This window comes from Macaca thibetana, chromosome 8 (genome assembly GCF_024542745.1).
Source record: "Macaca thibetana thibetana isolate TM-01 chromosome 8, ASM2454274v1, whole genome shotgun sequence".
In the NCBI taxonomy this organism is placed as follows: domain Eukaryota; kingdom Metazoa; phylum Chordata; class Mammalia; order Primates; family Cercopithecidae; genus Macaca; species Macaca thibetana.
In genome coordinates, this window is record NC_065585.1 from 128,204,295 (window position 1) to 128,276,383 (window position 72,089).

General features: G+C 38.1%; 1 long non-coding RNA gene across 2 annotated transcripts; it reads right to left on the reverse strand.

Annotated features, from left to right (window-relative positions):
• Positions 1-678: 678 nt before the first annotated feature.
• LOC126961635 (uncharacterized) lies at positions 679-30,700 on the reverse strand. 2 transcript variants are annotated; one of them, XR_007728368.1, is made up of 5 exons: positions 30,640-30,700; positions 9,054-9,186; positions 3,004-3,115; positions 2,257-2,408; positions 679-1,387 (listed from the first exon to the last, which is right to left on the reverse strand). It is a non-coding gene; the product is annotated as an uncharacterized LOC126961635 (long non-coding RNA). The 2 variants fall into 2 exon arrangements; XR_007728367.1 differs by lacking the exon at positions 679-1,387 and having other exon boundaries at positions 1,566-2,408.
• Between the last annotated feature and the right edge of the window lie 41,389 nt (positions 30,701-72,089).

A 72,089-nucleotide genomic window follows, 5' to 3' on the forward strand; every position in this document is an offset into this window, starting at 1 on the left:
GCACAGTGGCTCACGCCTGTAATCCCAGCACTTCGGAAGGCTGAGGCGGGCGGATCACAAGGTCAGAAGATCAAGACCATCCTGGCTAACACGGAGAAACCCCATCTTTACTAAAAATACAAAAAAGTTAGCCGGGCACGGTGGCGGGCACCTGTAGTCCCAGCTACTCGGGAGGCTGAGGCAGGAGAATGGTGTGAACCCAGCAGGCGGAGCTTGCAGTGAGCCGAGATCACACCACTGCACTCCAGCCTAGGCGACAGAGCGAGACTCCGTCTCATAATAAAAAAAAAAAGTCAGTAACTCTATCTCTTGACTAGAAATTTCTTCATGACTTAGTTACCTAAGCCTTTGGGTAGATTTGCTAGACTCACTCTGATTTGTAACACTGAAAAGAAAATAAAAATTGGGATCCTGAACTCACTAAGCCAAAGGGAAGAGTCAAGCTGGGAACTGGGTCACACAAACCTGCCTTCCATTTTGTTCCTAGACAGCTACATACCTCCCTCACGTATTGCTCACAAGGAAATTCCTTGTGGGCTCCAAGATCTTTACCCTAACACACAGTTCTGTCAAATTTCACACTGACAATGTAAATTGATAGCTTATCCTCACAGACACAGGACAAAGGACAGAACTCAATGTCATCCCTTCACTCTACTGAGACAAAGGCATGTCTGACTGCTTTCTCTATCCTATGATTATTTTATCTTACATAAAAATGCAGATTCACTGAGCACGATGCATCTGTGACTATTCTTCTACCTCCTTCTCACATGTAAAATGTGTGTTCAGTGAAAGCTGATCGAAGACTCAAAAGAAAGCAACGGTATGTCCTCTCTTTTCTCTTTAAATATTGGCGGGGCGGGGGTGGGGGGCAAACCCTCTTTGAAAGAAAGTATGGAGCACTGTAGCTTTTTCCTAATGTTCTGTGTTCTTTTTTCCCGGGTGTGTCCTTGACCTTGGAAAAATAAACTTCTAAGAATGGTTAAGCCCTGTCTCAGTGATTTTCTTAGAGTTACAACACAAATCTAGCTTATGAAATTATGAGATTTCATAATATCTCTTGCAGCAGATTGTTTCTGTGACTTTTGTTAAACAGTATAAAACAGTGTATTATTGTTGATGAGTGCACCCTTTATTGCAGAAGGAAGTGATTTGTCACACATAAATCAACATCTGTTTTAGGCCAAATGTATCATGTTTTATAGGATGAGGACGCCAGCACACGTGGTAGCTGCACACTTTGTACCTGAGCTGCGCTTGGGAGCTCTCAAATCCCATCTCTGCTGTTCTCCTACAGTACTGGCTTCTGCGGGCTGCATTTCCCAAACCTCAATGTCAGCAGGGCTCCAGATGGGCGCAGCCAATGGGAGGGGCTGCTGGAAAACTGCAGCGTGGTGATGATGGTGGTGGTGATGGTAGGGAAACAGGAGAGGATAAAGTTAGGGTGTTTCTCCTCCTTCTCCATCTTGAGCAACTCTCTGGTAGAAGTCATGAATTCTTTATGACTGAGCTCCCAAAAGACAATCCTGCCAGAATTCCATTTGCATTTGGATATCACTCTATCTCCTGCCCTCTGGTAACAGTATCTCTTCTCTTTGTTTCTCCTGCCTAGAGATGGTGATGGCTTCAGATTGGTCCTAATGTTTAGGATTACTCACCACCACTTGTTTGTTATTCTAGCTTTTCCAATATCCATGTAAAAATAAATAAATAAATAAAACCAAAGCAAACAAACAAAAAATTCTAACAAATTCCTTCTGTTTTACATACTTAAGGACACCATCTTGCTGATTAAAGCCTCACTGCTAGAATGTTCTAGTAAAACAACACAGAAGAAGATACATTTTTTATTTTGACTATTTCAGCACCAACAGAATCACACAACTTTACAATTTAGGATTTTCTAGTCATATCTGAATTAATCTTTTACCTTATGTATCTGAATTGTTTCAGAATAGAATATATTATGAATTCTAAGCCCAAGGGACTGAATGGACTCCACCTCTTGGCCAAGGGGATTCCAAAGTAAACCAGAAAAACTAGTTCAGGCCATGATGGGAAGAGAGGGTCAGACATAACTCATTATACTTTTCTCCCTTTTGAATTGAGGCACAACTGGCCAGCATTAACATTAAAACAGAAATCTTAAGACTGACAAAACAGACCCTTTGTAGCAGTAAGACACCAAATTCCAACCTGACTGTAGTATAGCATCACATGACAACAGCTCCTGAAAGACATTAAATATCTTACCCCAAAAAGTAACTCTTTGACATATTTTGAAGTGGCCCCTCAAAGCTTTCTCTTGTAGAGGAAATTCACATTCTGCAGAGAATCCTCTTCCCTTTCCAGGTGTTTTTCTGATCCTGAAGAGATTAGCTGAGAGTCCAGCAACTTCTAAAGGTCTGAATAGAAAACAGTTGCCATCTATTTTATCTAAGGGTGGCCATCTATGAAACTTCATCTGCATAATAAGAATCCTGGTCTCCACAACCCCTTATCTTAACTTGGACATTCCTTTCTATGTATTTGAGGTCTTTAAATAACAACTTAATTCCTCCAGTCAATTGCCAATTAGAAAATCTTTGAATCTGCGTATGACCGGAAGCCCCTACTTTAAGTTGTCCTGAGTTTCCCGACTGAACCAATGTACATCTTATAGGTATTGATTGATGTGTACCTGGAGTTTCTGTTCCTCTAAAATGTATAAACTTAAGCTGTAACCCAATCGCGTTGGACACATGTTTTCAGGACCTCTTGAGGCTCTGCCCTCAGCCTTGGTCACTCATATTTTACTCAGAGTAAGTCTCTATAAATATTTTACAGTTTATCTCTTTTTCATCAACACACTCTATCCCAAAGAGCCAAGAGACTGAGATTACTGGGGAGTCTCAAAGTCAACATACTTATTCATATTCCCACTTGACAGAAAGATGACTGTTTTAGTCAATTTGGAATGCTATAACAAATATTATAGACTGAGTGGCTTAAGCAACAAACCTTTATTTCTCATAGTTTCGCAGCTGGGAAGTCTAAGATCAAGGCACCGTCAGATTTGGTGTCTGGTGAGGACCCCCTTCCTGGCTTACAGATGGCAGCCTTCTTGCCACATCTTCATATGGGAGAGAGAGAAAATGAGCTATGATGTCTTTCTTTTCTTATAAAAACATTAATGTCATCATAGAGGCTCCACCCTCATGATGTCATCTAAAACTAAGGAGCTCCCAAAGGACCTACCTCCAAATAAACAACACATTGCGGATTAGGGATTCAACATATAAACTTGGTGGGGACACAACATTGTCTATTTTATTACCAAGATGACAAAAAACAGTTTATTTTTGTGAGAGGTTCTTACTCTGACACCCAGGCTAGAGTGCAGTAGAGCAATGATGGCTTACTGCAGCCTTGGCCTCCTGGGCTCAAGCAATCCTCCAGCCTCAGTCTCCTAAGTAGCCAGGACTACAGGTGCAAGCCACTACACCTAGATATTTAATATTTTTCTTTTTTTTTTTGTAGAGATGGGGTCTATGTTGTTCAGGCTGGTCCTGAACTCCTGAACTCAAGCAATTTAGATTCCCAAACTGCTAGGATTATAGGTGTGAGCTACCACACACAGCCAACAAAAACACTTTAGAGATAAATAAGTGTATTAAAGGGGATACTGAAGAACAATTTTAGGTGACTCAGGAAAAGGAAACTTCAATCAAGAGGGGACTTAGAGTCAAAGAATTGTGAAATTTTCTACTTTGAATCTTCCTTCCCTTCTCAAATGCACATCATTTTACAGATAATGAAACTGATGCTTAGAAAATTGACTTTTTAGGGACCACACTGCCTATATCAGATTAAGGAATAGAGTTCAGATCACGTGAATTTCAGATGAGTGTGTTTTCAACAACATGCTGCTACATTTTTCAGTTAAAAAAAAAAAATTGCCAGCACACTGACTATTCTAGTAATGAAAACACTAAAGTAAAACTAGATAATAAATTAGATGTGGTTTGCTTTGAAATTTTAAAACAACGATGTCAAATGAAGTGATTCTTGGAAACATCTAACATGGGAGACAGAATTTAGAAAAATAATAGGCTAATTGGATGTTTTGTATGCAAATGTAGGGAAATCGAATTTACTTAGGGAAACAGATACTTTAGCTTATGAAGAAAGATTTGCTGATATTGGAGTAACAGATTAGGTGGCACAGCACTTATAATTTGAATGCTCAGCTAAAAGAAAGATTGAGAATCTAAAAACAGAACTGGTGTTATCCTGTGTATCAATACTTTCTTTAAATGTTTACTATCTCAGTAACAAGACATAAGCCTACCAGGATAAACTAGCCCTTTTAATAATACAAAGGGATAAATTAATTGTGCTTTGTTCAACTCATCAAAGAACTTTTAAGATAGACTTTGGCCACTGTCAGTGACTGTGGCTATCAAACTGGATGCCAGAGAAGAAACTGATTGAGGCAGAAAATAATCAGGTATTTAGACTTAAATACGAACAACTCGTGAACACAACAGAAGGAGGAAATAAATCATGAGACAAATCTTGTTCTCAAGATACTTAGAAGCTTTGAAAAACCAAGAGCGTGGCATGTTTAAAGTTAATATTTTCAGATTAAGTAGAGCAAAATTCAAAGTAGTTGAAATAAGGTCAGATCATTGAAAGAAGAATGATATAAAGAACTAAAATCATTAAAACACAGCAATAAAACTAAACAAACAAGCAAACAGGAAAATATTCCTCAAATATAGTAGGCAATGAAGAAAGAATAGATAGTATTTTATTGGTTTGTCAAAGAAGAAGGGAAAACTAGTAATATAAGGTGGTATAAAAACTGAAGCTTTTCAATGCATACATTTCTGCTTCCTCAAATAAGACAGTGTGTTAGATGACTGGCTGAATCAACTAACAGTTGTATTACAAAGATACAAGATGTAAGCTATTAGGAAAATAAATAGAGCTCCTGGATATATTGCTATTACTGCATATCCAGGCTTACATATGGACCTAAAGATATATTTGCAGTGCTACCAGCTTCAATGAGAAAGGAATATAGAATACATTCCTGAAAACCAGTAAAAGGAAAATAATATGTTATCTTAGAAAATTGTAGGAGAGGAGGCCAGGCACAGCGGCTCATGCCTGTAATCCCAGCACTTTGGGAGGCTGAGGCAGGCAGATCACAAGGTCAGGAGTTGAGACCAGCCTGGACAACATAGTGAAACCCTATATACTAAAAATAAAAAAATTAGCCGGGCGTGGTGGTGGGTGCCTGTAATCCCAGCTGCTCCGGAGGTTGAGGGAGAAGAAGCGTTTGAACCCGGGAGGCGGAGGTTGCAGTGAGCCGAGAGAGCACCACTGTACTCCAGTCTGGGCAACAGGGTGAGGCTCCGTAGGAAAAGAAAACTGTAGGAGAGGAAAGAAAGATTATTCTTGAGAATTATAGAATGATCAAACCAAAATAATATTAAAACCAAGTACCAGCAGTCATTTTGCATAGTCCAGATACGCACAAATTTCAGTTACCGCATTTTAATTACCACTTACCCCTGAAAAACATGCTTCAAGTCTTAGTTATTACTATACATTTAACTGCATGAAGTACAGACTTATTATAGCTAGCTTTACAGTTGACCAATCACTGCATAAATAACATAAACACATCATGAGCAATGACCAATCACATCACTTCTTTCAAAGTCTGTGGCTAATTGGTCACTGTGCATATGTTATTCAATTCACTTAAAGACAACAGAGTATGCTGGGCGAGCTGGCTCAAGCCTGTAATCCCAGCACTATGGGAGGCCGAGGTGGGCAGATCACCTGAGGTCAGGAGTTCGAGACCAGCCTGCCCAACATGGTGAAACCCCGCTCTATTAACACACAAAAAATTAGCCGGGCACAGTGGAGGGCGCCTTAATCCCAGCTACTCCAGGAGAATCACTTGAACCCGAGAGGCGGAGCTTGCAGTGAGCCGAGATGGCGCCACTGCACTCCCGCCTGGGCAACAAGAGCAAAACTCTGTCTCAAAAAAAAAAAAAAGAACTCCAACTCGTATTCAAAGCAAAGTTCCCAAATCAATAAATAATAAAATACAAAGCAAATGTTCTCTCCTTGGTCTGCTCTCTTCTTTCCCCTCCTGCTCCTTCATTCCCCACACATACTCTTCCCTGCACTGACCCATGTGGTTTTGGAGCAGAGACAGAAGAGAGAAATTTCTCTTTGGGAAAGTACCCATGGTTTGCTGTCTGTCTCTTTGTTTAGCTCACGTTTATAGGCCCAGTGGGGAAGACCAGAGAATGCAAGAGGCCCTGCACTCCAGCCTGGGCGACAAGATTGAAACTCCGTCTCAAAAAAAAAAAAACAAAAACAGAAAAACAAAAACAGTAGAATTACGTTGCTTGCCTGTAATAACCCCATGTTACATTTTACAAAACCCATGTCATATTTTACAAAACAGGTGATCAAAAATGGTCAAGGGCCAATAAAGATACCAATGCAGCAGATAAACAAAACCTGGTGAACATTGGAAGCGAAATTCTAATAGAACACAGTGGAATTATAGAAGAAGTAGCTGATAATGGGAAAGTTGCACCGTAGATGTCTGAAAAACTAGAAGTGCAGCCAGAGGAACTTGCTGAAGGCGTCCTTATAGATACAAATGAGGAATGTGACGATGACAAAAAGGGTAACGGTGTCCTAGAGGAATCGATGCTGGCAAAAAGACTTCACTTTCAAGGAACTCAGAAATATTTCTTCACTGAAAGTGCAAATAATAAATAAATGAGCTGAGATACACTTAGGGCAGAAGATGACAATTCACTGATACATAGAAAAGATGCTCACGCCACACCATACGCCTTACTATGAGAAGAAAATAACCAAAGTTCAAATTAGTAAGTTTTTTACAAAGAAACAGTTTTCTCAATTTCCTAATGTTTTAAATTAGAATGTAAAAATATACACGTTTTATGTTGTTTTCCATTTCCCTATATATTTTAAATGATAGTAAGAATTTTTAATATTTTGATGAACATTTTAAAAGTGATGGAACTGTCGCATTTTTCCCCACTGATTATTAAAATTGCTTTGCATAGTTTCAGCTGAAATTCAGTTTTCTGATTCTGTACTACTGCGTAAAGCGAGAATTGCCTATGTTAATCTGATTTCTATGTTAGAATAATACAACACATTGCCCAATTGTATTTTGTGAAGAGCAAGGTACTCAAGATTAATTTTACTTTTTATCTATGCCCTACACCGGAATGAGAAATAGACAGATATGTTAGATATTTTCCTGAATACTTAGATGTATCTCACAAAAATATTTTTTATGGGATTATTTAGTACTTGCTCTATGTTCTACACTGTGCTGGCACATGTAAAGAAAACAAAAGCATTTACTTCCGTACCTTTATAAAAATAACCATAAATCTAAATGAGCACAAATGAAGCAACTAGAAAACAATTAAGTATTATATTATATTCATTTCTGATAAGGAGAGATTAATGTGATAATACAAGGCTTCCTGGGAAATTGGGCTAGAGCAGAGTGGGCATTTGAGTTAAGAGGTGAATCATGAGAAAGAGTCAGAAAACAATTAGAAAATTTATGGTTGCATAAGTGCATGTAAATATTAAAAATCTCACTAAAAACAGACCTAATATAACATACATACTAATTATGATGGGAGAGAAAAAAAGAACACATAGCAATGTCAATTACCTCATCATTTATACAGAGGGCCAATCAACATAGTTAAAAATCACGGTGCTAGGCCGGGCATGGTGGCTAACGCCTATAATCCCAGCACTTTGGGAGGCGGAGGTGGGTGGCTCACCTGAGGTTGGGAGTTCAAGACCAGCCTGATCAACATGGAGACACCCTGTCTCTATTAAAATACAAAATTAGCCAGGTGTGGTGGTACATGCCTGTAATCCCAACTACTCAGGAGGCTGAGGCAGGAGAATCGCTTGAACCCGGGAGGCAGGGGTTGCGGTGAACTGAGATCGCGTCATTGCACTCCAGCCTGGGCAATGAGAGTGAAACTCCATCTCAAAAAAAAAAAAAACACACATACACACACAGTGCTTTTCTTTATTCTTAATCTCAGAGGATTTTTAAAGAAACTAATAACCGATGTTGCTTAAGAATATTTGCCTAAAAATTAGAAGTATATTCCTATTTACTCCTGTTTCTTTTTATTTTGCAAAATATAATAAAATTTAATAGAATTTAAGTTAAAAAGAGCATATATGCTGTTAACACTTTCTTCTCACATTATTCTTTTCTTCTGTTTCTCTTTTCCTGTTCAGTATGTATGAATAGAGGAATATTTTCTATAATGTTCTGCAAATATTAAAGTTGGCTTTTAGTCTGTGACTACTGGTGATTTTAAATGATTATTATTCTTTTGACTTGAAATTTTAATACAGTTTAATTATCTGTGTTTTATACAGGTCTTATTTTAATTTATTAAAACTCACTGCTTAAAGTAATGTGTTATAAATATACTAATTCTGGGACACATGAGAAAATTTAAAAAGGTGAAGAAAGTCATGTATTCTATCATACAAAGATCTTGCAATTAATATTTTATGTTTGCTGGATTTTTCCTATTTTTTTCCCATTCATACAAATTTCTGTATATACAGATTCGCTATTATTCTGTACATACATTTTTAATTATGTTTTCCTTTACCATAGCATTTATTTCATTGATGTATTTCTAACATAATAAGACTTGAACTTTGAAATTACTCCTTGATCCATGGGTTGCAGAATGGATGTTGTGTTTGCAGGCATGAACATTAATCTTCTTATACATCTTCTTCAGAGCTTTTATGTGATTGGGTATATTGTCAATGAGCAGTACCATTTTGAAAGTAATCTTTTTCTTCTAAGCAGCAGATCTCAACAGTGGGCTTAAAATAGTCAGTAAACCATACTTTAAACAGGCTTGCTATCATTCATAAAGCTATAGCTGCCTTGATGGATCTGAGCAAAGTATACTGAGAACCTTCTAAGAGAGACTCACCATTCTCTGCCGCGAAGAACTTTGTGATTCATGAAAGGAGATCACAGTATTATGCATAGGAGTTTGGAAGAAGTTGATTCCAACCCTCATACATGGCAATGAGGGGCTCAAGACTTCAGTGGAGGAAGTTTAACTGGAAATGTGGTAGAAATGTCAAGAAAACTAGAATTAGAAATAGAGCCTGAGATGTGACTGAGTTGCTGCAATCTCATGGTAAAAAACAGATAAGGAGTTGTTTCCTAGGGATGAACAAAGAAAGTGATTTCTTGAGATGGAATATACTCCTGGTGAAGAGGCTGTGAACACTGAGACGACAACAAATGATTTCAAGTATACATAAACTGGGTTAATAAAGCAGCAGCTGGACTGGAGAAGATTGACTCCGATTTTCAAAATGGTAAAATAGTATCAAATAGCATCACATGCTATGGAGAAATCTTTCATGGGAGTCAATCAGTGCAACCAACTTCATTGTTGTGTCATTTTCACAATTTGCCACAGCTACCCCAAGTTTTAGCAACCACTACCCTGATCAATTAGCATCCATTAACATCAAGGCCAGACTCTCCACAGGCAAAAAGATTATTTGCTGAAGGCTCACATAATTGTTAGCACTTTAAGCAATAAAGTATATTAAAATTAAGGTATGTACATTGTTTTTCAGTCATAATGCTATTGCACACTTAACAGACCGAAGTACATTGTAACTTAACTTTTATATGCACTGGAAACCAAAAGCTTCATGTGACCTGCTTTATTGTGATATCTGCTTTATTGCAGTGGTCTGGAACTAAACCTACAATACCTCTGTGGGATGCTGAGATAATGAACAGAAATTTATTGGATCATGGTTCTTGAGGCTGAGAAGTGCAAGACTGAGGAACTGGCATTTGGTGAGGGCCTTGTTATACATCATCCCGTGAAGGAAGGGTAAAGAAAGAGCAAAAGAGGGAACAAGAGGTCCCTGAAGAGGTTCTTTACTTTCCTAGTTCTCCTTGAAGAGGTCCTTCACTTTCCTTGTTAGCTGTATTCCTAGGTATTGCATTCTCTTTGTAGCAATTGTAAATGGGCATTCATTCATGATTTGGCTCTCTGCTTGTCTTTTGTTAGTGTATGGAATGCTTGTGATTTTTGCACATTGATTTAGTATCCTGAGACTTTGCTTAAGTTGCTCATCAGCTTAAGAAGGTTTTGGGTTGAAACTATGGGGTTTTCTAGATATAGGACCATATCATCTGCAAACAGAGACACTTTGACTTCCTCTCTTCCTATTTGAATACCTCTACTTCTTTCTTTTGCATGATAGGCCTGGCCGGAACTTCCAAAACTATGCTGAAAAAGAGCCCATATAGCTAAGATAATTCTAAGCAAAAAGAACAAAGCTGGAGGCATCACTCTATCTGACTTCAAACTATACTACAAGGCTACAGTAACCAAAACAGCATGGTACTGGTACAAAACAGACACATAGACCAATGGAGCAGAATAGAGATCTCAGAAATAAACAACAACCATCTGATCTTGGACAAACCTGATAAACACAAGCAATGGGAAAAGGATTCCTTAATTAATATATGGAGCTGTGAAAACTGGCTAGCCATATACAGAAAACTGAAACTGAACCACTTCCTTACATCTTACACAAAAATTAACTCAGGGTCGATTAAAGGCTTAAATGTGAAATCGAAAACTGTAAGAACCCTAGAAGAAAATCTAGGCAATACCATTTGGAACACAGGCACAGGCAAAGATATCATGACAAAAACATCAAAAGCAATTACAACAAAAGCAAAAATTGACAAATGGGATCTAATTAAACTAGAGAGCTTCTTCACAGCAAAAGAAACTATCAATAGAGTAAACAGACAACCTATAGAATAGGAGAAAATTTTTTCAATCTATCCATCTGACAAAGGTCTAATATCCAGAATCTACAAGGAACTTAAACAAATTTACAAGAAAAAAAATCAAACAACCCCATTAAAAAGTGGGCAAAGGACATGAACAGATACTTCTCAGAAGAAGACATTTATGAGGCCAAAAACACATGAAAAAAAGCTCAACATCACTAATTATCAGAGAAATGCAAATCAAAACTAGAATGAGATAGCATCTCACACCAGTCAGAATGATGGTTATTAAAAAATCAAGAAACAACAGTTGCTAGAGGCTGTGGAGAAATAGGAATGCTTTTATACTATTGGTAGGAATGTAAATTGGTTCATTCATTGTGGAAGACAGTGTGGCAATTCCTCAAAGACCTAGAACCAGAAATAAGATTTTACCCACGAATCCCATTACTAGATATGTACCCAAGGAATAGAAATCATTCTGTTATAAAGATACATGCACACACATGTTCATTGTAGCACTATTCACAATAGCAAAGACATGGAACCAACACAAATGCCCATCTATAATAGACTGGATAAAGAAAATGTGGTAGGTACATATACATCATGGAATACTATGCAGCCATGAAAAGGAATGAGATCATGTCCTTTTCAGGGACATGGATGGAACTGAAAGCCACTGTCTTCAGCAAACTAACACAGGAACAGAAAACTAAACATTGCATGTTCTCACTTAGAAGTGGGACCTGAACAATGACAACGCATGGACATACAGAGGGGAACAACACACACTGGGGCCTCTTGGCAGGAGTTGGGGGAGAAAGAGCATCAGGATAAATAGCTAACGCATGTGACGCTTAGTAGCTAGATGATAGGTTGATAGGTGCAGCAAACTACCATGGCACACGTTTACCTATGTAAAAACCCTGCACATCCTGTACATGTATCCCAGAACTTAAAATAAAATAAAATAAAAATTTTAAAAGGCCGGGTATGGTGGCTCATGCTTGTAATCCCAGCACTTTGGGAGGCTGAGGCAGGTGTATGACTTGAGGCCCGGACCTTGAGACCAGCCTGGCCAACATGGTCATTTAGTAGAAACCCGGTCTCTACTGAAAATACAAGTTAGCTGAGTGTGGTGGTGCATGTCTGTAATCCAGCCACTCAGTAGGCTGAGGCAGGAGAATCACTTGAACCTGGGAGGCAGAGGTTGCAGTGAGCCAAGATCATGCCCCTGTGTCGAAAACATCAAATTACTTAATTAAATTAAATTTTTAAAAAAGAAAATTTCTATGGATCTTTTACTGGTTTGTGTAGTGTCATGGAGCCTAGTTGGAAATAGTCAAGAAAGAGGAAAGCAAGAAAAAAACAGCAGGAAAGCAAGAAGATAATCTATTCAATACCATCCCATCTAGAATTCTTTGACAACTTATATGAAAACACTGTATGTGTATACATAAATATATTTCTCACTACAATAATAATTATTATATATATTTTTTGAGACGGAGTCTTGCTCTGTCGCCCAGGCTGGAGTGCAGCATGGGATCTCGGCTCACTGCAAGCTCCACCGCCCAGGTTCACGCCATTCTCCTGCCTCAGCCTCCCGAGGAGCTGAGACTACAGGCACCTGCCACCACACCCGGCTAACTTTTTGTATTTTTAGTAGAGATGAGGTTTCACCATGTTAGCCAGGATGGTCTCGATCTCCTGACCTTGTGATCCGCCTGCCTCGGCCTCCCAAAGTGCTGGGTTTACAGGTGTGAGCCACCTTGCCTGGCCCACTATAATTGTATTTTATAAGCTGTAGCTGTACAATGTGAAAAGTGAGGCAATTATCCTAATTAGTTGATTGCAAGTAATTATTAGTAGAATTAACTATCTCTACAGTAAGTGGTATTAGGTTACAGGCAAAGTTTCTTGAGGCTCTATCCTAAAAAACTGTAAAAAAGAAAAGGACATAAAGGTACACCGTGTAACCTCACAGACAACTAAATGGAATCTGGTCAATGGAATTGAGGCAGCATAACAGGGTCTGGAGTCAGGGAACCTAAGGTCGATTCATGGTGACTTCCTAGAACTAAATCAAAAGGAACCCCCCCAACTTTCCACACCAAAGTAACACATTGGAGACTACTTCCTTTGCAACCCACCCTTTCTTTTGATGAGTGTCAGATGGAAAATTGAAAGTACCTCTGATTGGTTGCTTTCCACAACCAATCACATTGATTGTAGGCCAAGTCTTCCTTTGCATAGAAGTATAACTTTGTAACTTCACTTTAGCCTCTGACTGGCTGCTTTCCACGACTAATCAGATGTTTGCATAGGGTGTAACCTTTGTAACTTCACTTCAGCCTCTGATTGGTTGTGAAAAGCTTTCTGCAAACAATCAGACTGATGGTGGGCCACTACTTCATTTGCATGGAGTGTACACCAAGTGGTCAATGGGAAACCTCTAGAGGGTATTTAAACCCCAGAAAATTCTGTAACCGGGCTCTTGAGCCCCTATGCCCGGGCCTGGCTCCCACCCTGTGGAGTGTACTTTTGTTTTCAATAAATCTCTCCTTTTGTTGCTTCATTCTTTCCCAGCTTTGTTTGTGCATTTTGTGCAATTCTTTGTTCAAAACGCCAAGAAGCTGGACACCCACCCCCGGTAACAGAATTGGAATATTCTAATTTTTAAGCACAATATAGAATAAACTTCTTTGTAAATAACACTTAAGAAATTTAAGTGAGCCCTCTCTTAAGCCTTAATATCTGAGAATTTACTGACTTTGGCAATGTAGCTACTATGTTCTTAGAAAAAATAACTTTAGCTGATAAATAAAAAGACCAAAAGTGTGTATGTTAAAGTCAGCACATCCTTTCAACCTCTGAGTTATACAAAAAGGATAAGGTATAATAGAACACAGAGGAATAGAACACATTAAGAAACAAGACATACATATTGGGTAATTAAATGTATTTATTGTGAATTCCTGTAGATATTTTTTCATGCTACTCAGTATTCACACTGAATTAGACATTACTTGGTTTTAAAAATTCTTTAAATGGATTCTTCTCTTACATAACAGCATAAAACCTATTTGAAAAAATTACACAATTAGTTACGCTTTGGGTACAGCCTGCACTTTGTTGGTTAAAAAAATTTACTTTATTCAGAATGAAATTTCTAAGTAGGAGCAAACAAGTCTTGTAGGAATAATTTTAAAGATATCTTTCAAAGCTGGATGTACAGAAAGCCAAAACGAAGACCGTCATTATGTTGTTAAAATTCCAGAAGGCCTGTTCTATTGAGCTCTAAATGCACATCACACTGAGTTATTTTTGTTGGAACAATCTAATTAGAAAGGAATATATTCTGGAATCATTTAAATCTATCAGAGGAAGAGAATTAGTGCAACTGTATCATCTAGACTTTCTGAGTGCATACATCCTATTAATGCCAAGTACTTCTATAAAATGCAAAATAGTTACTTCCCTTTACTCTGTATTTATGTTAGTGTGTACAATTTAAACTAAGCAACAGCACACTTAAGCCAATAATCTTCATATAAAACCAAAATGATTACGTAAAAAGTAGCTATTGTAATGGTATGTATTCCAAACTACTCTAGAGCTCCCATTTTCCAGTTTATTTATTTGTATGTTTTCTTTCAACTCTGTAGAAGTGACATTATCTGTACACGGTTAAACAGTTTCTGATCTCAATGTTTATCTAGGGGAATTAAAAAATCTCTTTGGAAACTTGGCTAAGAGACTGAGAGATAAACAGAAAACTGACAGATGGGAAGAATAATATTGGTAATAATTAGCTGGATCCAGACTACTTAAAAAGATCTCAACTACTGCCCTAACTGTATAAGCATCACACAAAGGCATATGAAACAGTGCAGAACAGTAATACTATCCCCGATGACAGGCTAATTTGGGTTCTGGAGATATCTCTGTCCTTTGCCACTTCTATAACTTCAGGCAAGTTTCTCTATGTCTCTAGGCTCATCAAAAAAATGGATTTAATAATCATAAGGACTGCTTTGGATTGTTGATGACCAAATAGGATAGTTTAAGCCTTTAGGTGTAGCATGGTGCCTGACAGCATAATCATTTCGCAATAATATTAGCTGTTATTATCAGGTAGCAGCAAACCAGGTATAAAGGGGGCACCTATAAATATAGTAGTTGAATTATAGCAATTGGTCATTTCAAAACATTTGGAAAGGTAATATCAAAATAAAGGAAATTAATCTCTTCATCTGCAAGTGTCACAGAAGGGACATGACTTCAATATAAACAAGAAATTCCTTTAGTTAGCCAAGTAATTTAAACACTGTGATAATACTGGATGTTGGGAGGCTGGTAGAGATGGTCAGGGTTGGGATGAGCAGTGTGTGAGTATGAAGGAGCAATGTGAGAAGTTAGAAGTGGGACTGTGAAATAAACACCAAGTTCTAAACTGTCAATATCTCCTGGCTATTTCACTTATTTTTATAAAGTATTCTTTTATTTCTTTGGACATTCAAATTTAAGCTATTCTAAGAGAAAACAAACATACCTATTAACTTGTTAAAAAATATCATCCTAATCCCCCCACTGTAAAATGATGCATTGTTTTCTCTGAATTTTCTCAGGACTATAAATTCCATGATGCATGTGGCTTTTCTGATACCCATTCCATTTGCTACACCTAGTGAGATTTAATTACTGTGTCAGCGATCTAGTTTATGAACCTGTAACTGAAAACCAATGCTTTGGGTGACGATGGAACAAGACTTCAAGTTGGAGAGCAAATTCAGATGAAGCCAAGTTTTTTTCAATAGCATTTCATAGGAGAGTGACATGTATTCTACTAGCAAGGACATGGGATGGGATCAAATATTTCCTGCAGGAAGCATTGAAGAGAAATTATTTTTGCTGCAGTGTTGTAAACAGACAAGGTTGTAGCCCTTATAATCATATACTATTTTAATTATTGACCAGTTATGCTAGAAAGCACGCAAATACCACATCTTCCAAAACTAATACTGACAACTCACAACGGTGAAACTGGGTGCTGAGTCAGAAATAAGTTAATATTCTTCTGCTGAGCACTTACTGTATTAGCAGTTATTTGGAGCAAGTAAAAAGAATGAGAAACACAGGTCCAAGGTGAACTATTTTCCATCCAACTTCATGAAGGCAACATATATTGTTAACACTCTGGGTTAGGCTTTGAACCCTACTTCTATAATTTCCTGGTTAGATAACATTCGGCAGGGTGCATAACCTCACTGAGAGTCTATTGACTTAGCTGTAAAATCACCAAGACATTATCAACTTCTGTATGTGGAGCTGCAGAGATGATCAGTGGGTGTATTCCACCCTAAACATAGTCATTCTCTTTATGTCTATAAAGCATTTACCATTTAATGGCATAAAATATGTGAAATTATTTCTACACCATAATAGATGTGATCTTGTTTGTTAGAAGTAAAATGTGAATTATCGACACCATATGAAGTAAAACATTTATAATTAACCTGGTTTCTAGTGTAAGACTGGAGAGCCTGTGGCAACTACATCCTTATGATGGCCCTAATACCATCCTTAACGTACTGAAATGAGCTGTGTTCCAGAAGAAAAAGTTACTCACTTTGATGTCCCACTCTGAACTACAAGCTTGGGTTTGGTGAATACTTAAGGAAGAAATTGAGGTGACCAGAGAGGCTTTTAAACTACTTTGAACATCATTTTCCCTCTAATGGAAGGAATGGCCAGAGATAAAACACAGACCTTCAAAAGTCACCTGCAAAAAGATTTACTGATAGCATATCATAAATTACCTAATTATAATATAGAAATTTAACTTTCTAGAGAGAAAAGTTTCAGAAATTTATTTTATGTTCATTTCTGTGGTCCACTGTCTCATCTGAAAGTCTGCCAGAATCTCTTAGGCTTTTAAATTACAGAAATTATTTGAGACAGACATTTTGGAAGCTCACCATAGAAAGGGAAATTTATCAAGTTTTAGGCATTAAGACTTTTATTTTACTTTCTCTATATATTTGAAACAGGTCAATTCCAGGTTGGAAAATTCCTGCCAGATATTCCCATTAGAAAATACACCAAAAAACTTTTATCAAAGCTAAGGACTTTATATATGTCACATATATTTTTGAAAAATTAGAAATATTTTGGTTATACATTATTTACATAGTTTAGCCTATTTTAATCATTTTTTCTCTTGTGCACATAACCAGATGAAACACTGAAATTCATAAATTATGTTATTCAACTATGATGTTAAATCATAGACCTGGGGGCCAGGTGCAGTGACTCACGCCTATAATCCTAGCACTTTGGGAGGCAGGGGCAGGTGGATCACCTGAGGTCAGGAGGTCAAGACCAGCCTGGCCAACGTGACAAAAGCCCTGTCTCTACTAAAAATACAAAAATTAGCTGGATGTGTTGGCAAGCACCTGCAATCCCAGCTATGTGGGAGTCTGAGGCAGGAAAATAGCTTGAACCTGGGGAGGTGGAGGTTGCAGTGAGCTGAGATCACACCATTGTTCTCCACTCTGGGTGACAACAGTGAAACTCCATCTCAACAACAGCAAAAAAAATCAGAACTGGAAAGAAATTTCAGTTATAAGTAAACTCATAACACTATGATTCCTAAAGTCTTTTCTGTGAATGTTCATTCCCTTCCTAAAAATTTAACTAAATTTAAGATATCTGCTCTCAGAGAAGGAAAAGTTTTAACAGTATTAAGATAGCTATTTTCTTCTTCCAAGAACAATTAATAGAGTAAATCTTCACTTAAAATCCTCAATAGGTCCTTGAAAACTGCAGCCCTAAGTGAAAAGATGTATAACAAAACCAATTTTACCAAAAGTAATTTATCTAAACAACAGTGAAGTTTCTAAGGCATATTTCTGGTCACAAGAACATCACCAAATTTCTAAAGACGAAATCACTTCCAATACTAAACGCCGAAATAAACATGAGCTATACAGACATTTAAGAAAGATAAATCAAAGGAACTAAGATAATGATTTACCAAGTTTTGGTGAATCAATGAGTGGAGGTTGTAGTGATGGGGGATTAAATCAAAGAAGAAATGTTTGTAAAACGAAAATTGTGAGGAGCACCTCCTCCAACCACACAGTTACAAAACAAGTAATTGTAAAGAAGGGAGCTTGCTGAACACATTTCTACTGCATCTTTATTGTCTTGCATTTTTATGATTATCATCTACTCGAATTTTTGACAATAATTTTATTCATTCATTCATTCATTCATTCATTCTCTAACCCACTTACTGCAGGGTTGGGGGTGGCTGCAGCCTGTCCCCTTAGCTCAGGACACAAGGCAGGAACCAGCCCTGGCCAGGACACCGTCCTATCACAGAGCCACTTACACCCACACTCAGTCTCACTGGGACCACGTAGACACAGCAATTTCCTGAATCTTTGGGATGTGAGAGAAAACCAGAGGAATTGGAGAAAATCCACCCAGACAGTGGGAGAACATGCCAACTCCACACAGACAGTGGCTCTGGCAGGAATTGTTTTTCTCATCTGTTTTAATGAAAGGACTTCGAATGGAAGGAGTTTATTTGAGCACCTGCTGTGTACTACTTTTAAAATACACTTTATTATTCATGCTTTACAGAAAAATTGGACAGAAAGTACAGAGAATTCCCATATAACTCCTGTGCCGACACATACCCAACCTTCTCTACCATCAACATCACACATCAGAATGGTACTGGTTATAATCCATGAGCCGACATTGACATGTCATTATCAACCAAAGTCCATAGTTTATATTAGGGTTACATTACAAACCCACATTCTATGGATTTTGACAGTGTATAAGGAAGGCATCTACTATTGTATCATGCACAATAGTTTTATTGCCTTAAAAATCTCTTTGTTCCACCTATTTATCTTTCCCTCCTTCAACCCATGGCAACCAGTGTTTCTTTTTTTGTTTGTTTTGTTTTTTTGAGACAGGGTCTTTCTCTGTTGCCCAGCCTGGAGTGTAGTGGTACAACCTCTGCCTCCTGAACTCAAGCAATCTCTTCGCCTCAGCTTCCCAAGTAACTGTAACTACAGGCATATACCACCACGCCTAGGATAATTTTTAGCTTTTTTTTTTTTTTTTTTTTTTTTTTGTAGGGACCAGGTTTTCCTATGTTTCCCAGGCTGGTCTCGAACTGCTGGGCTCAAGCGATCTTCCTTCCTTAGCCTTCCAAAGTACTGGGATTACATGTGTCAGCCACCTCACCCAGCCTCCACTGATCTCTTTACTGTCTTCATAATTTTTCCTTTTCTAGAATGTCATATAGTTGGAATCATATCGTGTAGAGTCTTTTCAGGCTGGCTTCTTTTACTTAGTAATACACATTTATGTTTCTTCCCTGTCTTTTCATGGCTTGATAGCTCATTTATGTTTAACACTATATAATATTCCATTGTCTGGATGTACCACAGTTTATCCATTTATCTACTGAAGAACATCTTAGTGCTTCCAAGTATTAGAAATTGTGAATACAGCTGCTATAAACATGTGTGTGCAGGCTTTTCTGTGGACGTAAGTTTTCAATTCATTTGGGTCAATACCAAGGAGCACAACTGTTGAATCACATGGTAAGAATATTTTTAGTCTTAAAAGAAACTGCCAAACTGTTCTCCGAAGTACCTGTACCATTTTTGTATTCCCACCAGCAATGAAAGAACTTCTGCTGTTCTATACGCTCCAGCATTTCGTGTTAGTGATTTGGATCTTGGCCATTCTAATGATTTTGCAGTGGCATCTTTTAATTTGCATCTTTTATAACATTTGATATAGAATATATTTTCATAACATTTATTTGTCATCTGTATATCTTTGGTGATGTGTCCATTCAGATCTTCTGCCCATTTTTAATGGACTTGATATTTTTTGGTGAAATTAAAGAGTTCTTTGAATATTTTGGACAACAGTCCTTTATCAGATGTGTCTGTTGCAAGTATTTTTCCTAGTCTGTGATTTGTCTTCTCATTCTCTAGACAGTGTTTCTCACAAAGCAGAAGTTTAATTTCAATGAAATCTAGCTTATCAATTAATTCTTTCATAAATCATGCTTTGGTGGTTCCAATTGCTTCATTATTGCTTGAGAAGCTTATTATCTCTAGGGAATTTTATTACAAGCCTTCTGGTCTTTATTCTGACTTTCCCCTCTGTGTTCTGAGAGAATTTGTGTGACATGCCTTTACCTTCATTAATTAATTCTCTTCAGGGTCAAATCTTCTGTTCATCTACCCTCCTATATTATTTTTAAGTCAGCACCTGGGTTTTTTTTTAATTTGTCTGCACTCTTAACTCAGATTATTCCTTTTTTATTGGAGTCTCATGTAAAATCTTTTAATATATTTCTAAAATAGAAGATATTTGATAAATATTTCTTAATTTATATATTCAAGAGACAGAAATCCCTTGGATATCCTGAAAGCATCACTTCTAATATCAAGAATGTTTTCATATCTGTTGTGATTTTTCTCTGCTTCTGTATTCCTTTGTAGAGTCTCTAGACTGGCCTAGAGATGTTTTATAGTCTGGCAAGAATTGAATGGGTTAAAACTAAGATGATTATTACTAAAACCCCAAATGTTTATTAGAGGGGGCATCAGATCTAAACTGAAGGAGAAAAAAGAAAGAATATCTAGTAATGTAGAGCTCACGCTAATTTGACAGAGTGAAGAGGAAAACAGACATCTAATAACTAGCAGACGCATGATCAAGAATCAAGTCTCTGCATAAGCAGAGACGGAACCCTTAGGGAGAGGGTCATGGCTATGTTGATCTTCTCGATCATGAAGCAGTTCACTCTTCATGCATCTGCCCCAGTGTTCTTGTCCAAAAAGGAAGGGGGTGGTGAAATGAACACCCTTGACTAGCCCTTCAACACCCAGTGGGCTTCCATTTCTTAGGAAAACACAATTTTTTTCCCTCTCACATTAAGAAGTTGTCTGCAGGATTCCACCAGGGCATCTGTCCTGTTTTCTTCAGGAAAAAAAACAAAACCAACCAACCAGACAAACAAAATTCTGTTTCTCTCAAGATGATAATTATATGATACTCTTTATTTTCGCTTTTCAGCAGAGACTCATCAAGAATACATTTAGCAAAAATACTTTAGAGCTCTAAAATGTACATGATACTCCTTCTGTTTTTAATTACTAATCAGTATTTTACCTATTTATATATTGCTTTCTATTTTGTAGTACATTCCTTTGCTGACACTACCATCTTGCCAAGAAATCTAGATTTTAACTATTTTTTTTTAAATTGTATAACATAAAGTTAAGCGCTTATTTTATGGGAAACGGAGTTATATTGTTGAATTCTAAGTAGAATATTATAGAAAGATATTGTGGATAATAAACTCGATGTTAGAAGCCTATGTAGAAAAGATACTGTGTCCTGAAAAAAAAAGCAGAGAGATAAAAAGAAACACAGAGAACAAACATAATTCAAGATGACTGATTACATATCCAAGAACGTTAGATGGTCAAAGACTTTAAGAAGGAATACATTCAAAGCCAGAAAGTCACTTCCTGGTTTTGGTGGAGTTTACCACATGGACAGCAGGTTCCAACAGAAACTAAATCTGTGTTTTCCCAAGGTGCAAATGAGAAAAGGCTTTACCCTTTCAGTACTAATATTATTGTCATCTCCCAATGAAACTGGGAGGTCAGAATAAGATCAATTAGTGCAAATAACTACAATTGCAAGGCTTAGAAATTAGAAGTGTCCTAGCCCAAAGCAGAATTATACTCTAACGCAGTATGTATAATTTACTGCAATTAATTCTGTTTACAATTTTTCACTCAAATTCCCATACACCATGCTTTCAGATATAGTTTTTGACTTAGTGAGTTCAAGATGTAGAAGGATTATTGTCAAAGAAGAGAGAGAAAAGCTCAGAATCACTTTTTTTTGGGCTAAAGAACTTTCCTACTTAACGCTATTGAATGACTGTAGATAATGAACCCCAAGTAGAATGACACCGTAGTGCACATACTTGTTGACTACCCTTAAAAAACCCAACAGTGTTGTTTTAGTCATTCTCCCATAGCTTTTATTACTTTTTAATAACATTTATGCCTCCTTTCTGAATCCTTTCCAAATAGGCCAAGCTCTTAAACTGTAAGCCAAGACTGTACACTTAATCTCGATTTGTCCTTAGCTGTATGTAATAAGATCGCTTCTCAAACATCAGTGAAATGACATCAAAAGAAGGGTAAAGTCATGAATTTAAATATTATTCTCAGGAACTAATTCCTTTATGCTGAAGGCAAGAAATCTTCTACAAAAAATGATGAAAGAAACAATATTCAATTATCAATGGCCCTCTCAGTGACCAATTAACAGTGGAACAACAGAGAATCATACTCTCCATCACAACATGGAGGAAAATCAGAAAACGACAAAACTGAATTCTACTAGGATGACTTGATTTTTAAAAGCAAAACAATGGCAACAACAAAAACAGGAATTAAGGAATATCTCATAGAACTTTTTCCTTCATCTACTATTCAGACAATGCAAAAGATTATTTGAGACATTCTCTAAGTTGGATAGTTAGTATATGAGTTAAGACAAGACTGAATGTCTCCTAACTCAAATGTTAAGGATAAAAACCATTTTAAGATCCTTACAAGCTTAACTATAAATGCATTATTAAATTTAACTTTAAAAATAAGCTAAGAACTATTTCTAATTTTATATAAGCATTTTTTTTCCTACATTGGGCACTCATCTTTGACTTTAAAATTAGGTTTTTACAATTTCAAAATACCAGATTAACTTACATTAGGTTCTAAGGTATAGAAAGTCATTTAATTGCTTTGAGTATTCAGGTTCTGTGCAATAATTAAAAAATAACTGCCTCAGTTCCAAAGAAATTCACAAGGTAATTTTCCAGTGATTTCCTCTTGATGTAGAATTCTTAGATGTATTGAAATTTTTTCCAAAGAAATGCGTCTGCTACAGTCAGGCCCTGGCAGAAAAGATGCTGCCTTTAGGAGAAAAACAACCTTTAAAATACATGTTTCAAAATAATACTGATGTCATTACAGTTTGTTTCAGTAAAAATAATCTAAGACAATCTGACTACTTACAACATGAAGCATTGTTCCCTGGAAGAAAAAGCAGGATATATTGAGTTTATAAATTCACAAGTTCCCTCAGACAAAACTGCTGAATTTGAGTTTTTACGATGGGATTGAATTTGAGTTTTAAAATTTGAATTTGAGTTTCAAACACCTGGATTAAATTAATTTCAATGTTTATTTCCTGAGCATATCACGATGAACTAGGGACCACTAAGTTGACTGTGACAGAAAAGGAGGAAGTGTCTGTTGACTTTGAGGTCACCTTGAACCTAAAGTAGACTACAGAGAAAAATCAGCCAAGTCAGCATCTAAGTCATTTAAGAGAAAAAGACAGGGTTGCACTGCAGAGAAGTAACTAATTCATAAAATACCTTTATGTTTGATCTTTAATTCCAAAATCCTATGGGTTATTTTAAGCATGTTTTGATGAAAGGTGTTTGCAGATAAAAGTTTTACAGGAACTTGACTTCCAGATCTGAAAATTAAGCCTTTTATAATTCAGTATCAGAAACACTAAATGCAGTTTTATGGAGCAAAACTTTGATCACATTTTTTTACATATAAGGTGTATTTTTAAAAAGCATTTTAACATCTCAAGTCAATTTGCATTGTTTATAATCAATAATGTCTTTTGATCACTGTTGGTATAGACTGAGACCATTTTAAGTGAAAATTTCTTCATGAGTTTTTGGACCACATTGGTGGTGTGAATTCAGAATATAAATCCGCTTGTGGTTCAAAATCTTTTTTAACCTCTCCCTACTTTGTGCTAAGATTGAGATATGTAACTTTCCCTGCTGTTTCTTTCCACATAGTAGTTTCATTTATTTCTATCCTTACACTAACAGTGTAATCCTATGGTGTCCCATCTTGGGCATTTTTGCTTTTAGAATATTATAGAAAATAATGATACACTTGGCACTGGAAAATTTCTTAAATTCTCTATAAAGCAGATATTTGTATCACAAGTCTTTGGCCAGGCACAGTGGCTCATGCCTATAATCCCAGCACTTTGGGAGGCCGAGGCAGGCAGATCACGAGGTCAGGAGTTCGAAACCATCCTGGCCAATATGGTGAAACTCCGTCTCTACTAAAAATACAAAAATTAGCTGGGCATGGTGGTGGGTGCCTGTAATCCCAGCTACTTGGGAGGCTGAGGCAGGAGAATCGCTTGAACCCAGAAGGCGGAAGTTGCAGTCAGCCAAGATCACACCATTGCACTGCAGCCTGGGCAACAAGAGTGAAACTGTCTCAAAAAAAAAAAAAAAAAAAAAAAAAAAAAAAAAGAAGTCTTCAAGGATTCCAAGAAGTTATCAGTCGTGACCATGTTTTGGACAGGAAAGAAGGGCCATCATGTGCCTCACGAAGGCATGGTCTCTGAGGCATTAGACACTGGCTGTAATTAAATGATAATTCAATTTGCTTTATAGACAGTAAAAGTTTTAACTGTATTATACCTTTTGGTTAAAAACCAAAGTCCCATATCTCCAATTGAAAAAGTAAAGCTAGGTGATATACAGAGGTAAATTAAACTTTATTAGAGGAAAAGATTGCTGTATTAGCATGATACAACATATCTAATTGCTGAATAGCTTTAACACATATATTTGTTTCAGGCTTCAAACAGATCACCAGATAGAAAGCACCATGAAAGCAAAGGTTTTTCTCTGCACTGTTTCCTGCTATTATGGCTAGATTCACAACATTGCTTGGCACATAATAGGGATCCAAGAAATATTTGTTGAATTCATGAATGAATGGGTTGAGTTGCACCCAGTCATACATTGCTATTGTATATGTATAACCATATGGTTCTTCGTGAATTATCAAGTGTTCAGGGCTTGAATTCATGCTTGCTTCATTCTTGGAGTAGTAAGACTACAACCCAATAAGCAGAACCGTCCAGCCGGCAGGCATTAGTCACTGGCTATCTGCTCTGTTGAAACACACTCTAGTTAAATAGACCCTGGTTCTCACCTGGAAGAATCAGTTATCATGGTAACCAGTAAACCATTTTGGCCAATTTGCCATGCTCCAATTGACTAGACTCACTATGTCTTGATTAAGTCTGAGGCTATTAGAGCACAGTTTCATAGACTCTTACTAAATAACATCTTACAGGTACTTTAGGAATGTTTTTCCTAAGAAGTCCAAAAGTTTCTTCATCTGTAACATTATCGTCAAGGAATGCTGCTAAAGAAATGTGCAAGCACACTAATGATCAAATAGGCAAGTAAAGCTCCACGGGAAGGAAATAACAACTTCATACGTAGGTTTTGAAAAGCTGTGATGTCACAGCATATTCTGGGGTACTCAGAAATGAGTATAAATCGCTTGGCTATAGTAGTGTAATCGTCCTGGTTGTAGAGAAGCTATGAACTGATAACAGAAGATAAGCCAAGCTAGATGGGTTTTCCCTTTATATTCTCTTTAATGCAGGTGAATGAAAAAGATAACTTAATGGTGCTTTGCAGCACTAATTATTTGGTAATAATCAAAAACCTTCATGATCTGAAAAAGTTGTTTCAGTACAGCCCATTAAACAATATGAAGAGCTATTATTCCATTCTACCACCTTCCTGCCACTCAGGCATTCATTTGCCAGATGCTTCCTCATTAAGAGCACATAAAATGAGAATAGCATAAACTGCACAATCAGGTGAGTTTATCAAGTCCAATTATGGTACCCATAATAAATACTATCTTTTAAAAATAATTTTGACCAGAACATAATAATTTTCCAATGTTTATATTGAGACTATTTTATGCCACTAGAGAAAGTTCCTCTGATTTTGATTTATGATGTGATTCATAGTGATGAAGGACTCCTCTAATTTAGGCTAGCTAAAATAACAGCATATATTTTTATTCTTCCCAATATGTATAAAGTTATTTAAAATTCACACTAAGTAATTTGTAGTAAATCAGTCTCCTGATGGAAAATTTTATTCTGTAATTACTCAGTTGCAAACTTATGTTTTTATGGATCAAAACAGGAGTCTTCTAAATGTCTGTATACCAGAAAAACAGAGAGAGAGACAGACATATAGAGGTGAAAGAAGAAAAAAAGAAGGTAGAGGAAGGGGAAAAGGGGGAGGAAGATGAGGAGGAGGAGAAAGAGAAAATAAAGAGAAGAAAACAAAAGAAAGAATTGAAGCCATCGCCCAAAGACATTCTTTTTATTTTCTCCCTTTACTAACCCTTTACACCAGAAAAATTGGTTTTGAACTTGTTCTACACTTGCTACAAAAAAGTAAATTCTCTTTCCCTTGGCTTCTCTGGCCCAGGGAGTTAGTGTTCAGAATTATTAATAAGAGAACAGCATCCTTTCGGCTCATGGTTGGAAGGTATTTCTGAAGCAAGAGCTTCAACAGCTTTGTACAGATGCAAAGGTAAATTGTCAGGCTGGAAAAGAGGTATCAGTACCACCACACAAAGAGTGTAATAGACTAACTTTTAAGAATTAAATGCCTGCAAACCAACTTTTTGCCATGTCTGTACAAGATCTACCATCTTGGTTTAAACATAGAGTTAGCTTCTATGCAAAACAGTGCACTTTGTTAAGGCAGGAATATCTTCCCAAATGTGGAAAATGAATTTAATATCATAGGGAGATAATATTAACAGGCAGTCATTGTGTAGAGGCTATGATCTAGTTTGCATAGCTTCAAAACCTGACTCTGCTACCATGGGAAATTTCTTTAGTCTATGAACCTCAGTTTACCTATCTATACAATGAAAATAGCAGTCGACCTGTTGCATATATTCTTCGGAGAAATGTCTATTCAGATACTTAGCCCAATTTTTATAGTTATCTGTCTTTTTATGATTGAGTTGTAATAGTTATTTATATATTCTAGATAAAAGTCATTTGTCAAATAATTTGTCAAAATTCTCTACCACATAGAATGGTGATGATTACATGGTTTATGACATGCAAAGTGCTCAGAAGTAGGTTTGGCATATGGTACATACTAAAGTTATTATGATAAAGCTTGGACCAGGTTCTCTTAGTAACCTACAAGCCATTAAATGCTTCTCTCCTGGCTGCTAAACACTTTTTGTCCATTAAAGAATGATTGATATTTCACAGAATTCAGGGGTCTTATGACTTGCTCAAAAGAAAGTAAAGAAAGAAAACAATTGTAAGTAAAGAGTTGATGCTTGTTCCATCACCAGACGGACTTACATTTCATCTTCACAACTTTGCTATAATCATCACATATCCATACTATAGTTTCATAGTGTTTTTATATTCAGTTTAGTAAATTTTAAAATAAAAGTGTACATTAATGTTTTAATTTGATTATATATACAAATGTTTTATGCTTGCTATCTTTTAATTTGATATACCTTCAATGTCTGCATTCATTGTTTTTTTGTTTTTGTTTTTGTTTTTTTGTCTTTTTTTCCTCCCTTTTTGTGGAGAACGGTGTCTCGCTTTATTGCTCAGGCAGGTCTGGAACTCCTGGGCTCAAGCTATCCTCCCGCCTATGCTTCCCTAAGATCTGGGATTTACAGGCATCAGCCACCACGCCCAGCCGCATTCACTGGTTATGAAGAAACAGTTTCTTCAGAACATGGCGGATGGGAGGCAGAAATAGATTGCAGCTCTGACTTGGACTGGACCAAGCAGCATGCCGAGGCTTGCATCATGAATTTTAGCACCAGAGCGACTGCAGGAATAAATCAGGAATCCCGAGAGGACCCACAGATCCTCTGCAGGAAGTGGACTGCTCCTGCAAGACCCAAGAGACACCTCAAAAGCTATGAGTGCACAAACTGCAGAAGTGGAAAACAGACATCCTCGGCCCCTCAACACATCCCCCCACTGGGGAAACTGAAGGTCTAGTTTGCGAGAGAAGATTCTGACCTTACTTGGAGCTCAATCAATTTAGACAGCCAAGTGAAATACAGGAGTAGAGGAAGCAGCAGGAAAGGCTCTGGGAACTCACTGGGTCCCCAAGCAGGCCATTCCTGCCTGGCATCACAGGGATCCTTCGGCAGGGCAGCCAGCAACAGGGGGAAATGCCACAGGGCGAAGGAGTATCTAGCTGAACTTGGTAACAAGTTGAACCAGCTGAGAAGCCTCCTGGCGAAAACTTGCAGGAGGGCATCGGAATAACTAAAGCCCTTTTCTTTTGAAGCTGGGAGGCGGGTAGCTTGGGGAAAGTTCTCAACCCTGCTCACCCATGGCCTGGAAACAGACTCAGTGCTATTAGTGGGTACACGCTGGGAGTGAGACCGGCCCTTTGGATGGCGTGAGAGCTGGGTGAGGCCTCTGACTGCTGGATTTCCCCCACTTCCCTGACAACCTGGATGACTCAGCAGAGGCAGCCATAATCCTCCTAGGTACACAAGTCCATTGACCAGGAAACCTCACCCCCATCCTCCACAGCAGCTGCAGCAAGACTGCCCAAGGAGAGTCTAAGCTCAGATACATCTAGCCCTGCCTCCATCTGATGGTCCTTCCCTATCCACCCTGGTAGCTGAAGACAAAGGGCATATACTCTTGGGAGTTCTAGGACCCTGCCTACTGCCAGTTCTTCTCCATACTACCACAGTTGACGCTCTCTGGAAAGTGCCACCTCCCAGCAGGGGGCCAACCAGCACAAAAATAGAGCATTAAACCACCAAAGTTAAGAACCCTCACAGAGTCCATTTCGCCCCCCTGCCACCTCCACCGGAACGGGTGCTGGGATCCACGGCTGACAGACCCATAGACAGTTCACATCACAGGACTCTGTGCAGACAACTCCCAGGATCAGCCTGGAGCCTGGCAGACTTGCTGGGTGGCCAGGTGGGAAGAGCTTTCTACAGCTTTGCTTTCTACACCTTTGCTCTCAGGAAGCCACATCTATAGGAAAAGGGGGGAGAGTACCACATCAAGGGAACACCCCGGGGGACTAAAGAACCTGAACGACAGCCTTCAGCCCTAGACCTTCCCTCTGACAGAGCTTACCCAAATGAGAAGGAACCAGAAAACCAACCCTGGTGATACGATAAAACAAGGCTCTTTAACGCCTCCCAAAAATTACACCAGCTCACCAGCAATGGATCCAAACCAAGAAGGAATCCCTGATTTACCTAAAAAAGAATTCAGGAGGTTAGTTATTAAGCTAATCAGAGAGGCACCAGAGAAAGGTGAAGCCCAATGGAAGGAAATCCAAAAAATGATACAAGAAGTGAACGGAGAAATATTCAAGGAAATAGAGAGCATAAGGGAAAAACAATAAAAACTTCAGGAAACACTGGACACACTTATAGAAATGCAAAATGTTCTGGAAAGGCTCAGTAATACAATTGAAAAAATAGAGGAAAGAAATTCAGAGCTTGAAGACAAGGTCTTCGAATTAACCCAGTCCGAAAAACACAAAAGAAAAAAAAAAAGAAGAAGAAAATATGAACAAAGCCTCCAAGAAGTCTGGGATTATGTTAAATGACCATACCTAAGCATAATCAGCATTCCTGAGGAAGAAGAGAAATCTGAAACTTTGGAAAACATTTTTGGGGGAATAACTGAGGAAATTTCCCCAGCGTTGCTAGAGACCTAGACATCTAAATAGAAGAAGCACAAAGAACACCGGAGAAATTGATTACACAAAGATCATTACCTAGGCACATTGTTATCATGTTATCTAAAGTTAAGATGAAGCAAAGAATCTTATGAGCTGTGAGACAAAAGCATCACCTAACCTATAAAGGAAAATCTGTCAGATTAGGGGCAGATTTCTCAGCAGAAAACCTAAAAGCTAGAAGAGATTGGGGCCCTATCTTCAGCCTCCTCAAACAAAACCGTTATCACCCAAGAATTGTGTATCCAGTGAAACTAAGCATCATATATGAAGGAAAGATACAGTCTTTTGCAGATAAACAAATGCTGAAAGAATTTACCACTACCAAGCCACCACTACAGGAACTGCTAAATCTTGAAACAAATCCTAGAAACACATTAAAAGAGAACCTCTTAAAAGCACAAATCTCACAGGACCTATAAAACAAAAACACAGTTTAAAAAGCACAAAAAAAAAAAAAAAAAAAAAAAACACCAAGGTATATAGGCAACAAATAGCATAATGAATGGAATGGTAGCTCATAGCTCAGTACCAGCATTGAATGTAAATGGCCTAAATGCTCCACTTAAAAGATACAGAAGCATAGAATGGATCAGAATGACCAACAACTATCTGTTGCCTTTAAGACACTCACTTAACACACGTAAGAACTCACATAAACTTAAAGGGGTGGTAAAAGGCATTTCTTGCAAATGGACACCAAAAGCAAGCAGGGGTAGCTATTCTTGTGCCAGACAAGACAAACTTTAAAGCCACACCAGTTAAGAAAGACAAATAAGGGCATTATATAATGGTAAAAGGATGTGTCCAACAGGAAAATATCACAATCCTAAACATGTATGTGCCTAATACTGGAGCTCCCAAATTTATAAAACAATTACTAATAGATCTAAGAAATGAGACAGACAGCAACACAATAATAGTGGGTGTTAGGGTCCACCCAACTGGACTGTTTCCCCCTCCCATGGACTAAGCACCAAAGGCCAAAAAGTAAAACCCTCTACCCCAAACCTACCTGTAACTGTTTGACTGGAGGCCATCTGTCTCAGGATGTGGTTAAGATGTGTACCTTACACAACAGAACTGGAAAGAAAAACATCTCCAGAATGTCAGACACCTGGCACAAAGCACCCCGTCCACTGTTTTCTTTTTCCTTCACCCTGACCCAATTCTACACCCTATGAAACCTTGCTATAGCCTGTAAGTGGGAATGCCTCCTCTGCTTTTGTCAAGAGATAGCCCAGCAGGACTGACAATCAATCAGCTTGCCTGAACTTGGGTCTATTAGCCTCATTCCTTTCTGGGCTGTCCTTCCAATTATCCCTTACAGTGGGGACTTCAATACTCCACTGACAGCACTAGACAGGTCATCAACACAGAAAGACAACAGAGAAACAATGGATTTAAACTATACCTTGGAATAAATGGACTTAACAGATACACACAGAACATTCCATCCAACAACCACAGAATACACATTCTATTCAACAGCACATGGCGCTTTCCTAAGATAGACCATATGATAAGCCACAAAACAAACCTCAATAAATCTGAGAAAATTGCAATTATACCCAGCACTGTCTCAGACCACAGAGGATTAAAACTGGAAATCAGCTCCAAAGGAAACCTTCAAAATCATGCAAATACATAGAAATTAAATAAACTGCACCTGAATGAGCATTGGGTCAAAACAAAATCAAGATGGAAATTAAAAAATTTTTCAAACTGAGTAATAGTGACGCAACCTACCAAAACCTCTGGGATACAGCAAAGGCGATGCTAAGAGGTAAGTTCATAGCCCTAAATGCCTACATCAAAAAGACTGAAACAGCACAAACTGACTATTTAAGGTCACACCTCAAGGAACTAGAGAAACAAGAATAAACCAAATCCAAACCCAGCAGAAGAAAGAAAATAACGAAGATCACAGCAGAACTAAATGAAATTAAAACAAAAAATACAAAAGATAATTGAAACAAAAAGCTGGGTCTTTGAAAAGATAAATAAAATTGATAGACAATTAGCAAGGTTAACCAAGAAGAGAAGTGAGAAAATTCAAATAACCTAAGTAAGAAACAAAACAGGAGATATTAAAACTAACACCACAGAAATACAAAAAGATCATTCAATGCTATTATGAACACCTTTATGCACAAAACTTGAAAACGTAAAAGAGATAGATAAAATCCTAGAAAAAGACAACCCTCCTAGCTTAAATCAGGAAGAATTAGATACCCTAAAAAGACTATTAACAAGCAGTGAGATTGAAACATTAATTTAAAAATTACCAACAAAATAAAGTCTAGGACCAGAAGGATTCACAGCAGAATTCTGCCAGACATTAAAAGAAGAATTGGTACCAATCCTATTGACACTATTCCACAAGATAAAGAGGGAACACTCCTTAAATGATCCTATGAAGGCAGCATCACCCTAACCAGGAAAAGGACATAACCTAAACCAGGAAAGGACCTAACCAAAAAAGAAAACTACAGACCAATATCCCTGATGAATACAGATGCTAAAATCTTTAACAAAGTACAAGCTAACCGGATCCAACAATGTATCAAAAAGATAATCCACCATGATCAAGTGGGTTTCATACCAGAGATGCAGGGATGCTTTAACATACACAACTCAATAAATGTGATACATCACATAAACAGGATTAAAAACAAAAATCACATAAGCATCTCAATAGATGCAGAAAATCCAGCATCTATTTGACAAAATCCAGCATCCCTTTATGATTAAAACTCTTAGCAAAATCAGCATACAAGGGACATAACTCAAGGTAATAAAAGCCATCTACGACAAACCCACAGCTAATATAATACTGAGTGGGGAAACGTTGAAAGCATTCCCTCTGAGAACTAGAACAAGACAAGGATGCCCACTCTCACCACTCCTCTTTAACGTAGTACTGGAAGTCCCAGCCAGAGCAATCAGACAAGAGAAGGAAATAAAGGGCATCCAAATTGGTTGAGAGGAAGTCAAACTGTCGCTGTTTGCTGACGATATGATCATTCACCTCAAAAACTGAAAGACTCCTCCAGAAAGCTCCTAGACCTGATCAAAGAATTCAGTAAAGTTTATGGATACAAAATTAATGTACACAAATTAGATCTCCTATACAACAACAGTGACCAGAGAATCAAGTCAAGAACTCAACCCTTTTTGCAATAGCTGCAAAAACAAACAAACAAACAAAACACTTAGGCATATACCTAACCAAGGAGGCAAGATCTCTACAAGAAAAACTACCAAACAATGCTGAAAGAAATCATAGGCGACACGAATGGAAACATATCCCATGCTCACAGATGAGTAGAATCAGTAGTCTGAAAATGACCTACTGCCAAAGGCAATCTATACACACAATGCAATCCCCATCAAAATACCACCATCATTCTTCACAGAATTAGAAAAAACAATTCTAAAATTCATATGGAACTAAAAAAGATCTTGCACAGTCAAAGCAAAACTAAGCAAAAAGAATAAATCTGTAGGCATCACACTACCTGATTTCAAACTAGAAGGCCATAGTCACCACAACAGGGTGATGCTGGTATAAAAATAGGCACATAGACCAATGGAACAGAATAGAGAACTCAGATACCCAAAAACTTACAGCCAACTGATCTTTGACAAAGCAAACAACAACAAAGTGGAGGAAAGGATACCCTTTTCATTAAATGATGCTAGATAATTGGCTAACCACATATAGGAGAAAAAAACTGGTTTCTAGTCTCTCATCTTACACAAAAATCAACTCAAGGTGGATTAAGGACTTAAATCTAAGACCTGAAGCTATAAAAATTCTAGAAAATAATATTGGAAAAACCCTTCTAGACATTGGCTTAGGCAAGGATTTCATGACCAAGAACCCAAAAGCAAATGCAACAAAAACAGAGAAAATAGCTGGGACATAATTAAAGTAAAGAGTTTTGCACGGCAAAAGGAACAGTCAGCAGAGTTAACAGACAACCCACAGAGTGGGAGAAAATCTTCACAATCTATACATATAACAAAGGATGATATCCAGAATCTACCGCAAACTTAAATCAGAGATTAAAAAAACCAAGCAATCCCATCAAAAAGTGGGCTAATGACATGAACAGATAATTCTCAAAAGAAGATAAACAAATGACAAACAAACATATGAAAAAATGCTCCACATCACTAATGATCAGGGAATTGCAAATCAAAACCACAATGTGATACCACCTTCCTCCACAAGAATGGCCATAATCAAAATATCAAAAAACAGTAGATGTTGGCATGGATGCAGTGACCAGGGAACAGCTTCTACACTCCTGCTGGGAATGTAAACTAGTACAGCCACTATGGAAAACAGTGTGGAGATTCCTTAAAGAGCTAAAAGCAGAACTACCATTTGATCCAGAAATCCCACTACTGGGTATCTACTCAGAGGAAAATAAGTTATTATATGAAAAAGATACTTGCACATGCATGTTTGTAGCAGCACAATTAGCAACTGCAAAACTGTGGAACCAACCCAAATGCCCATCAATCAATGAGTGAATAAAGAAACTGTGATTGTGATATATATATACACATACATATACACACACACAATGGACTACTACTCAGCCATAAAAGGGAAGGAATTAATGGCATTCACAGCAACCTGGATGAGATTGGAGACTATTATTCTAAGTGAGGTAAATTAGGAATGGAAAATCAAACATCGTATTTTCTCACTGATATGTGGAAGCTAACTATGAGGACACAAAGGCATAAGAATGATACAATAGACTTTGGAAACTTGGAGGGAAGGGTGGGAGAGTGGGGAGTAAAAGCAAGACTACAGATAGGGTGCAGAGTATACTGCTCAGGCGATGCTGCACCAAAACCTCACAAATCACCACTAAAGAATGTACTCATGTAACCAAACATCACCTGTACCCTAATAACCTACAGAAAAATAAAAAATAAAATTATCAAATAAAGTAGTATTCTTGCTTTATTTTTCTAATTTTTGCTTTATTTTATTAGTTAAAGTGTAAAGAAATTAATGTCAATAAAAGAAGAGTTTCTTCAAATCCCAGTTAAGCAATACTGACAGTTATTAATAGCAATGAAAGCATTTAGATTTCTATTGTCACTTTAGAATAGAAAATCTTCTCGAACTAGAAAGTCAACACCATTATTAGATATAAACTAATATTAATTCAGTGAGAAATTTGGTGATAGTTTAATGCTAAGTCCGGTAACTATCATAGTGACAAAACTTTGTCATGTCACTTTTGTCATATTCGCAGGGATTTAATAAAATCAAGGCATACACTTGACTCATAAGGCTAGGAGTGTAAATACTATAACTGCTAAAGAATTATCAAATCTAGAACATTTGGGGATATCCTAAAAGGGGGTTAACTATCTCAACAGGTCTTTAATAAAAATGAACCTGGTCTATTTGGTGAAAAGCTTCACTTAAACCCCTTTCAGTCTTCTTGGTCTTATGGAACTAGTGGATTTAGAATGGCCTTTCAAAAGTAGAGGAGCTTACGTATTAATACTTTGTCACCTGTAAAGCTAAAATCTAAGACAGCTTTTTCAATATAACTTAGAAGGACTTGACCTTTTGTCCTTGCAAAGATAAACTGATGACTCTTCCCTAGTGAAGATTGGTTTTTTGTCCCCAGTTACTTATCATTCTGAACTCTATGAAAAATTAGTTCATTTATCCTGAAAAGTTGGGAGAAGCAGTATGCACTCGAACTTTTAAAATTAGACCTCAGGCGGAAGAATTCAATTATAGATTCACCTTGATCTATATACAAGGTGAATCTATAATCTCAGTCCTTATTGGTACACAATGCACTCATCATTGGCCTGCTTTTATTTAACTCGTTTTTTATAATAATGAAATAAGCACTGGCTGGGATCAGTGGCTTCCACCTGTAAGGCCAGCACTTTGGAAGGTCGAGGTGGGTGGATCACTTGAGCTCAGGAGTTTGAGAACAGCATGGGCAACATGGTGAAACCTCATCTCTACAAAAAGTAAATAATTATCCAAGTGTGGTGGCCTGCTCCTGTAGTCCTAGCTATTTGAGAGACTGAGGTGGGAGGATTGTTTGAGCCTGGGAGGTCGAGGGTGCACTGAGCTGTGAGTATGCTACTGTACCTCAACATGGGGCACAGAGCAAGACCTTGTCTCAAAAAGAAAAAAAAGAAGCATATGTAAGCATGTTATAAACAGAAGTGAGGGCCTTGACTTTTAACCTACATTTTTCTATATGACTTTAACACATCCCATCACCTTCCTTCCTCTCACTAGACATAACCATCATCCTAAATTCCTTCATTCCCTCTTCCATTGCTTTCCTGTTTATATAACGTTAATGCATCTAGATGTGTTCCTAAAGAGTATGTTTTGAAATATTAGGGCTTTTTAACTTTATACAAAGTGTACTATGTTGTATGTGATTATCTGAAACTTTAAAAATATTCAATATTGTAAAGATTCATTCATCATTGGAGTACTGTAAATTATTTTATTTTGTGAATACAATGCTGTTTATGTATTTATTTTCCTATGGATAGGCTTTGGAATTGTTACCAGGTTTTTGCTATTATGAAAAACACTGCTATGAACATTGTAATACATTTGTGTTGTAGTGAATGTACAGAAAAGTTCTCTTGGTTGCATAATTGCCAGTTCATATGGCATATAAATGTGAATCCATACTATTTCCAAAATCTGGTATGATTATGACTTTTTAATTTTTGACTATGAAAGTGTTATAAAATAGTTTTGGATCATGGTATATTGGGGGAACCCACCCAATATTTCAACATAGGTTCTTTCTATTTTCCGTCAGTGTCGGGCGGCTTAGAAATAAAGAGAAACAGTACAAAGAGAGGAATTTTACAGCTGGGCCGCCAGGGGTGACATCACATATCAGTAGGACCATGATGCCCACCTGAGTCTCAGACCAGCAAGTTTTTATTAAGGGTTTCAAAAGGGGAGGAGGTGTAAGAACAGGGAGTAGGTACAAAGATCACATGCTTCAAAGGGCAAAAAGCAGAACCACTAATAAGGGTCTAACAAAGATCACATGCTTTTGAGGGAACAGGAAAAAGGCAAAAGCAGAATCACTGATAAGGGTCCAACAAAGATCACAGGGCAAAGGGCAAAAGCAGAACCACTGATAAAGGTCTATGTTCAGCAGTGCACGTATTGTCTTGATAAACATCTTAAATAACAGAAAACAGGGTTCGAGAGCAGAGAACCGGTCTGACCACGAATTTACTAGGGTGGAGTTTTCCCCTCCCTAGTAAGCCTGAAGGTTCTGTAGGAGACCAGGGTGTATCTCAGTCCTTATCTCAACTGCACAAGACAGACATTCCCAGAGCGGCCATTTATAGACCTCCTCCCAGGAATGCATTCCTTCCCCAGGGTATTAATATTAATATTCCTTGCTAGGAAAAGAATTTAGCAGTATCTCTCCTACTTGCACGTCCATTTATAGGCTTTCTGCAGGCTCTCTGCAAGAAGAAAAATATGGCTATTTTTGCCCGACCCCACAGGCAGTCAGACTTTATGGTTGTATTCCCTTGTTCCATAAAAATTACTGTTATTCTGTTCTTTTTCAAGGTGCACTGATTTCACATTGTCCAAACACATATGTTTTACAAACAATTTGTACAGTTAACACAATTATCACAGTTGTCCTGAGGTGACATACCTCCTCAGCTTACGAAGATAACAGGATTAAGAGATTAAAGTAAAGGCAGACATAGGAAATTATAAAAGTATTATTTGGGACCCGATAAATGTCCATATTAAGATGAAATCTTCACAATTTATGTTCCTCTGCCATGGCTCCAGCAAGTCCCTCCATTCAGGGTCCCTGACTTTCCATAACAATGGTCTTGATTTGTATTATACCAATCACCTCATTGTTGTCCATATGTTTTTCTCTTCAGAAAAGTCTACTTTTTTTATTTGTTTTTGTTTGTCTTTATAATTTATTCAGTTCATTTGCTGGTTTTCTATATCATGAATATCTCCTCTACACTTGGAATTGTCTTTATTTTCATAAAGGTGCCCTTTAGTGAATAAATGTTCTTCTTATTATAATCTTTTTAATTCAAGTCAATGCTTTCAGTATTTAAGAAATAGTTCTCTATTACAAGATATAAACTGTATACAACAAAATGTTTTTTAAAGAGTTTTAAGGTTGTCATTTAGTTTTTTTTCTCCTCTTCTTCTCCTTCTCTGTTTTGGTTTGTTTTATTCTAATCCATCCAAAATTGATTATTTTTAATGCAGTGGGATTGGAATCTGATTTTGTCTTTATCCATATGAATGACTAGTCATATTGTCAGGAGTGGTTGGTAGGTCCTGGTATAGTCACTGGTCATCAGACATGCAAAAAACCTGAAAAGGTCTTTCAAAAGGCCAGTGTTAGCTTCTACAGTAGTGGATGTTATCTGCAGGAGCAACTGGGGAAGCTGCACTTTAGCAGAATTCAGGCTCCTCTATCCTCCTAGCCTAGTGGTCTCTCATTAACTTTCCAAAAGTGGCTGAGTTTTTGGGAAGGGATTTTATCATTTAAACTGTAAATATCTCCCAAAGTTAGCTTGGCCTAAGACCAGGAATAATTAAGGGCAGCTTGAAGGCCAAAAGCAAGATGGGGGTTTGGCTAGATCAGATCTCCTACACTGACACAATTTTCTCACTGATATAATTTTTGCAAAGGTGGTTTCATTGGCTGGAAACCTATTTTTTATAGCCAGAGGCTAAAAATGGTTTTTACATTGCAAATAGTTAAAAAAAAAGTATATGTGTACATATACACATACACATATATTTGTGTGCCTATACATGTGTATGTATATGTGTATATGTATATATACATGTCTATAGGTATGTACACATATATACATGTATACATATACATATGTATGTGTACATATACATAAATATACACACATACATACATATACATGATGGAGTACCAGAAAACCAACCATAGCTCCTCAATCTATAAAACCGACTACATGTTAGGCCTTTTCTCTTACCTCCCAAAACAGCCACATCAGAAGCTTCTTAGATTATGATCCACCAGTCCTGGGACTTTGTGGAAGGAGGAATAGGAGGGCAAATGCCAGAGGTCAGTTGGTACGTGTTTATTTTTCTAGGATCTCCATACCCAAATGTCTACTCAACGCAATGGTAGGGATAAGCAAGCTTTAACAAATACTGCCTTTGCTACTCTCCTGCCCTTTGAGGCTGGCTCCTAGCCCAGGTCAAAGTCATCAACTTCCCCAAAGATCTCAAAACATCTTACCCTCCAACTTCCCATGGCCCTAAGGTTCCCCATCGTTTTCTTGGTCTTTTGCCTCCAATTCCTCTAGAATTCATTTTGGAGGAGAGAGCCTGTAATATCTGCTAGATATGCACTGTAAAATTTTAAACTGATATACTTTACAGGAACTTGGAAATTATGCCTCAAAAGTTAATATTCACAATAAAATACGCATACAAGGAAAAGGACATGTTTATGTAAATCATTGATTAAATCAGATCCCAGCAAGTTTACTATATAAGCTTCCAAACTAACTTTACCAACTTTGCTCTAAGACTTGTGCAGGCCAGTTTACTAGCTCCCGATCAAAATGATTTCAGTTATGTAATACCTACATAGTAAGGGCTCCATCTGAGTCAGTAATGTTTGATGGATTTCACAAGTCAAGAGGAGCCATGAAATAAAAAATGAGCAGCAGCTAGCCAGAGAAACTTCTGTTCCCGATGGAAGACAGAGTTGAAACAAATAGCGAGATGGAAACTAGTTGGAACTTTGACACTTGACAGAAACCCTGGCAAAGCAAAATAGACTCCTTTAGTTAAATCATATCTGTGCATAACCTACTGGCTGACATCAGTAACAAATAGTCACTCTACTCCTGAGAATGTTGGTGGCAGCAAATCCATATGCATCTGCAGCAACCTCAATGCTTGCCTCCTCAGAGGAAAGAATTCAACTGAGGGACATAAGGCTGAAGGAGAGACCAGGGCAGGTTTTAGAGTAGGAGTGAAAGTTCATTAAAAGCTTTAGATTGGGAATAAAATGCAGTAAAGTACATTTGGAAGAGGGCCAAGTGGGCAACTTGAGAGATCAAGTGTGTGGTTGGACTTTGGACGTGATATTTCACATGTTGGCATGCTTCTGGGGTCTTGTGTCCCTTCTCCCCTGATTCTTCCCTTGGGGTGGGCTGTCCACATGTGCAGTGGCCTGCCAGCACTTGGGAGGGGAGCATGCATAGTGCATTTACTGGAGGTATACACATGCTCACTTGAGGCATTCCTCCCTTACCAGTCAAATGTCCCCAGGAGGTAATATACCAGTTAAACTCTGCCATTTTGCCTCTTAGTGTACATGCTTGAGCCCACTTGCCCAGCTCCTGAGATCTTATGGCGAAGCTGCTGTTCACCAGTTTCAGCTGTTTCTATCTAGAGAGAGACTGCCTTTCCCTGGTGCTGGCTGCAACCAATTATTATTTTAGAGAGACAGTTAACCACATGACACCACGTGGTGGTCACCTGACATTCCTGGTTGAGGGTAGGAGGAGCCCTCTCCTGTCCTGCTCATGTCTGACTAGCTACCTACTGTAACAAGAATAATTCTCTGTGTAATTATATGAAGTCCCAAGTGATTAATGTAAGTAAAATATTCCATATTTAAGTTTTGTTTGTCTATGTCTTGGCTAGTCAGCAAATTCATGCACTTATGCATTTGTTGAAAATGAGGTAGTCATAATTAATGAAACTGCAGCTGGATGGGAGAAGAAAGTGATTTGCTAAATGCTTCACAGCAGTTGCATTAAGTCAATTTGCACAAGTTTACAGGAGTCAAAAGCCTGACAGAGAAATCACCATTGTTTATTTAAAGATCCTGACAAAAAAAGGGGCTAGGAGCTACTTGCTTTTTCAGTGGGGCCATAAAAGCAAGCAGGCAATGCCATTTACAGTAAATGAACATTGAATAAGTATATATACTTATTCATCTTATTTTTTAATAATTTAGGAAGAAGAGTTTATTGCTTTCATGGCTTGAGGGCATTGTTAAAATCTGAAATAATTATGACAAGCAATAATCATTACCACACTAATGTGAAGTCATACAGACATTCTTCAGAAACATTCCCCGTTGACAGTTTTCGAGCAATCACATGTATAAGCTGTGTGTTGGCCTTTACAAAAAGCACCATGGATGAAACTAGTTACTCATGTCTAGATACCCAAATCTCCAACCTATCTATATATTGTATTCAATCCTAGATACTGTTTCTAGTTACGTAGTTCCTCAGGGTACTATAGTCCTCTTCTATGAAAAGTAGAGTGGTGTCACAAAGCTTATATGTCACAGGGGAGTGGTGACTATCTGGCCTAGTGGTGCAGGGATAAAAGAACTCACCAAGACAATTGTAGGTAAAGAAAGGCAGATTTCTTAAAGAATGTATGAAATGACATTGCAAGAAGGCAATGGGAAGACCAGCAGAAGAGGAGCTGACTGTAAGCGAACAAAAGCTTCCTGGAGATTTCATAGGACGGTTCTTGGGCTGCAGAGTGCTACGTATAGTACTGATAAAGCCAAGGCTGCAGTGAGCCGACTTGAATTTTTTTTTATCAGCTCAGGGTCTGGTGATAGCTGGGGACAGGAAGATTATGATACACAAAGCAAAGATTATTTGTACAGGAGAGCTATGTGTCCTGGACCACGAAGAAAGGCAAACTTATAGCTTATCTGCTTTCTCTTTTTGCTTTCCCCTACTCCCACTAGCTTGGCTCATTTTCCCTAATTAGGGCTCTACAGTACCAGTATATTTTACCTTCTCTCAAAGTCCGAGAGAAGAATTTAAGTAGATATCATCTACAACTGATAAATTTTTATTCTGGAAGAAAAAAGGTAATTTCCATATGAATTTAATTAAAAGCATGAGTAATCAATTGTTCTTCGCCCTCATTTGATCTTTCACTATTTACAAATTCATCCAAATTTTGTGTTTGACCTTGAGAAATTCAGCATTTATACCTAGAACTCAACACATTAAACAGGTTTAGAAAGGAGGAGGAAGTGAGAACTCAGTGAAAATTTTTCATAACTTCAGAATATGGTTGTTTGTAGAAATTAAATGTGAAATTACAGTTAAAGCACTTTAAAATGTTTTTCTCACACATAACAAACACTCAATAACTTCGTGGTTAGTGTCATGTAAAACACTATTACCATTAAGTTCAGTTACTAGAGTCACATGAAGGAGTTGGAGGGAGCCAGGCAATGGGGATGGTGCTGAATGCTTTCATGTTTTACTTTAATTACTCTTGTGAGACATCATCACTCTTTTGGCTGCCTTTTATGTGGAAAGGCCTCACATTATAAAAACTGAAAATGCTACTGTATAGGAAAAAAACTATTTTTCCTTTTCTATACTCTCACAATACTTCTGGTCACCAAAATGTATGAGGAATTTTCTCCCCCACACAAAGCAATTTTCTACATTTCTTAGACACCATCCTACAATTTAACTCAACTCAGACACTATCTTTCTGGAGACAGCATCAGACCCCACAGGTGAAGAACTCAGTCCCACAATATTGCTCCCACCAACTGCAAGCCCAGGTTGTCACTTCTGCTTTTGACCTACAGGTTCCTGCTACCCCTTCTTCAGGTTCAATTACTATTACTCATTTATTCTAAGAGGATACAACTAAGGAACAACCAGATGGAAGAGATGCATCTGGCAAGGTATGGGGAAAGGGGTGTGGAACTTCTACGCACTCTCGCGCTGTGCCACTGTCCCAGCACCTCCAAGTGTTAACCAACCTGCAGGGTCTCCAACCCTATCCTTTTGGCTTTTTATGGAGGCTTCATTATGTCGACTCGGTTGGTTAAATCATTGGCCATTGGTGATCAACTCGACCTTCAGTCCCTCTCTCCTCTCAGAAGGTCAGTGGGCTGCAAGTTCCAACTCTCTAATTGCATGGTTGATTTCCCTGGTGCTCAGTCCCCATCCTCAGCTACCCACGAGGCCCCAGCCTCAATCATCTCATTAGCATACAGAAACACGCTTATTACTAAAGGGATTCCAAGGGTTTTAGGAGCTGTATGCCAGGAAACTAAAAGAAACACCAAATATATATATATATATATATATACACACACACATATATATATACACACATATATATATGTAACATTATACTGTGATATAAGAAATAAGACATACATATGTGTCTCATATCTTATTATATCATGATATCACAACCACATACTTGATCCTCTAGCTTCCCTCTGTAGCTAGGATGCAGGCTCATGACCCAGCATCATGTATTCGATTTTGAACCCAAAGCTAGTGATGTTCAGGAAAAAGGTTTGTGAAGTCTCTCCGGCAGCTGCAGTTCTCAGGCAGAACTGACCATGGTGCTAGTTATGGGGTCAAGTTCACTTCCAGAAGCATCTGCTAGGCAAGCTGCTCAGTCCAGAACTCAGCAGTGGAATGTTTCAGGCATTGTTTCTGCCTGTGGAGGTTCTAAGCCGACTTCTTAAGTCCTCTGGAGGTTCTACGAACTCCCCTTTTAACAAGTTTCTTTTCTGCTGAAAACAGTAAGCCAACCTCTGTTTCTGTTTACATTCAATTCAGATCTCTGATTAATAGAACTTCTGTGTTACTGAGGCTTTCTCCAATAGCCTGTGTTAACTGTATACTTTTATTATTTTTATTCTTTATTTTTGAGACAGAGTCTCGCTCTCTCACCCAGACTGGAATGCAATGGTGCAATCTTGGCTCAATGCAACCTCCGCCACCTGGGTTCAAGCGATTCTCCTGCCTCAGCCTCCTGAGTAGCTGGGATTACAGGCGGGGCTAATTTTTGTATTTTTAGTAGAGATGTGGTTTCACCATGTTGGTCAGTCTGGGCTTGAACTCCTGACCTTGTGATCTGCCCTCCTCGGCCTCCACAAGTGCTGGGATTACAGGTGTGAGCCACTGTGCCCAGCCAACTGTATACTTTTAAACAGCACCTTGAGTGGGAAAGAGAGCCCTAAAAACTCAGTTTACCAAAAAATGTTTGCACCAAATATGTATAAAGCGGCAGTCTTCTGAATCATTATCAATACTCTTTAAAGCTTGTTATACAAGTAAAACCCGATTCTTCTAAAAGAGAAAAGTGATAAACAGATAAACACACACATACTTTAAAATGTATCCAGGAACAAATAATGTTAGGAGTAAAGCTTCTCACACTTTTTTTGACACGGAGTCTCACTCTGTTGCCCAGGCTGGAGTGCAGTGGCACAATCTTGGCTCACTGCAAGCTCCGCCTCCCGGGTTCCCGCCATTCTCCTGTCTCAGCCTCCTGAGTAGCTGGGACTACAGGCGCCCGCCACCATGCCCAGCTCATTTTTTGTAGTTTTAGTAGATAGGGGGTTTCACCATATTAGCCAGGATGGTCTCAACCTCCCGAACTCGTGATCCGTCCACCTTGGCCTCCCAAAGTGCAGGGATTACAGGCGTGAGCCACCGCACCCGGCCTCACACTTATTTTTTTTATACATGTGTATAAAGATATACATACAGTCACATGCCACTCAGTGACAGGAATACATTCTGAGAAATGCATTGTTAGGCAATTTTGTTGTTGTGCTAAGATCACAGAGTGAACTTACGCAAACCTAGACGACATAGCCTACTACACACTTGGCTATGTGGTATAGCCTAGCCTACTGTTCCCAGGCTACAAAGCTGTACCCCATGACTACACTGAATACTGTAGGCAATCATAACACAATGGTAGGCATTTGTGTATCTAAACATAAAAAAAGGTACAGTAAAAAAAATATGGTGTAAGAGATTAAAAAAATGGCACACCTACATGAGGCACTTAGCTTGAATGGAAATTGCAGAACTGGAAGTTGCTCTGCATAAGTCAGTGAGTGAGTGATGAAAAATAAAAACTAATTTCTAAGCCCCCAGCTGACTGAAAGGACTCCTTGTGGCCAGGGGGATGCCAGAGAAAACCTGGAGGCTGAGTTCCTGTCCATAATGGGATGGGAGGTCAGATGCCTCATTATACTCCCTCCCTCAATAACCTCCATTAGGCTTTTTTCCCTAAGGACTAAAGAGAAACCAGCCCTTTTGAAAGTCCTCCACCAATGATTTTAACCAATGGCGTGAAGCTGCCCCTCCCTTTTGCTATCTTGAGGCAGGATCTGACCAGCATTCCTTCCTGATAAGAGACCACCAGCCATGGCGGGATGGTTCTGAGCACTCTACGGAGGATGTGCAATGAGAGTTTCCGCGTCCTCTGCTTCACCTGCTGACATCAGAGGGTCAAAAAACTCCACCCTTGAGTCATGCTAACACTGCCATTGTTCGAACATGAGACCAAAGAAAAGGCATGAAGCTTAATTGAACATGCACACGTTCCTTCTTTCCTGAATATTCACGATTCCTCCTATAGCTTATTGAATATGTGTATTTGGCCACTTCCTTCAGCACAAATCCCTCTCCTATTCTTCCCACTCTGGAAATACCTGTTTTCGGCTTCTGACCAGAGGCTCCACTTCCCAGCTTGTCAGAATGACTATCTGCAGGCTGCAACACTTTATGAAAAATAAAGCTCTCCTTTCTAAATTTATAGACCTCATTCTTGACTGTGGTAAGTAAATGTGAAGGCCTGGGACATTACTAGACACGACTATACATTTTATAAACACTCTACAATTAGTCTATGCTAAATTTATTTAAAAAAATAAAGTAATGGCACTATGATGTTACAATGGCTACATCACCAAGTGACAGAAATTTTTCAGCTCCACTATGGTCTTACGGGATTACGATCATATATAGAGTCTGTTTTTGACCAAAATGTATGACTGTATGGAAAGCTGTGTCCCATATATATTTTAGCACTACTCTTTTTGTTTACAATGCATAAATACCTTATTCCAATGAAAAAATCCAAATCCAAATTTTAATACTTATCTAATAATCTACATGTTAGACACATTATTTATTCAGCCAATCCTGCAATATTATTGGCTAAAACACTGTTTCTAACACCTCAATATTAGAAATACTATTAATATAATAATCTTCTACATCATACACTTTTTACATCTGCTCTACTATTTTCTTAAGAGTAGAACATTTGAAAGACTAGGGAGTTGAGAGGGACATCTGTGAAAGGGTAAAAGCTCCAAAGGTGATTCTGATATATGCATTTTACCTTTTATCAGTGTAAATTTATACTTCAAGCTGGGCGTGGAGGCTCATGTCTGTAATCCCAGCACTTTGGGAGGCCGTGGCAGGTGGATCGCCTGAGGCTGGGAGTTTGAGACCAACCTTGCCAATGTGATGAAACCTCATCTCTACTAAAAAAACAAAAAATAGCCGGGCACGGTGGCACACATCTATAATCTCAGCCACTCCAGAGGCTGAGGCATGAGAATTGCTTGAACTCAGGAGGCAGACGTTGTAGTGAGCTGAGATCGTGCCACTGTGCTCTAGCCTGGGTGACAGAGCGAGACTCCATCTCAAAAAAAAAAAAAAAGGTACTACCATGTAGTTCAATTTTCTGCCACGACAGAAATGCTTTATATCTGCGCTGTGGCCTGGCTATTGATTACTTAAAATATTGCTAGTGTGATTGTTGAACCGAACTTTTCATTTAAATGAACTGTAATGTAAATACCCACACATAGCCAGAATCTACCACGTTGAACAATGTAACTTTACATCCTTTATGTTTTTTTGATGGTACATTGAGATATATAAATATGATGAGGGAGTCTGTTTTTATGGGTTCTCGCATGATATCCCTTACTATCTCATTTGTTTGTAATCGTTTTTTGACATTTTCCATCATGTACACTTATTTCCTACAGAGAGGTGGGGGTAACGTTCCCTCAGTAACAAAAATAAGTTAAAAAAAAAATAAAAAAGACATAACTACATTCATGCTTTTCAAAGGTAATCATTAGCCTTTAATTCTGAAACATGTTAGTATAAAGAGTGTCATAAGTGACAGAATCTTTGTGTTGAATCTATTTTAAACATGAATTTAGTACATTTTTATTGCTTTTTTCATTGCTTCACAGCCACCAAAGCTTTAGGTTTTGAGTGTTTCCATTTAGAAATATTTGATGACATTTAAAATTCCTTCCTAGGAAACTTTTTAACATTCATTTTTAGTTTTATAATGAAGTAATTTAAACTTGCGTCTTTAATCTCCATTAATGTCACATCTTCCTCATTCATGTGCTTTCATTTATTTTTAATTTTTGTCTTCAGTTTTCTGACAGCTAAAGTACTAACATGCATATAAATTAATTGAGTTATAACGTTTTCCCTTCAAAACTCCTTAGATCTTGCTCGACTGACTTCTGGATTTTGAGGTTGCATTACTGAAATATGATAGCAGTTGTTTCTGGAATTTTTGGAAATCTGGTTTTCCTGAATAGCTATTCTTGATATTTTTCTTTATAATTTGTCTTTAATTAGATTTAGGTATACTTATTATGCATATGAACATCCTATATTGTCATCTTATCTCATTATCTTATTCTATTTTTTTTCTTCTGCATTTGGGAAACAGTATTGAAGTTACTCTCCATGTCGACATTTGATTATTCTTCAAAAGCTTTTCCATTCTTCACTGGGTGTGTGAATTTCCATTTTAATATTGTGTTTTTATTTTAAATCTACATTAACTTTACCTCCTTTTTTTTTTTGTTACCTACTCATCCTATTTGTTCACTTTCATCTCCATTTTTTCTCTCCACATGAACTTTTGCCTCTCCTTTAAAGAGGCCATGTCTTTATTTAATCAGTAGATTATTCTTAGAGTTTTTTTAAAAAACAGATCCTGGGATAGATCAGTTTTAGAGTTTTTCCTAGAGGCCAGAAGAGATGATAGTTTTCTCCTTATTCTCAAACTATTGAATAGCCTACACTTGGCTGTCATTCTTAGTCATCCCTGATCTCAGGAGATCCCATCCAGACACAGGGTCACTGAATTTTCCTTACTTCTTCCTGCTTTCTACCCATGTATTTGGAGAGGACTTTCAGAACTGCAGGGCTATCTTCATAGCTTCCTGTCATTTTTCTTGTTGCTGTTTCTAATAAGAGTTTTCTCCATTAATCTGCCTTTTTCCCTCCATTGCCTAGTTATCCGGTACCTACACTGACATAGCACAGGAAAAGTAAGTTTCCCAGCTTGTCCTTCTGCTGCATCCGAAGTTCCTAGATTGCACTGCAACAGCACTCTGCTCTTACTTCCCTTCCAGGAGTTGGCCGGGACTTTGACATTTCTCCCAGGATGAAGAAAACCAACAAATGGAAAGATGAGGGAGAGAAGAAATAGTATCCACTTGCCTCACTGGTCATCATTTTAAGAGGGTAGGAAGATATTTATTTATTTTTTCTATACATATAAGAAATGCTACATTTCTGAGTTACAGAACTGATACTTGGGAGATACTGACAAAGATTCTCTCCTTGACCAAATTCTAGCCAGCCTCTGCTGAACACTCTTCTAAAATGGGCTCTGGTTTGGGGCTTCCGTGTTCATCTCTGCATTTGTCTAACTTTAAGCAAGAATCTTGCTAAGTCATTTTAGCCATAATTCCCCACTCTCCCTATCTGATCAGGTTCCTCATCTTCCACCATCCCCAGGTAATGTCTGATTACCCTGACCTGCCTACAGCAAGAATCCTGTTAGGTCGCTTTAACCTTACACCTGGTATTTCCTCTTACTTATTTTCCATCTACTGACACCTCCCCTGACCCACTCCTTGGCTATAAATTCCCACTTTTCCTTGTATTGAAGTTGTAGTCCATTCTCTACCCCCTACTGCAGAAGCGCATTGCAGTAGTCCCTACACCTATCATGATAGTCTCCTTGAATAGTCTCCTTCAACAAATGTCATGAAGAATCTTGTCTTTAATAGTACGAAGGCTCATCTTACTTTTCAGGTAGTCTATTTCATGAAGCAAAGATGCAGTGTGTCATATACTGCAGCTGGAGTACTTTAGCTTTGTGTCAATTAATTGCTTATGAATATAATTTAAAAAACTGGCACTGGACAATAGACAGGGGAGTCGCAATAGAGAAGGAATAATTCATACAGAACTGGTTGTGTGGGAGACCAGAGTTTTGGTATGACTTAAATCAGTTTCCGCCAGCACTCAGGGGTCAGAGTTTTTAAGGACAGCCTGGTGGGCTGGCGGAAGCCAGTGAGCCAGGAGTACTGATTGGTTAGGGAGGATTTGAAGTCATAGGAATTGAAGCTGTCCTCTTCGGCTGAGTCAGTTCCTGGGTGGCAGCCACAAGATCGGGTGAGCCAGTGTATCAGTCTGGGTGGTACTAGCTAATCCATTAAGTTCAGGGTCTGCAAAATATCTTAAACACTAATCTTGGAGCAGCTTAGGGAGGGTCAGAATCTTGTAGCCTCCAGCTGCATGACTCCTAAACCATGATTTCTCATCTTGTGGCTAGTTTGTTAGTCCTACAAAGGCAGTCTACTCCCCAGGCAAGAATAAGCTTTGTTTTGGGAAACGGTTGTTATCGTCTTTGTTTTAAATTATAAACTAAGTTCCTCCCAAAGTTAGTTCAGCCTACATTCAGGGAGGAAGAAGGACAGCTTAAAGGTCAGAAGCAAGATGGATTCGGTTAAGTTAGATCTCTTTCACTGTCTCAGTCATAATTCTCAAAGGTAGTTTCACTACTCTTGTAATCCTAGCACTTTGGGAGGCTGAGGCAGGCAGATCACTCGAGCCCAGGAGTTCAAGACCACCATAGGCAACATGGTGAAACTCCATCTTTACACACACACACACACACACGCACACACACACACACAAAATTAGCTGGGTGTGGTGGTGCATAGCGGTAGTCCCAGCTATTTCATAGGCTGAGGTGGGATGATCAGTCCAGGAGCTCGAGACTGCAGTGAGCTGTGATCATACCAATGCACTCCAGCCTGAGTGACAGAGTGAGATGCTTTCTTTAAAAAAAAAAAAAAGAGAGAGAGAGAGAGAAAGAAAAGGAAGGAAGGAAGAAAAAAGAAAAAAATGTTAGATTTTATTTCAACTACTGCAGTAGGGGAGAGACACTTCAGTATACAACTGAACTGAACCCTGAATATAGCAAAAAACAGCTGAGGATTTATAGCCCACAGTGGAGTGAGGGGGTTAGTAGACAGAAAATTACAAAAGGGAAACATCAAGCATAAAGAGGATTCTTGCAAAACTAGCTTGACCAACTAAAGGCAGATTGAGGAGTTAGATAATAAGAGTGGGGGAAGAGAAACATGATCAAATATGAAGGTTGGGAACATTGTTGCTAAAACTGGGCTCCACGCACCATGGATACAGAAGACCAAGTTTGAGGTTTACTTGGGAAGAGGGTTCAGAGGAGCCTGACTAAAGTTCGGTCAAGGAGGAAGTCTTTTTTAACAATGACATTCATTCCTCCTATATTCTTCCATGAGGATCATTCTGTCATCCTGTCCTGATGACAGAATCTAAAAGGAATGACTGTCATTAATAACAAAGGGGTTGGGGAGGTGTCTGTGGGTAGAAAATTACTATGAGAAACATCAGGAGTAAAGCATTTATCAGTCTTACGTTTTAGTATTGTGCATGTTCCTCCCATACCATGTTTTTATGTGTATTTTAGTAAGAAAGTAAACAAATAATTCACTGGGAACAGCTATTCAGATAACCTTTTCTTATAAAACTTCAATAGTTTTGTTAGAAAGCAACAAATGAGCACTTAGCACTATATTTCTTTTATGGGGATTTAAAATTAGCCCTTCTAATAACTTTATCTTTTTTCTACTCTTTATGCTTTCCTATTATTTATCAAATAAATAAAACCTTTACCTTTAAAACTACTTCCTCAAGTCACTTTTAGGGATTCTTCAGATTACTTTTTTAGAGAAATAATTAATGTAACTTAAAATTAAAAATAAAATACATGATTGGTATGAATAGTATAGGTAGTATAAATTGAGATAATTGACAAAAATCATATATATACTATATTTGACAAAAAAGTAGTAAGAATGGAGGAAAAAACCCTAAATCCATAAAAGAGTTAAACATATTCAAATCCTAATAGTTTGGTGTCACTGTTGATACTAAATGGATTCTGAAAGCCATTTAAAAAAAAAAGAAACCCAGTACGTTATATGATTTAAGAGTCCCTATATGATAAAAACAAACCAACTTACCAGGAAACAACTAGCTATTTTGGGGGAATGAGACTGGATAGGAATTTCTCCTGGGGACTTGCTTTCAGATCATTAAAATAAATACAAGATCCATTCATATAGTTGGTACATATTAAGATCACTTGTTTAGTTGACACTCTGCTTAGAGAAGCACAATCAAGAAGCTCTAAATCACCCTACCTGCTGAGCCATCCAATCTGGAACACTCAGGGCACCTCTTGTAAGCTTTCATCACTTCTTCAATACATCCCCCACGTTCTCTGTAATAATATTCAAGTACCTTTTACACTTCTTCACGTCTGAATAATTGAATGATTTCTGTTGGTAGACACGCTTATTAAGGAACGAGAAATGTCCCAAATATTGTTAAGAGAACAGTTGTCCTTTTGTTAATTCTCGGCGTAGCCTATTATGCATTTTAACAATTCTCCATGTCCATGAGCATATTTTCTTTCCATTCAAGTACCTATGGCTCCAAGAATATAACTGATATTGTTTGGGGCTAAACAATGTTTTGGAATTTAATAAATATTATTTTTATAGGAATGTAATGACAGATCTCACTTACTTTATTTTTTTGAGAGAGTCTCACTCTGTCACCCAGCCTGGAGTGCAATGGCACAATCTTGGCTCACTGCAAACTCTACCTCCTGGGCTCAAGCAATTCTCCTGCCTCAGCCTCCTGAGTAGCTGGGATGACAGCCATGTGCCACCATGCCAGGCTAATTTTTGTATTTTCAGTAGAGACACGGTTTCGTCATGTTGGCCAGGCTGGTCTTGAACTTCTGACCTCTGGCGTTCCACCTGCCTCAGCCTCCCAAAGTGCTGGGATTACAGGCATGAGCCACTGTGCCTGGCTGTCACTTACTTGATTTTTAATGTAGAATTATTAGGGCATTTTTAGTTGCAAATGAAAGAAATCAAACTCAAATTGGCTTAAAGAAAAATGGAGAATCTATTAGACCATGTAATTCCAGAAACAGTACTTGCCTCCAGCATCTCTAAATCTATGAACCCCAAAAACTTATTAGAAATTGGTCCATCACCATAACTTGGCAATGCTTTCCTCTTTGTTAGAGTCATTCTCAAGCAAGCTCTCTGTGTGGGGAGGCAGTTGCTCGCATCTGCAACCTAAAGCTGGTATTTATTAACATTCCCATCAAAAGTAGTCCCTCTCTTCCCAATAGTTCCTGAACAATCCTTGGAATGAAGAGACATAGTTTCCTGAAGAATATGAGAGTGTCTATTCTGGAGACGTTCACACTCACCTACACAAACTAGCTTGCACATGGAAATATGTTTTTTGTATCATTGTTTAAAATAGAGGAGAAACACAAGCAATAAAAGAATGGTTAAGTACATTCTAATATTCCATCCTGTAAGACGCTCTGCCTCAATTTCTTTAACGGACTTCTGACTCATCTCTTTGATTCTCCTCTGGCCCCTCCCAACTCATCCTTCACACTGCAACATCAGTGAGATTTGTTGCAATAAAAATTAGTTATGTTATTCTCTGGTTTAAATCCTTCAATTGTTTCCCATTGCTTTTGTAAAAAATACCAAAATTCTGCACAGATCCTCAGGACACTGTCTAATCATTCTGGGCTTCTCCTTGGGCCCACCTCCCACCTCGGAGGTCCTTCCCTTTCTCCAAGCCCCTCCCAGATTAGCTTTATTTGTTGGACCCGTCATGCTCCCAATGGCCACAGGGACTTGGCATGTGTTGTTTCTACTGCCCATAAAGTTCTCAACTCTACTCCTCTCTTTGGTTTGTTAACTTCTGTTCACCCTTCAGACCTCAGGTGAAGCCTCATTTCCTCACGGAAGCAGTTTTTTAAATCCCAGCCCAAAATCATACAAATGTTCCTTCTTTCAGGGCAATTATCTCAGCTTGTAGTTATACATGCATAAGTGGGATCATATGATGAAAGCCCATCTCACAATGCCACGAGAGCAGAGGCCAGGTTTGCCTTTACTTATCCCTGTACCTAGTATAGAGTGGACACTATGTAATTGTTAAATGAATGGATCAAAGAATTTAACTAGTATCTATTGCATAACTTGTAAGAAGCAAAATGATGCAATGATTCAAAAGAAAGATTTTTGTTACTAATGAACCAAGAGACCGAATGTACTTGGAGTAGACAGATTTGTATGGTGACAGACTAGTGCAAGGCAGAAATGAATAAAGACTATACAGAAGGATCAAACATTGGAGGGAAATGCTTATTAAGATAAAAGAGATAACACAGTATATCTAAAAAATAAAAAAGAACTACTCTAACTCAAAGCCCTTGAGATCTAGTCCTCACTCCTGAATTTGTATAAGCAAATGTATCTAACTGTGTTAAAACACAGTGTTGTGTATGACTTCCATTTGCCCTTTCACGTTTTTTTGTTTCTTTGTGTTTTTGTTTTGAGACAGGGTCTTTCTCTGCCACCCAGGCTGGAGGGCAGTGATGTAACCACAGTTCACTGCAGCCTCAACCACATGGGTTCAAGTGATCCTCTCATCTCAGCCTCCTGAGTAGCTAGAACTACAGGCACATCCTACCACACCCAGCTATTGTTTGCAGAAATGAGGACTCGCTATGTTGTCCAGGCTGGTCTCAAACTCCTGGGCTCCCACCTCAGCTTCCTAAAGTGCTGGGATTACAAGCACGAGCCATCGTGCCTGGCATTGTTTTGTCCTTCACCATCTTGCTCTGTAATTTAGTTGGCTGATTACTGCGGGCTGCATCAATGGGTTTCCTAGATCCCTGGCTACCAATTCAGTCTGGTTTGTGAAAGCAATTGTCATAGGTCAAAGGGAGATAACTGAAGTCAGGCCTTTCTTTCCCTGGCTTCATCCCCAATGGATGTATACGGACTAGCTGCATTCCCAGACTAAAGTCACAGTGCTGTCAGACAGCCCTTTCTCTCTGGGTTCACTCCTTGCTCCTTCAGGTCAGAGAGTACAGATTGCCTTGACCGACACCTGAGTAACAGCACTTGGCTACTGCACTATGTTTTGTGGATTCCTGTCCTTGCGACCACACCATTGTAAATTGGCTGCTTATTAAACTGTCCTCAAATTACCTAAATTGAATGTACTGTGTGTTTCCTGCCAGGGCTCTGCATATTCACTCATCGTCTTTGAAATGGGGATAATATCTGCTCTGCCTAGCTCCTAGGATTGTCAGGAGAAATTTACCCAATATATTTTTCAGTGCAATTTGAGAAGTGCACTAAATGAAGTCCTTTATAAAGGCAAGGACTGTTATTGTATAGAACATTATGCTCAGCACATGATCAGCATTCAATTTTCTGATATAAAGTATTCAATTTACTCAACATATTACAGATGAAACCATCTTTCGTGAGCAAAAGTGGTCTCATGAATAGCATTAATAGACTGGCCTTTAAGTGTTTTGTAGGAGCACCAAAAATCTCTCACCCACGAGTCTACCTCAAGTTTCTGAAATTCTAATAATAATACCTCCAATTATAAAGGTCCCAGGACTGTACCAGGCACCATGTGCACCCTTTATATGCAGCATCTCCTATAACACAACAACCCCTGTTCGGGCGCAGCGGCTCACGCCTGTAATCCCAGCACTTTGGGAGGCTGAGGCAGGCAGATCACCTGAGGTCTGGAGTTTGAGACTAGTCTGACCAACATGGAGAGACCCTGCCTCTACTAAAAAATACAAAAATTAGCTGGGCGTGGTGGCACATGTCTGTAATCCCAGCTGCTTGGGAGGCTGAGGCAGGAGATTCAGTTGAACGTTGGAGACGGAGGTTGCAGTGAGCCAAAATCGTGCCATTGCACTCCAGCCTGGGTAATGAGTGAAACTCCATCTCAAAAAACAAAACAAAACAAACAATAACAAAACCAAAGAAAACACAACAATCTCATTTCACAGAAGAGGAAACTGATATTCAGAAATATTTAACAACCTGCTGGTAAGAAGTAGAAAGACCTTAAAACAAAGGTCTATACAGTTCCAAAGCTTTTATTCTGCCTGCTTCTCATATGACCATTTTGGAATAACGTCTTCAAGTTGGAGTTATCCTGTTATCTGAACACGGTGAATTCGTTTTATACATGAGCAGAGGTGAATTTAACAGATAAGTAGCTCAGTGCAGGTGTTCTGAGTCCTCAAGGCATGACCGTAGGAGAAAATATGAAACTCAAGGTATAGATCCGGGTTTCCACGAGCAAACAAGATTTCTACTTTCCAGCGCTTCCAAAGGGTGTAGCTGGAAGGATATAGGGACAAGTGTTGCCTCTGTTATTTCAAAGCCAGTTCTGCTTTTAGTTATGCACATACCTTTTTATATCTTAGGCAGAGCTTTGGATCTTAATAGGAGATGATTGTCTTAATGTATCTCATCTGCACTACATTTTCTTAATGCTTTTGAAGTTCTAAAATAGTACAAGAGAAAGTTAAAAATTCTTTTCTTTGCTGCATCCTTCAAATTCAAACCAAATATTAATACTAGAAGCTCTAAGCACTTACAATAGCCACAGAATAAAATCACGAATCTCTTTCTGGATGACATAAGCCATACAAAATTAAGAGACATGTCAGAAACATTAGGGAAAATAAAAGCTGCTTAGAAATGTAGTGAACAGAGATATGTGCCATCTAAACAGCCTCAAGTTTATATCCCCTTTTGCTTTTATCTGATGAAATAAATGGTACATGTGAATTGCTGGGAAAGTTTTGCCCACTAAACTTTAAAATTATCTCCTATTGTTCATGTAATATAATTAATACAATTACTATGGGACTAATGATTAGTGCATGATTAGTCATGTTTTAGGGGAAACAGAACTTTTTCAGGTCTCTGCAGTTTTAGAGATGTTTTAATTTGACTCAAAAGACTAATTTTCTTCAAACTTTTGAGTAATGGAAAACAATTTTTTAGAAAGTTTTTCCCATTTCCTGTGTTCATGCATCAATTTTAAATGGCCAACTGTGTACTATTGTGAGAATCGCTATAAATTCAAATTTGCTTAACAGGAAAAGATTGATCTGAATTAGCAATAAGATGTAAACAATAAAAAATATGTACTGCCCTAAAAGTCAAAATACCTGGGTTATACTTCAGACTGTGCCTCTTCCTATACATACTTATGAGTTAACCTGTTTTTTTAATCTGTAAGACAGTCTTACAGCTGTGAATGAGGTAAGTGACACTTGCAAACCATGAAACACATATAAAAATTGGTCATTTTGTTATGAAATATGTATTTTTTGTGAAAGTTCTGGGTTTTTTTGCAGGTAATTACTTATTTTATATATAGCCTCTTTTACATACATAGTCAATAAGCAATGGAATCAGAATTTGAACCCATGATTAACATAAAAAATCATGCTGTGTACGCCATACTGCTTATATGAAAACTTCAGAAAAATTAGTTGTTCTTAACGCCTATTTCCTCTGCATAAAATGAAAATAATATCTAGCTCACAAGGTCATGCTGAAGACAAGTTAGCCTAAACAAAAGAGCAAAGCAGAGGTCTAACACATGGTAGATCCTCACTGTTGGTCAAATCTAAAATTTAGAACTATGGCCGATTACATTTAAAAAGATAATTGAACAACAGACACTCCATCCCACATGCTCTCATTACAAACTGACACTGATGTAAGTCCACCTGGCAGGGATCTATTTCCTTTCCTTTTGATAACCACTGAAACCAACAGCAGGCAGCCAATGTGATTGTGTGACTTCTATGGGTAGATTGTGAGGCAATGTGGCTTCTGCCATGTTTTCTCTCTCAGACCACTCTCTTTGAGGGAAGCCAGCATTCCATGAGGACAGTCAGGCAACCCTATGAGAAGAACTGAGGACCCCAGTCCATGGTTAACTTCAAAGTACCAGGCACGTGAATGAGCAATCTTGAAAGCGGGTATTCCAGCCTCAGTCAAGGCTTCAGATGATTGCATCCCCAGCCAACATATGTCTGTTATGGCATAAGAGATTCTGCTTCAGAGAAGACTCCCTAGACAAAGCTTCTCCAAAACCCTAACCAACAGAAGCTATGTGAAATAAAAGTACTATTGTTTAAGTCACTAAGCTTCGGGGGTAATCTGTTACAAAGATAGCAAATAGATTTTTTTTAAAAAAAGAACAATCGTTCAAGTTGTTAGTTAAACTCTATATGGAAATTGCAATGTTATGCCTATCCAGATTCCAAGAGCAATGTAGGGCAAGTTAAAGTCCTTAAAAATCCTTATTTCTCACTTTATATGCTCAAATGTAAGGTGAGATTTTTACTCCTCTAAGTTAACCTGCTAAAAAGAGGGAGTCAATTTATATATATACTTTAATAAAGTCTTTCATATGTTTTAGGCACTAGGTACCTCTAAAGAGTTTTAATATAATTGCTTCATGACATTGGAAATTGGACAAAGTCCAGTACTTCTATATTAGCATTTTGTTTTATATAATATGCTATTTGAAATACGCATGCATTACCGATATTAATGAAATATTTCATGTACACACTTGAGTAATTCACTATATTCCTTAAGTTTATATATTAAAATCAAAAAAATTTTCGAGGCCTTTCCATTAACATATAAGGAACAGCTTTATAATTTGAGCACATATAGCATTTCAGGTTAGTGAATAAACCAACTAGTCCCATTAAACAAGATTTAATCTTTGAAAGACATTATTAAAAAGAAGAAAAGTCACAATCTGGAAGATTTTGAAGAAGTACAATTTGTGTTGCAAGAAAATATTCGCAATATATATATCTGACAAAGAATTTGTATCCAAACTAAAGAAGTTTTACTACTCAAATAATGAAAAGACAACCAGCCAATTAATACTAGTCAAAGGCTTTAACAGACACTTCACAAAAAATAGTGTACAAATGGCAAATACATAAAATCATTGTTATTAATTAGGGTAATAAAAATCACAGCTACAGGCCGGGCGCGGTGGCTCAAGCCTGTAATCCCAGCACTTTGGGAGGCCAAGGCGGGTGGATCACGAGGTCAGGAGATCGAGACTATCCTGGCTAACATGGTGAAACCCCGTCTCTACTAAAAATACAAAAAACTAGCCGGGCATGGTGGCGGGCGCCTGTAGTCTCAGCTACTTGGGAGGCTGAGGCAGGAGAATGGCGTGAACCCGGGAGGCGGAGCTTGCAGTGAGCCGAGATCACGCCACTGTACTCCAGCCTGGGAGACACAGCAAGACTCCATCTCAAAAAAAAAAAAAAAAAAAAAAAAAAAAAATTACAGCTACAATGAAGTACTGTTACATACCACTAGAATGGCTAAAGTTTAAGTTTGATAATACTAAGGATTAGCTAAGATATGCAGCAACTGGAATTCTCTCACATTGCTACTGAGACTACAAAACAGAAAGGTCACCTTGAAGAACTCTTTAGTTTCTCATGAAGTTAAATATATACTTAGTATATAACACAGTAATTACACTTTTATTTGTTTACCCATCAAAAATAAAAACACACATCCACAGAAAGTTCTGTACAAAATACTCTTAGTTTTATGTTTTTATGTGTATATAAAATATTTCTAGCTTGATTTCTATAATAATGACTCCAAACTGGAAAAAATCCAAACATAGAATAAGTGTTGATATATCCATATAATGTATATTTCTACTCAGCAATAAAAAGGAATAAATAACTAAAACACACAATGTGGATTAACATCAAAAACACTCAAGCAAAGGCAGGCAAAGTGAGTATGTGCTGTATGACTCCATTTAGTTAAATTCTGCAAGTGACAAATTAATCTAGAGTGACAGAGTAAAGATCAGAGGATTGCTTAAGCCCTGGCATGTGGTGGTGGTGGTGGTGGTGGTGGTGGTGGTGGTGGTAGCGGTGTGTGTGTGTGTGTGTCTATGTGTGAAGGGGCTGTTATACAGGTGGGGGAATGGGGAGCTATTTTGACTGAGAACAGGAATAAAGAGAAATTTGAGGAGTAATGGTAATTTTCTATAGTTTGGTTGTTTGGGTGGTTATCCATGACATACATTTGTCAAAACTCAAACTAATAAAAAGTCTGTGTTCTATTTTATGTAAGTTATATCTGAAACATTTTAAAAAGAAAAAATTTTTAAAAATTAAGAGATATATTGACACTCACTGACAACAAATTTGACTTCATTGGCGTGGCCTCAATCTGACCACGTTCCAGTCTACACATGAACTATGTTGTTTTTTTAAATATATAGGGGAATACACTTCCAAAATGGAAAAGAACTTTTCTCCAGAATGAAAGAAGTTACTTGGGTACCAAAATATCATCTTTAAAAAATTATAATAAAAACCTGAAACAATATAAATGCAAAAAGGACTAGCAAATGCAGGAACAGAGTAACATTTGTTTATTTGGAGACTGGGTCATGAGACTGGATTCCCCTATCAACTCCCTTTGGTTTCTAAGGGAATTGGAGAAGAATCCCTTCGTACTCCTGGCAGGGGAAGGGAAAAAGAAACCATTTTGAAATATACGAAAGCATTCTGTTCTTCTTAACAAGGTCTGCCCTTAGGAGAACGATTTAGCCAGAGGCTAACCTACTGGGGGTTTATCAGCCCCTAACTGACCTGGGTGAGAGGAAATACACAAAGGCAGCCTTCTGTAGTTTTCCATGTGGAGGAAGCAAAAACCAGAACTTTAACCCACTCTAGCCATCCTGCATCACTTAAGTGGGGTGTGGGGGGTAAAGGGATTTGAGATGCACATTAAGTTCACAATTCAGAGGGGAATACTCACTGAAAGACTGAGACATAACCATAGGACTACAGAATACTCCCTGTCCCCGACCTTACCACTACAATAATAAACGCTTATTTACAGCACTTCCTTTTATCAGTACACCATGTCTCATTATCAAGAAAAAATTACAAGACATTTTGAAAGGCAAAACATTAGTTTGAGGACAGAGAGAGCAAGTATCAGAACCGGACTTGTCAGAGGATGCTGAAATTATCAGGCTTGAAATTAAGACAACTATGGATAATAAAAGTGATCTAATGGATAAAGTAGACAGAATGTGAAAACAGACGGGCAATATAAGTAAGCAAGGAAATGGAAATTTTAAGAAAGCAAAACATAAGTGCTATAGATAAAAAAATATGAAGACATGGAAAATACAAACAGATGAATAAGGAGTAAGGAGATGAATCAGTAATCAAAAACCTCTCAACAACAACAATAAAAAGCCTAAAACCAGATGGCTTCCAAGTGAATTCTACCAAACATTTACAGAAGAATTAATGCCATACTTTCTCATACTCTTCCAAATGACTGAAGAGGAAGAAAACTTCCATACTCATTTTATGAGGCCAGTTTTACTCTGACACCAAAGCCAGACAAGAACACTACAAGAAAATTACAAGCCAATATCCCTGATGAACATGGATGCAAAAATCCTCAATACTAGCAAATCAAATGCTATTGAACATTAAAAAAATCATAGGCTGGTTGTGGTGGCTCACGTCCATAATCCTAGAACTTTGGGAGGCCGAGGCAGGCGGATCATGAGGTCAGGAGACCAAGACTATCCTGGCTATCATGGTGAAACCTCGTCTCTACTAAAAATATAAAAAATTAGCTGGGCATGGTGGCGGGCACCTGTAGTCTCAGCTACTCTGGAGGCTGAGGCAGGAGAATGGTGTGAACCCGGTAGGCGGGGCTTGCAGTGAGCTGAGATCACACCACTGCACTCCAGCCTGGCTAACAGAGCAAGACTCCATATCCAAAAAAAAAAAAAAAAAAAAAAGAATCATACACCACAATTAAGTGAGATCCATGCCCGGAATGCAAAGATAATTCAACATAAACGTGATAATGTAATTTCTAATAGACACAGAAAAAGCATTTGAACAAAATTCAAGACTTTCATAATAAAATGGCTCAACGTAATAGAGAAGGAATGTACCTCAACATAATAAGGGCCACATATGGCAAGCCCATAGCTAACGTAATACTCAATGGTAAAAAACTGAAATCATTTCCTGTTTGATTAGGAGGAAGACTAATCTTACTAACTAAAGTTGCCCAGTCTTACCAGTTCTATTCAACATACTGCAAGTCCTTGCCAGAGAAATTAGTCAAGAAAAAAAAAATGGAATCCAAATCACAAAGGAAGAAGCAAAGTTATTTCTGTTTGTACGTGACATAATCTTATATATAGAAAACTCTAAAGAGTTTGCCAAGCACTGTTAAAACTAATCCATGACTTTAGTAAAATTGCAGGATACACAACCAATATATAAAAATCAGATGTGTTTCTATACACTAACAACAAATAATTTGTAAAGGAAATTATGAAAACAATGCCATTTACAAGAGCATTCGAAAGAATAAAATAAAAATAAATTTAACCAGGGAAGTGAAAGACTTGTACAATGAAAACTAGAGAACACCGATGGAAGAAATTGAATACACAAATAAATAGATATATGTGTTCATGGACTGGAAGAATTAATATAGGTGAAATATCCATACTACTCAAAGTGATCCACAGAGACAATGCTATCCCCATCAAATTCCAATGACTTAAAAAATGTAATTAAAAAAAGAAATAGAAAAAAAAAATTCTAAAATTCATAGGAAACCACAATAGACCAAGAATAGCCAAAGTGATCTTGAGAAAAAAACCAATCTGGAGGCATCACACATCCTGATTTCAAAAATATATTAAAAAGCCACAATAATTACAACAATATGGTTCTAGCACAAAGACTGATACATAGACCAGTGGAGTAAAATAAAGAGCCCAAAAATAATCTTAGACATTTATCATCTCATCTTTAACCAAATATTATAGTAATCACAATGGGGAAAGGATAGTCTCTTTAGCAACCGATGTACAAAAATCTGGATAACTAGATGCAAAACGAATAAAATTGAATCCTTATCTCTCATACCATATGCAAAAATCAACACACAATGGAATAAAGACTTAAATGGAAAACTTGAAACTATAAAACTACCAGAAGAAAACAGGGGAAAAGCTTCTTGACATTGGTCTTGTCAATGATTTTCTGAATATAACAACAAAGCACAGACAACAAGAGCAACAATAGGCAAGAGTGATTGTTAGCAGTGGTAGTTATCCATATGAGGCTGCAGCAACCTCAATTCTTGCCTCCTCAGAAGAAAGAATTTGACTGAGGGGCGTAAGGCAAGTTTAGAGCAGAAGTGAAACTTTATTAAAAATATTTACAGCGGGAATGACAGGAAGGGAAGTACATTTGGAAGAAGGCCAACCAGGCGACTTGAAAGACCAGCTGCATGACTTGACCTGTTGACTTGGGGTTTTATACATTGCGTACTTACAGCGTCTGGTGTTAGTTCTCTCCACTCCTAAGATCTTACTAGGATGCGGCTCGTCACCAGTTTCAGGTGTTTTCTATTGGACACTGCCTTTCCCTGCTGCCAGCTGTGACCATTTATTATTCTAGAGAGGCAGTTAATAGCGCTTGACCATCACCTGATGGCTGCCTGACATTCCTGGTGTATGTGTGTGGGAGTCCTCACCTGCCCTGCTCATACCTAACCAGCTACCTCCTTTAACAGGACTATATTAAACTAAACTAAAAAACAAACAAATGAACAAAAAAAACCTTCTGCACCATTAGGCAATATTCAACAGAATGAAAAGATAATCTATAGAATGAAATAAAATCTTTGTAAACTATATAACTCATAAGGGGTTAATTTCCAAGGTATATAAGAAACTCTTACAACTTAATGGCCAAAACAAACAAACAAACAAAAAAACACAAAAAAAAACAAAAACAAAAAAAAACTAATTTAAAAATGGGTAAAAGACTTAAACATTTCTTCAGTGTAGACATACAAAGGCCAACCAGGTATATGGAAATATGCTCAACATCACTAATGCTCAGGGAAATGCAAATGAAAGCTACAATTATATTTTACCTCACACCAGTTAGGACGGCTAATATATATATATATTTGAAAGGATGTAGAAAATGTGGAACCCTTGTACAATGCTGCTGGGAATGTATGATGGTGTAGTAGCTATGGCACACAGTATGGAAGTTTCTCAAAAGGTAAAAATAAAATAGAACTACCTTATTATCTAGCAATCCCACTTCTGAGTACATGTCCCAAAGAATTGAAATCAGGATCTTGGACAGATAGCTTCACCCATGTTCACTACAACATTCATGTAGCTAAGTTATGGAAACGACTCAAGTGTCCATTGATGGAGGAATGGAAAATAACATATGGTATACACATATAATGCAGTATTTGTCATTCAGTCTTGAAAAAGAAAGAAATTCTGTCCTTTGTGACAAGGTGTATGAAACTGGAGGACATTATGCTTAGTGAAATAAGCCAGTCACAGAGGGACAAATACAGTAGACTTCCACTTACATAAGATATCTGTAACAGTCAAACTCAAGGAAGCAAAGAATAATGGGGTTTGGGAAAACTGGGGAGTTTTTAATGGGCATGAAGTTTCACTTATGCTACATGAGTAAGTTCTAGAAATGAGCTGTCTAATGTAGTGCCTATAGTTAACAATATGGTATTTTGGACTTCAAAATTTGTTAAGAGGGTAGATTTTATGTTAGATGTTATTTTCACAGAAAAACAAGAACAAAAGCAAAGGAATACAAGGCAACTGAGAGGTTTTGGACATGACTGTTACCTTGATTGTGATGATGGGATTACACGTTTGCATATCAAACTCATCAAATGTATACTTTATGCAGCTCTCTGTGTATCAATTATACCTAAATAAAGCTGTTAAAATTAAACGAATATATTTTACTATTTTATTTGATCTTTTGCTTTCATTTTATTATTTTTTAGAGACAGAGTCTCAATCTGTTGTCCAGGCTCCAGTGCAATGGCACAATCATGGCTCACTGCAGCCTTGGACTCCTGGGCTCAAGCAATCCTCTCACCTTGACCTCCCAAAGTGTTGGGATTATAGGCATGAGCTACCACACTTGTCCTATTTTTCTATTTTAATTGGGAGTGTGACATAGGATACATTGATTGTATTTGTGGTAGGGTCTAAGTCATCAAGCCTCTTGGAATAACTTCTGTTTTTCATAGGAATGGTTAACTAGTGCAGAAATTTTCAGCCATGAGATCAAGGCCATGAGAGAACTGTTAATAGAAGGTAGAGAATAATATAATCTTTGGCTCTGGTCCATTGGTCCTCAGCATGCTACCTCTCTAACTTCATGCCCTGATGGCTCAGACTCAGCTACGCTTTGAACTTACATATGAACATCTGTTTCCCAAGGCTTTCCCACAGTGGCGGCATGAATGTTTTTTCAGGCAACATACATAGTGTACTTGAAAAACCATCTCTCTTGCCTTCTGCATCTTCTTGTACCCCAATAAAGAAATCTTTCTCTCTCTCGGTCCAGAAGTCTTTCCTTAATTTTCATCATAGGATTATGGCACTTTTTTTCAGGAGGAAATGTCACTTTGTTGCATAGCCATCTGTCTCTATCAATACTAAACAGTTTGCCAAAGCATTCTTAAGGGGAAAGAAGAATCACACAACTGTGGAGGTTGGTAACACAACCAATTTATAGTTTCCAGTTTCAACGGGGCCCTGAATAGTGCTTTGTGTTTTTTTCCACTGTTTCCTTTTAACATTTCTCATTGCAAATGGAAAACTTGACTACTTCATTTAATTCCCTCTCCTGGCTTGCAGGACATGGCCCTTCACTGTAATCACGCTTTTCCTTTGCTTACCTATGAAAACTAACTCATTCCTAAAGAGATGTCAGTTTTTAATCTCGTTTCTAAGATTCTTCCTGACCTTCACAAGCAGAGTTGAGAACTTCTACCCCATGCAAATAGCGCGTTTTAAAGACCTTTGTTATATACAACGCCATCACTGATGTAATTATTTTGTACATGTCTGCCCATTCCCTAATGCTAGCAATTGTGGAGGTCACTAACGATTTTTTTTTTTTTTCCCCTGAGACAGAGTCTTGCTCTGTCACCCAGGGTGGAGTACAGTGGCGATATTTCGGCTCACTGCAACCTCTGCCTCCTGGGTTCAAACGATTCTTCTCCCTCAGCCTCCCAAGTAGCTGAGACTACAGGCACGTGCCACCACACCTGGCTGATTTTTTGTATTTTTAGGAGAGACGGGGCTTCACCGTGTTAGCCAGGATGGTCTCCATCTCCTGAGCTTGTGATCTGCCCACCTCGGCCTCCCAGAGCGCTGGGATTACAGGCGTGAGCCATTGCTCCCAGCCACAAACGATTTTTTATTCAACTTTACATCCATAAGGCTCATCATAGTAGTTCTGGGCCTGCTGCAGTGGGCAGATGTCATTTTTGTTTGCCCAGAAACATTCATTTCAAAAACCACATCTATCCCATTTCCTATTAGTTTTGTGAGTTATTATTCAGCGTGTCCTATTTTTTCCTCCCTCCCTCTAGACATAATTCAGATTGTTAGTCATGTCCTATTTTCAGATTGATAAACAAATACTGGAAGGGGAATAAAAACCCTCCAGATTGTTCTAGAGTTGCGGAGGGGCGGTGATACACTCCTGAGATAGCCAGTGACCACCTTCTCTGATTGTATAAAGTATGAATGCCACTTTGGGAGGCCAAGGCATGCAGATCACAAGGTTAAGAGATAGAGACTATCCTGGCTAACACGGTGAAACCTCCTCTATACTAAAAATACAAACATTAGCTGAGTGTGTTGGTGCGTGCCTGTAAGTCCCAGCTACTTGGGAGGTTGAGGCAAGAGAATCGCTTGAACTGGGAGGCGGAGGTTGCAGTGAGTCAAGATTGCACCACTGCACTCCGGCCTGGGCAACAAGAGCAAAACTCCTTCTCAAAAAAAAAAAAAAAAAAAAAAAAAAAAAAAAGAAAGGTATGAATGCTGTAGGAGAAAAATGCAAACTTTCCTGGAAACATCTTGGTCAATAAGCCCCACACAACAGGGGTAATCCCGCCTTCCCTCAATCAAGAAAAAAACTGAGCCTTCTAGTCCTTCCTGTATCATGAGGGCTGCGGACAGCAAGGTGGGTTTATGGAGTTCAGGACAATTTCCATTTATCTCAGACTTATGTCTTCAGAATGAGGGTAAAGGTAAACCTCTGCCTTGTCTTTCACTTGGAGTAAGCCCACTCTGCCTGTTTTAGGAGGATCAAGAGTGAACCAGTGCAAGGATGTGCACTTCTAGTAATGGTGAATAGATATTTCAAACCTACTCATCTGCTAAGGACAACTAGAAAAATTGAGTAAGAATTAACACAAACTGGGCTGGGCACAGTGGCTCACGCCTATAATGCCAGCACTTTGGAAGGCTGAGGCAGGTGGATGAAGAGGTCAGGAGTTCAAGGCCAGCCAGGCCAAGATGGTGAAACCCCATCTCTACTAAAAATACAAAAATTAGCCGGCCAGGGTGGCGGGAGCCTGTAATCTCAGGTACTCGGGAGGCCGAGGCAGGAAAATCGCTTGAACCAGGGAGGTGGAGGTTGTAGTGAGCCAAGAATGTGCCACTGTACTCTAGCCTGGGTGACAGAGCAAGACTTCATCTCCAAAAAAAAAAAAGAACACAAACTGGCAGCTAACAAGAAATTGAAAAATTATTGGGCCAAATCCAGAAGACGGAAATTTGGAAATTGAAAGAATAAAATTTTGAATTTAAAGATGCTGTTCCCCCGGTTACATTTCCTGATTCCCAAAGAGGCTGAACCTATGACAGACTTATGAAACCCACTAGGTAGAAAAATCCAGGAGACAGCATCCTAAAACTAAGGTTGACCTTGACATTCAGAAGGAGGGTACATAGTCCAACTCACATAAATTGATCAAACCAAATCCTACAAAAACATTTCAAAAAAGGATACAGAGCAACAGCTCTCATGATCATAGATGCAGAAATATTAGCCATCCAAATCCCACATATGTATCTATGTGTCTGTATCATGTATGCACTGAATCTGTGCTTGTATATGTGCAAATGAACAGACGGATTCTAAAATGTAGTGAAAATGCAAAGGTCCAACATTTTAAGAAACTAAGAAACACTTTCTTCTTAAAAAAAAAAAAACATTTCCACCTCATGTTTTGATAGAAATTTCTATAGATTTACTAAATCCACAAATAAAAATTGTATAAATTTATCATTTACAACATGCAGTTTTGAACTACAAATACATTGTGGCATGGGTAAATTAAGTGAATGAATAGTGGGTGGATGCAGTGGCTCATGCCTGTAATCCCAGCACTTTGGGAGGCCGAGGTGGGTGGATCCCTTGAGCTCAGGAGTTTGTGACCAGCCTGTGCAACATGGCAAAACCCCATCTCTACAAAAAATACAAAAATTAGCTGCGTTTGGTGGCGAGTGCCTGTAGTCTTAGTTACTCGGGAGGCTGAGGTGGGAGGCGTGGGGGCATCGAGGCTGCAGTGAGCTGTGATCATACCACTGCACTTCAGCCTGGGTGACAGAGTGAGACCCTGTCACAAAATCAACCAACTAACCAATAAACTGAAAACCAGATGCATTACTACACTTTTTGTTGTTGTTGTTTTTGTAGTGAAGGCACTTAAAATCTATTGTCTTGGCAAATGTTATGAATACAAGACATTGTTATTAACTATAGTTACTATATTGTACACTAGAGCTCTTGAACTTCTATCTTCTAACATTTTGCATCCTTTGACCATCTCCTCCACGACCCTGCCACCCACTCTGCCAGTCCCCATTCTTGAAGAACAAGGAGTAATCTCTCTAGCAGATAAGAAGACCTGTTACAAAGTGATAGAAATGAATACCATGTGGTATTGGGTTAAAGGGGAAAAAACACAACAATGGAACGAAACATAATAGAATAGAATAGGATAAAACAGAATAAACCAATGGAAGTGTTGAGGACCTTACTTACTACTTCGTATCACAAACTCACGCAAGAATAATAGTAACATGAGACTGATTTAGTCAGTACATAAAAAACCATAGTGTCTGTAAACTTTTCATTGCTTATAATTTGAATTTATTTAGCAAAATTTAGAAAAGAGGTATTTTGGGCAGAGTGGGGGTATAAGAGTATCAAAAAGACAGGTAAAGAAAAGAATCTAGAGTCAGTTAAAGCACAATGTAGTTTGGAACACAAGACAAGAAAGGAACAGTAAGTATAATTAGTAGATTATGACGCTCCCAGAGAAGACATGGCAGTGATTTTTAAAAAGAAAACAATTGAATTCAAGATGCATTTGACAAATAATTATTACTTTTCATTTTCAGAAAAAATAAAATCAAACTAGTTTAAATTGAATTTTTTTTACGATATGACTAGGTACGTGTCATCCTATACCATATATGCCACATTATGTCTATGATTCAGGGTCTTCAATGATGTGCGGACCTCATTTTCTTTCTCTGTCTTTCAGCTCTGTTGGATTCATGCATGCATGGAATGAATACATACCTTTAACAATCGGTATCTGTTACGTATTTTTTTCCCACTGTCCCATTAGCGCACAAAACACAAAAATTCCCTTCTGTGTGGCGCTTTCATTCTAGCCGGGAAATAGAGACAATAACAAATAAGTGTAATAAATAAATACATTTTACAGTGTTTTAGGTGGCAGTAAGTGGTAAAAAGGTAGAATGGGGCAAAGGGGATTAGACTAGGAGTGCAGGTTACTGTTTTTAGTAAGATGGGCTTGTCTTCTTGGACAAAGACTTGATGAGGGAAGAAGTTGGCACGTGAACGTGTCTAAAGGAGTGGTGCAGCAAGACAGAGTTACTACCATCAGGGTGCAAAGGTAGTTAGTGTCTCCTGTGTTCTTGGCAGAATAAACTCAGAATAGTAGAAATTCAATTAGAAAGGTGATGGAGTCAGATGTGGTAGGGCCTGGTAGGCCATTGTGAGGAGTTTGGCTTTTACTTTGAATGAGATGAGGGGGATGTCGGAGGGGCAGAGGAGTACAAGATCTAACTTTTGCTTTAAAAGGATTACTCTAGCTGCTGATGAAAATAGGCTATCCAGGAGTCAATGTTAGAAGCGAAAAGAACAATTCGAAGGTTACCGGGGTTAATCCAGCTAACGATGATGGTGACTTCAATCATAAGAGAGGCAGTGGAATTGGTGACAAGAGGTATGCACATGCGATTCAAAGGCCATTGGGATTTTATGATTGACTGCATAGGAAATACAGAAAAAGAATTGAGAATAACTTCAAGAATTTTGACTTGAATAACTGGAAGCCCACAGTTGCCATCAACTATGATAAGGAAGAATATAAATGGAATACTCTGGGGAAGAAGTGCAGAATCAGTAGTTCAGTTTTGGATATACTAATTTGGACATGACTATGTTACATTCTGGCAGAGGTACTGAGTAGGCAGTTGGATATATAAGTGCAGAGTTCAAGACAGAAGTCTTGGCAAGAGATAAAAAAAAATTAGCGTCACTTGGATATAAAGGGTATTAAATCAAAGAGACTAGATTAAATCACCAAGGAATTGTGTGTTACTAAAGAGTAGATTAAAGACCGAGACAGGTCACTTTAAAGTTAAGAGTCTAGGGAGAAGCGAATCAGCACAAAAGACTGAGAACAAGTGATCTAGGAACTAAGACAAAGGAGCGTGCGGTGAGCCCAAGTGAAGAAAGTGCATCACTGAAGAGATAGAGAACACCATTGTGAAAATGTGCTGTTACAAGAAGCTGCTGGTAACCTCCAGACAGGTACTTTGTAGGAGTGGGAAAGTGAATCATGATTAGAGATGGTTTGAGAGAGAAGGGACAAATTCAGGTAAAGAGGAGAATTATAATCTTTAGAGGAATTTTGCAGAAAATTGAGGCAGACAAAAGTGGTACTACCTGTTAGGGGAAATGACTTCAGAAGTTCTGTTTGATACAGAAGCAGATTTCACAAAACTTTTTTTTTTTTTTTTTCTTTTTGAGATGGAGTCTCTCTCTGTCACCCAGGCTGGAGTGCAGTGGCATGATCTCAGCTCACTGTCACCTCCAATTCCCAGGTTCAAGTGATGTTCCTGCCTCAGCCTCCAAGTAGCTGAGACCACCAGTGCATGCCACCACGTCTGGCTAATTTTTATGTATTTTTAGTAGAGACAGGGTTTCCCCATGTGGGCCAGGCTGGTCTCCAGCCTCTGACCTCAAGTGATCTGCCTGCCTTGGCCTCCCAAAGTGCTGGGATTGCAGGCATAAGCCATCATATCTGGCCACATAGAATTCTTATTTAATGTGACCTTTATAAAAGCCAATGATATGTCACCAAAATATAACTCTCTGAAGGTGAATTCGCTAAGGCCAGAACAATACTCCATAAAGTGTGTATGTAAAAGCTTTGTTAAAAATGTTTTTTGCATTATTACATCAAAAAGAATATATTTATTTCCTGCTATACACAGATACATATAATGGGATCAAAAATTCATTCAATGAATGAATTCATTGAAATATATTATCCTTTACTCACTGACTTCAATTAAATATGTAGAATGCTTTGGGAAATCTAAGAATATAGATTTATAAAAGATAATACAAATACTCAGAAAAATATAGATATTCTCCATATGTTTATAAGGCATTGTATGAAGTAATCTTTTCCGCCACTGTTCTTACCATACAACGGGCTGAGAAGTATCTAATACTAAACACCTACCCTTATATTACAAATTAGGAAATTGAGACTTAGTTTATGCAAAAAACAACCTGTATAAAGTCATAAAGATACTCTGCCTTCTTTCTAAAACCCTCAGTTAAATTTTAAATGTAAGGGATGAACACCTTTGGCATTTATGTTTACATTATTTAATTGAATTCACTGCTTGCTTTGTATTTTTTTCACACATGTATAACCATAGACTGAAAACTTTTTAAAAGGAGGAATTTTATTGTCATATTTCATACACTTGCCACATCAAATTTGGCACAAGTGTTCCACAAATGTTTGCTAACTTTATGAATAAACATTCTAAAATATTATGATTGCTAGCTCCTCAAAGAAGCAAGGACTAAAAATCAGAAGATAACCGACTTCAGGGATAAGATATACTGAACTCAAATGTCTTTCTAGACATTGATTGCATGAAAAGTTATGCAACAGCTAAGGTACTGCAATAGCTCATTCTTTCCTGTCACCTGTTTCTCTCCCTAATTAAACCACTGTGACACTTGACAATTGGTGAAAGTATTTTTAATCTCTGTTCTTGCCAAATCTTTTATTATGGAACAGAAAACTTTCTTCTCCCTTCTCACAGTTACATTCAGTTCCTTTATTGGCAGAGGTGAGACAAAATGGACAGCAAGGTCAAAGGGGTTATTTGGAGAAAGGGAAATATAACATTGTTGCATGGTACCCACAGGAAATTTAGCCCCAGGGTACTTTTAACCTTTAATTCTTTTTTTCTTTTATCCTTAAGAGAGAGGGTCTGGCGCTGTTGCCCAGGCTGGAGTGCAGCGGTGTGATCATGGCTCACTGCAGCCTCAACCTCCAGGGCTCAAGTGATCCTCCTATCTCAGCTTCTGAAGTAGCTAGGACTACAGGCATGTGCCACTATGCCCAGCTAAGTTTTAAATTTTCTGTAAAGATGAGGGTGGCTATGTTACCCAAGCTGGTCTTGAACTCCTGACTTAAAGCAATCCTCCTGCCTTGGCCTCCAAAATGCTGAGATCACAGGCATGAGCCACTGGGCCTGGCCTCATTCTTAATTCTTAATTGTAACTCTTAAGTATTGACAAAAACAACACGGAGCTCTTCGTCTTAACCTTGTTGACTTAAATTTCATCTGACCGATTACTCTCCTTCTATTTCATATTCTTCCTTCTTGTCTTTTGTTGCTGATTTTTTAATTTTTGTTTTCTGATATAAAATCTTTCAACTTCTCATTTTTTTCGCTCTCTAGCTATTAATAGTTTTTCTTGACAGCCCTGTGGGATTAATGACAGTTCTGTAAAATAAGCGTTTCATACGTAGCAGTCGTTTGAGAAATACTGCTTGAAGTAAATACTTGTAAAGACCTAAAACTTTCAGAGTTTCTGGCAGATAAAAAGTGATCTTGTTTGAAAAAAATGCATCATCTATGTTGGGAAACCGTATATTTTAAAAAATACCTTTCGTTTACATTACTCATTGTGTGCAGTTACGAATACCACCTATGTTTATAACAGGGCAGATAAACTGCATTTTACTAATAGGCTACTATAGAAGC